This window comes from Erythranthe guttata, chromosome 3 (assembly GCF_056151865.1).
Source record: "Erythranthe guttata isolate IM_541 chromosome 3, IM_541, whole genome shotgun sequence".
Classification (NCBI taxonomy): Eukaryota; Viridiplantae; Streptophyta; class Magnoliopsida; order Lamiales; family Phrymaceae; genus Erythranthe; species Erythranthe guttata.
This window is the reverse complement of record NC_142535.1, coordinates 1,818,426-1,889,296: the sequence shown is the minus strand read 5'-3', so window position 1 is coordinate 1,889,296 and position 70,871 is coordinate 1,818,426. Positions and strand designations below refer to the sequence as shown.

General features: G+C 35.2%; 8 protein-coding genes and 1 non-coding gene across 10 annotated transcripts; 5 read left to right on the top strand and 4 right to left on the bottom strand.

The window, feature by feature from the left end:
* Positions 1-5,816: 5,816 nt before the first annotated feature.
* On the top strand, positions 5,817-6,696 carry LOC148771488 (uncharacterized). Its single transcript, XM_088815384.1, has one exon. The coding sequence runs from the start codon at positions 5,935-5,937 to the stop codon at positions 6,550-6,552; it is 618 nt and encodes a 205-aa protein (XP_088671510.1). The 5' UTR covers positions 5,817-5,934; the 3' UTR covers positions 6,553-6,696.
* Positions 6,697-18,205: 11,509 nt separating this feature from the next.
* LOC105951023 (F-box/LRR-repeat protein At3g26922) lies at positions 18,206-20,019 on the top strand. The gene is made up of 3 exons (XM_012974416.2): positions 18,206-18,235; positions 18,350-19,189; positions 19,582-20,019. Exons 1-3 carry the CDS (start codon positions 18,206-18,208, stop codon positions 20,017-20,019), a joined length of 1,308 nt encoding a protein of 435 aa, XP_012829870.2.
* A 1,104-nt stretch (positions 20,020-21,123) lies between these two features.
* Positions 21,124-24,230, top strand: EMB2744 (Pentatricopeptide repeat (PPR) superfamily protein). Of its 2 annotated transcripts, none has more exons than XM_012974387.2 (3): positions 21,124-23,765; positions 23,871-23,943; positions 24,126-24,230. In XM_012974387.2, exon 1 carries the CDS (start codon positions 21,556-21,558, stop codon positions 23,596-23,598), a length of 2,043 nt encoding a protein of 680 aa, XP_012829841.2. In that variant the 5' UTR covers positions 21,124-21,555; the 3' UTR covers positions 23,599-23,765; positions 23,871-23,943; positions 24,126-24,230. The 2 variants fall into 2 exon arrangements, with proteins under 2 accessions (XP_012829841.2, XP_088671509.1); XM_088815383.1 differs by having other exon boundaries at positions 21,249-23,765; positions 23,894-23,943.
* A 287-nt stretch (positions 24,231-24,517) lies between these two features.
* LOC105950995 (large ribosomal subunit protein eL30) lies at positions 24,518-26,145 on the bottom strand. Its single transcript, XM_012974388.2, has 5 exons — positions 25,986-26,145; positions 25,705-25,810; positions 25,484-25,585; positions 24,855-24,923; positions 24,518-24,751 (listed from the first exon to the last, which is right to left on the bottom strand). Exons 1-5 carry the CDS (start codon positions 26,007-26,009, stop codon positions 24,711-24,713), a joined length of 342 nt encoding a protein of 113 aa, XP_012829842.1. The 5' UTR covers positions 26,010-26,145; the 3' UTR covers positions 24,518-24,710.
* An 8,387-nt stretch (positions 26,146-34,532) lies between these two features.
* LOC105951024 (aspartic proteinase-like protein 1) lies at positions 34,533-40,398 on the top strand. The gene is made up of 10 exons (XM_088815382.1): positions 34,533-35,034; positions 36,326-36,464; positions 37,132-37,373; positions 38,284-38,511; positions 38,680-38,815; positions 38,919-38,983; positions 39,070-39,169; positions 39,407-39,464; positions 39,582-39,653; positions 40,046-40,398. The coding sequence occupies exons 1-10, from the start codon at positions 34,721-34,723 to the stop codon at positions 40,297-40,299; spliced, it is 1,608 nt and encodes a 535-aa protein (XP_088671508.1). The 5' UTR covers positions 34,533-34,720; the 3' UTR covers positions 40,300-40,398.
* Positions 40,399-44,793: 4,395 nt separating this feature from the next.
* LOC105950996 (heavy metal-associated isoprenylated plant protein 24) lies at positions 44,794-46,233 on the top strand. Its single transcript, XM_012974389.2, has 2 exons — positions 44,794-45,123; positions 45,775-46,233. The coding sequence occupies exons 1-2, from the start codon at positions 44,970-44,972 to the stop codon at positions 46,068-46,070; spliced, it is 450 nt and encodes a 149-aa protein (XP_012829843.1). The 5' UTR covers positions 44,794-44,969; the 3' UTR covers positions 46,071-46,233.
* A 1,321-nt stretch (positions 46,234-47,554) lies between these two features.
* LOC105951035 (zinc finger CCCH domain protein) lies at positions 47,555-49,291 on the bottom strand. The gene is made up of 2 exons (XM_012974427.2): positions 49,069-49,291; positions 47,555-47,842 (listed from the first exon to the last, which is right to left on the bottom strand). The coding sequence occupies exons 1-2, from the start codon at positions 49,192-49,194 to the stop codon at positions 47,708-47,710; spliced, it is 261 nt and encodes an 86-aa protein (XP_012829881.2). The 5' UTR covers positions 49,195-49,291; the 3' UTR covers positions 47,555-47,707.
* Positions 49,292-52,692: 3,401 nt separating this feature from the next.
* Positions 52,693-52,799, bottom strand: LOC148771487 (small nucleolar RNA R71). Its single transcript, XR_016030603.1, has one exon. It is a non-coding gene; the product is annotated as a small nucleolar RNA R71 (small nucleolar RNA).
* A 5,438-nt stretch (positions 52,800-58,237) lies between these two features.
* On the bottom strand, positions 58,238-58,910 carry LOC105954890 (uncharacterized). Its single transcript, XM_088816010.1, is given in 3 exon segments — positions 58,238-58,531; positions 58,533-58,640; positions 58,643-58,910. Coding segments are annotated over 3 exon segments (642 nt in total). The 5' UTR covers positions 58,883-58,910.
* Positions 58,911-70,871: the final 11,961 nt, after the last annotated feature.

Here is a 70,871-nt window from a genome sequence, read left to right as displayed (position 1 = left end):
AATTTTCGTTCATGCTTTTGTAAAAGTTGATTGACTATTAAAAGAAAAAAATTGAAATGATTTTTATGGGTCGAAGTTTACGAATACCGTTTATTCAAAAAATTATTCTCCGTCTCTAAAGCTCCCAAACCCACCCCAAACCCATGTAGTGATTCAGGGGGTTCTATCCAATTCAACTCACGAAAACGACCAAGTTGGGTGTAGATAATCACATCGATCACACACCCAACTTGAACGTGAGAGGGACACTACTTTGGTTTTTATTTTTTTTTTTTTTTTCTAAATACATATAATAATACTAACACATTTTTTTACATTAACAAATAAAAAGATATTAAGTAATTATTCATTAAAAAATAAGTAATTTATTATTCATTAGTAATTAAGTAATCACTAATTATCTAAAACAAAACAAAAGGAGAAAAAAGAAAAGAAGAGGTGAACAATCATTCACGCCCATGTTGTAGACACGGTCATGGCCCGCTTTGGGCCGGTTCCGGGTTGGTTTACTCTGATTCGTGATTCACTTCTTTTGGGCGTGAAACAATGGTTTCTACACCTAGCATGGGCACAAATGGCATTTTTCTGCTCCTGTTTTGAACGTTTCTTGACAGGCAAAAACACGGTACTTTCAAAATCCTAGAGAGAGAAAACTTTTGAAACCTGAAACGGTATTTATAAAAATGAAACCGCATTTAGCGACTCAAAAAAAAAATGAAGATGAAATTCAAATTAGAGTCCAACTAGTGCATTTGGACTCTCATGAGCCTTTATATTTCTTGGGCCTTTTAGCACAAATGCCCACCACCTGCCAACACTTTTGTCACACAAAAATAGAACGAAAAATAATAAATCAAATTAATTAATTAAGAAGAAGAAATAAATTAATTTTATTATTTTTTCTAAAATTAAAACGAAAAATAAAAAAATAAAATAAAATTAACTAAGAAGAAGAAAGAAACAAATTGATGGTGGTTGAGGGGTGAGGTAAGAATCAGGTGATGACATAAGCCGGTGGATCAAAGATTCTCGTTGAGCTCCCTTACACGTGTCACGCTGGCTTCACACGTGTTATTTAATTTGAGTACGTGTAAATTAATATGTATACCTAATATTTCCCTTCACCGTTTGCTGAATATACCTTTAATAACATGTGCTCGGTATTCGTATATGTATTTCAAAACTTAACTTTACCTTAACCACCGTATTTACTATATACCACCCTCTTCATTTACTAACTATAATACATCCAAATTGAATATGTATTAGGGTTACTAATTTTTTTTTTTAATAATGATTTATTGCAGTAAATTATATAGGTGCATTGATAATCTCGTTCTATAAACGACACTCGGCATAAATAAGCCATCTGTCAGTGGAGTCATGATTTCAAGTTTAATAGGGCCGAATGCATTAAAATAATTCTAAATGGTGTTCGTTTATGCTAGTATACACAATTATTTATATATTTTTATATAAATTAATTGAGATTTGAGATATATTAGGGGACCATCATGATCTCCTGTAATCTTATGCTGGCTTTGCTACTGTAGATGTGTATGGTATAAAAAATATTTGCAAATAATTATAAATTCAAAATCAAAATATTTAACACTTCATTCTCTTACTCAACAACCTCGATTACACGTTCCGCAATGGATGGTCTAACGGTTGGAGTCAGTGAGCTTGTGACAATTGACCCATGTTCGAATTCTCTTGTCAATGGTCGCTAGGTTGAGTTTGTCACACATGATTAGCCTAGTGTGATTTACATCTCTCATATGATTTACAAACTATTATACGAGAGTGTAAGTTTACCAAATTAACCTATATAATTGGCTGCCGGTTCTTCCATTAAAAAAAAGCTAATTACACAATTGCGAGATATTTATTATGTTTTCAAATATTTTAATCGGATAACTAAATATTGAAATCGGATTTGATTTATCTAGCACATTAGCAATGGATAATGATTTGAGATAATATTTTTACCTTCTCAACTAGATTACTTTCCCTTTTCTCAAGTGATTTGCCTTGTCATAGAGTTTGTTTTTACCATTTGTTTATCTTGTATATCATTTATGATTTTCCTATATTGATAAATTGCTAATTAAACAAGCTACTACCTCCTCCCATATTATTTATGGCTTCAATTTATCAATTATTAATTATTATTCTTAATTCCAATATAATTCGTTGAGAGACAACTAATGACAAGATATTTAAGTGATTTTTTTTGGGGATAATTAGCAATACCCCCCTCATCTAGATAAATGTGTTAAGAAAACTCCCCCTTCCAAAAATAATTAGTGAAAACCCCCTTACCTAATATTCTACCCATATATTATTTAATAATCCCCAAACCACCCTTATTACTCTAACCCATGCCATTCTCTCTCTCTTTTCTTTTACATCGGAACAGGACCCATCAACCAGAAGCATAACCAGCGACACCACCGACATCACCGGCTCGCCGTACCGGAAACTAAACTCGGGGAAAAAATCCAACCGTTACAGACCCAGCCCCGACCTCCAGCCCCTGCCGCCGCTGACGAAGCAGCCTCCCCCACCGCCGCCGATCATAAACTCGCCGCCGTCGTTGTCGTCCTCCGACGACGAGAGCCACGATACAATTTCTACACTCCACAAGGCTCGTCTTTGAGCAACGGGTCTGCTACCGGCGGCGATTTTGGGTGGAGGATTGCGATAGGTCTGCTATCGGCGGCGTATGTGTGCGTGGATGGTGATGGTAATGATGGTTGTGGCGGTGGTTTTGAGTGGAGGATTGCGATGGGTCTGTTGGTGGCGGCGGTTTTGGGTGGAGGATTGCGATGGGTCTGCTGGCGGCGACAGTTTTGGGTGGAGGATTGCGATGGGTTTGCTGAATTCGTGCAGAAAAAGAAATTCGCGCAGGCAGGGCCTTAATCGACTACGTGTGTTTAATCGACTATGTTCAATAGTCGATTAAGGCTTAATCGACTATGTTCAGTAGTCGATTAAGGTTAACCGACTCCAGTTGTTAATTTTTTTTTTTTTTTTTGTTTTTTTGTTTATTGATTCCAATGTATAAATCAATTACAATGTTTGTATATTTTTTTTAAATATAGTTGATTTTGCATTTTTTTTGTAATTATAATTTATTATTTTTAATAGCTAAAATTTTAATCGACTATGCATTAATAAACCTGGTAGAGAAAAAAATTAAAAAAACCAAAAAAAATTTAAAAAACAAAATTAAAAACAAAAAAAAATTAAAAAATTAAAGATTTTCCTTAATCGACTATGAAGCATAGTCGATTTAAGACTAATCGACTATGCTCCATAGTCGATTAAAAAAACGGAAAAAAAAAAAAAATCCTGGAGCGCTGACCCAGTGATGAGGTGGCAGGCGGGGGTAAAGCTGGAAAATGTAATAGCTGAAAATGGGTGTGGACTTTTCTCAAATGGACTAAAATATTTTGGGCCTCCCTCAATTAAAAAAAGTAGTGAGGGGGTTTTCTCAAAGAGCCCCTTTTTTTTGTTATAATCCCTGTGCATTTATTTTTAAAAAGAAGGGAGTATCTATACATTTATTAATTATTTAGCTCCCTTCTTACAAACATCTGATAATGTATTTATGTTAGAATGTGTTTGACTAAACTTATTTTAAACATTTGATATTTTTTTACATCTCATAAGTTGTTCTAAAAGTTCATAAATTGTTACTTCTTATCTTTAAAATTAATTTTTAAAATGTTTGAATAATGAGCTTATAAGCTATTTTTACGCATTATAAATCTGAAATAAAAAGGTGGAATAAATATATTTCTAAAAAATATCTTAAAAACTCTCCTGAAACTTATTTTTAATTTTTTTTTAATATCTATATATTAAAAAAAAACCAATAAGTTTTGAAGAGCTTATAAGCTCTTAAACGTATTAGCAGCTATTTTTAACTGTTTATAAGCTTAGCCAAAAACTCTCCTAATCTTGTTCAATCCTATCACACTGGAGATATGACCTGAAATTCCGGTTATCGAACAATGTGAGTTCACGACGACACATGACTTCACTCACAATTTCTAGTTTTTACAAATATTTCTTTTATACGTGTTCTATTCGTCGTTGCAATTAAGGCGTTAGCATGGATTCCGAGCTGTCGATTGTTGGACAATGTTAACATTAATCGAAATATGCGAGACACGTTTCAAAATTCTAGTTGTTGAACAAAGTTAACGCGCCCGGCGACATTTGAGTTTTCAAACATATTTTTTTTTATTATTATTTCATTTGAATTATTATTATAAATTTATCGTTTAAGCGTGTTCTATTCGACCATGTATCACCATATGACACGATTCATATTCAATTATCGATTATTGGGCAAAGTGAGTGCAATGCTTCTTATTGCGAGACACGACTCGTAATTCTAGTCGTCGAATAAAGAGAGCTCACGACGACATGTGATGTCATGGTAATTCTTTTATAAATACTTGATTCATTTTTTATCCGACCTCTTTTCGTTACATGACTCAACTCGGATTATCGGTTGTCGATCATTATACAAAGTGAGCTCACAACAACGTACGATTCCCTTCTTAAAAAAAAACTTTTAATCTTACGTCAATCTTATTCTATCCTTTTCTTTTTAGCGAAAAAGTACTCGGAATATATTTGCGGATTTTCCGACCAATAGCGAAAACGACGCAAGACGTCACATACGCAATCCTCTCTTATAATATATATATAAAAAAAACAAATTTATTAAAAAAAAGAATTGGAATATTTCATTTCCTAATTAAATTACATTTTATCCATTCATAAATATCTCCTATTTTTTACTATTTGCATCTTAGATTACCTTTTTCTTTTCAATGACCTTGATTGGTATTTTCCCCGTATAGTGTAGACAAACTTTTATTGGCTTAATTCCACTTTGCACCCTTGAAATATACCATTTTGGCACTTTGCACCCTCGAAAAATTATAAGAGCACTTTGCACCCTCAAAACACAATAAATCATTCACAATGCACCCTCAATTGAATAATAAAGGCAATTTTATTTTTCATTAGTGTTTTTCTTTTCGGGGTACAAAATAAAAAAAAATGTTATTTTCTTGAACCTCAAAAAAACCTAATTTCGAGCGGACAAAGTGCAAAAAAATAAAAATTACACCAAATTATTTAAAGAAAACTATATTATCTTACAGAAGAAAAATAAAAAATAAGATTTTATCACTAAATTATTCGATTGTGGATCTTTTATGTAACTGTTTGAAAATATTAGGTGAAAATATTTGGAAGAAAATATGATTTTCAGGTAATTTGACAACCAAATAGCTGAATGATTTTTTTTTCGTAAAATATTTTATTTTGATAAAAAAAAATATAATTTTTAAATATGTTGATGGAATGTATTTTTATTTTTTAACTTTATAGTTTCAAAATGATTGATGAATAAAAAAATATTTGACATTTTTCATCCTAAAAAAATATCACTAGAAATATTAAATTTGTATGTTTTAGCTTTAAAAATTCATTTGGGGTGCATTATGCATGATTTATTCTATTTCGAGGGTGCAAAGTGCTATTAATTTATTTCGAGGGTGCAAAGTGCCAAAATGGTATATTTCAAGGGTGCAAAGTGGAATTAAGCCAACTTTTATTACCATGTAAGAAAAATAAAAAAAATGGATAAGTGAATAATTATATCCCAACTCAAATCCAAAAAAACTCACCCAATCATACGACATCGTATTACTAAATACTTAGCTGTCACTGTCACTCACTCTCTCTCTTGTCCGTATTCGTTTTCTGTTCTCTACATAAGAACCCCCTTCTTTCTCACTCCTCCACCATGCATATATTCCTCAATTAATTAATATTTTTAATTAATTGCAATATAATAATAATATTTCTTTTTTTATTTTCTGAAAATTAATTTAATCAATCTCCATGCACAGCGCAGAAATCGGAGATTACATTGGTGGCGAGAGCTGCATCGATCTCCGAACCGATGTAGCCGACATATACCCGTGGTCCGGCGCCGCCGCTTCCGACGCCACCCACCGCCCCCGCCGCCAGCTGAGGAGGTTCGTCAGCGACGACCCGCCGGAGAAGGAGTACCCGCCGCCCATCCCGCTGGAGCTCCGCACCGAGATTAGTTACTACCAGCCGCCGCAGATGCCGTGGGTGATGACTAGGCACCACACCGGCGACGGGAGGCTGGTTATCACGGAGGAGAAACTCAGCCGCCACGAGTACTTCGAGACCCACCGCTCCGGCGGCCGCCTCGTCATCAATCTGGTGGCTCTCGAAAACGACGGCGGCGGCGAGGAAGATGATGAGAGGTGGGAGTGGCCGGAGGAGGAGGAGCAATGTGCCGCCGGAGAAGAAGAGGAGGCGCTGCTGCAGCTGCTCGAGAATGTGGAGGTTGACGGCGGCGGCGAAGACGGCGGTGGTGCGGCGGCGGAAGAGGAGGCTCACGAAGAATGCTATAATACGTACAATGGGATTGGTGTCAACTCTTGCGGTGGCTATGAGGTGGCGGCAGCGGCGACGGCAGCCTTTTAAATTTAATTACCAATTTACCACCATTTTCTTTTTTTCTATTTTTATTTTATTTTATTTTATTTATTTTCAGGTGTTTGTACTTTCTTTCTGCTTTGTTGTACCTTGTTCAGTATCTTTGTTCTTTAATGTATTACTATGTTGTTTACTATTTCGAGTTAATTCTTATTGGGTAAATTACAACTATCCCTCTGAGGTATGATCAAATTATAACAAAACCTCTAATGTTTGGGTAATTACGTACAATTATCCTTTAACTATAAATCTTCTTATACGATCACTTTTATGGTGTCAAATTCAACATAATTTTCTAGATTCCGTGGAATATTCTCTAGTTTGTACTTGTTTTGTGCAAAAATACAATTTCTAATGCACAACAATCTGATATATACAAACCAACAAACACATCTTATGATCATCTTGCTTCTAAATGTGGAGCTCGAATGAGATAAAACGGGTACAAACTTGAAAATATTTCATACGATCTAAAAGATTACATTAAATTTGATACTATAGTGGACGCGTAAGAAGATTCATAGTTGATGGGGCATTTGTAATTACCCAAACATGATTTTTTTTTTTACCTCAAGGGTGGTGGTAATTTAAACTCCTTATTATATTTACTATTTAATTCAAAATGATTGATGTTTTAATTATGAAGAAAAATATTTTCCATTAATTAATTAATTAGGAAGATATTTGAAAATTTGTGTTTATGCATTAATTGAGTATAATTGGTTGCAATTTTTCAGTAAAGACAATAAATTTGTTACCCCTATGCTTATATGATTTTCAGTTTTATTTTCCATTAATGAGTAATTAATTTTTCTTAATTATAATTAACTTAGTTGGCAATCTGACAGCAGATAACAGATGGAAGAAAAAACAAGTTTATATAATCCAAGGTATTGGTTCGGATTAATATTTTTTAATTATATAAATATAAATAATTATAATTGAAATGTTGATAAATATCACACCATTTATTAATTCATTATCAGTTTAAGGGTGTCATAAAATTAATTTAAATGTGACTTCAGAAAACAAAATAAAATAAAAATTTGCATTTTTATATAATTTTTATTTGATATTTAAAGCAACTCAGCAAATTAGAAAATTAAACTAATTCTATTTACTTCAATTTAATAAGATCAGTAAGATATTTGGTTGGTAGGATTCAACATTACTCGAGCCCGCTAATAAAGTTGAAGCCCGTAATTAAGTGTACTATGTCATGACACTAGTAACCCCCACCCGATTAATTTTGTAGGGAGTGACTAAAACAAAAAAATATAATTTTATCCTTAAAATAATAACCTAGTTTTGTCGAATAAAACACTTTATAATTCACATATAATAACATAATCTAACAAATTTAATATAACATGAAATCTAAAGAACCAACCATACTATTAACTAATTAATTAGTCAACCATTAAAAAAATAATTCAATCATTTCTAATTCCGTCTATTCCGACGTAGGTAAACAAACGAGGCCAATATGTGTAGAAATATATGTGAATATAAAACATAGCAAAAATAAAAATAAAAAAATATTAATAAATATATATATATATATATATATATATATATATATATATATATATATATATATATATATATATTACAAGAAAGAAACGACGAGGATTTTTGTTGGAAGCATTGGCATAAATAAATACAATCTGCACAACAACTCATTGAAAGAGTAAATACAAAAATGCTGGTAGACAGCTAAACATACATCCAAAATTCAAATTGCAGATTAAATTGTTGCTCCATTAACACATTGTAGTTGCATGAAATTAAATACGTTCGAAATTTAATGATTTTTTTTTAAATAATATATTTTATATAATAAAGGATATTATTTTTTCAAAAGCATTGGATTCGAGATGGAAATTCTTCACCTGAATTGAGATTGTATATTGATAGAAAATTTTGAATTGGATGGAAGCAAGAACTTCAAATGCTCCAATAATAAATAAATGACTCGATTTAATAATAATTGAATTCCAAATACATCACAAAAGCTCAAAAAAAAAAAAAATATTTAGATTGGGATATAAATATTTCAAATCTATAACGATTTTATCCAAGCAAGCACAAATTATTTGTTATTCTAAATTTTAAATTCTTAGTTTCAATTCTTTCATCCAAATCCAAATCGAAGGATATGAATATATGAATCATATATCTATATTACACGTTTTTTTGTCTTTTTTTTTTTTTTTTTTATTTAAACAAAAAATGCTTCTTTTTATTTTATGAAAATAATGAGCGGGAAATTAGCCCCTCCAACCTCAAAATATTTTTTATAGCTAAGAGGACCAGCAACTTTTGTTATTTGCTAAATGTTATTTTCCTGAGCGTACTTAGAGCTTAGACTAATTAAGTATTTATTACACATAGTATTTAGGTAGTGTTTGTAAATGCTTTTCCAAAGAGATTATGAGCTTTTTTTTTGTTTCAAAATCAGTTTATTTTAAACATTAAAAATCTCATAATCACTTTAGAAAAACGTTTGCAAACACCACCTTAGTTATTGAGGTTAGTTACGGAGTTTAATTATCTTCACTTGTTGTTGGGACTAAATACCTAACACGCAAGTGCACGTATCGCAAACAAGTAGTAAAAGTGGACTCGTGAGAGTCGGATGTCGATCCCATAGGGAATACTCAAATTATCTAATCCTAAGTACCAAAGTCTAACAATTATGATTTTTATCCAGCCTACGCAAAGTTGTCAAATTTAATCAACTAAATAATTAAACTAATTATGAAAGCAAATAAACACGAGAAAATATCAATAAAAACGGACCTAGGATTTTATCTTCCCCCTATGCAAGAATTGCCCACCCAAAACCCCTCAATTATGAAATATATGATTCATGATTAATAACCCGAGACACTAATTTACTCGTAACCCGCTGTCGCGTGTATTATGAGTCTATTATTCATAAACGGTTCACTATATGTCTATGCAAACAAATTATGAATAAAGCATTAACTAACAAGTCTCGTAAATGACTACCTAAGGTGATATCTGTATGTCTACGACTCCACATGCAATTGACACACTCATCCAGTGAAAACTACTCGAAGGCTCTTATACTTACCGTCTAATTATCAAAATAGCTCTGTCGAGTCAATCCCAATAATCACAGATAAAGCACATAAATTGATCAAGTTCATGCACTAACAATCATAACAAGTATAAGAACATAATCATAAAATCATAATTGCATAATCTCAAGAAAACGGGTTCACCATCCCCACATAGGGTTCCAACAAAATCCTAGATTAAAAACTTAGCTACTCATGTTCTCTACGAAAAACATAATAAAAATATAAAAAGACATAGATTAAGAAAAGATAGATAAAGGAAGGATTGCGATGAAGAATTGCCAATTCTCCGTCTTCGATTCTTCGTTCTCTCGCTCCTCTCGCTCCAAGGTTGTGTTCAAAGGTCCTTTAATTCGTGCTTGGTTTGGGCTTAAATAGATGTCCCAACTTGGTAGATGATTTTAGGTTTCCTTGTGTGATTAAAAGTCCAAAATTGTCTCCAGCGTGTTTTGGCGCGACCGCGCGAAAATCAGTGCAATTCTCACACAGCCGCGCGAGAATCGCCGAAACCTTCTGCCCAACTTCTGCAGTTGGCACGGCCGTCCCTGTTTTTAAGTGTAAATCTGGGACGTCCGTCCCGTGCTAATTTCTTCAGATTTTTGATTATTTCACTTTTGCCCATATTTTCTCCAAAACTGCAGTTTTGACCCCATACTTTTCCAATTCTTCAATTTGTACCTAAAATACAATAAATCAACTTTTTAAGCACCAATTATCGTTAAATCACACCAAAAGCTCAAATAAAAAGGTACAATAAAGTGTAAAAATATACACTTAACACACCCCCAAACTTGATCTTTTGTTTGTCCTCAAGCAAAAACTAGCAACTTTCACAACAACACTCTCAACAAACGCCTCTCATCACATAGATTAATGGTCAACTCTCATTTTTTCAGAACTTGCAATTATCATGACAATTCTCAAAAATTTACAAGCTCGTAATTCAAAGATACGTATTCACTCACCATTGCTAAAAACCACAAACCATGCTATCGCTTCAAGTATCCCATATTTGTACATTAAAAATGGAGAAAATTTATACTTACATAATAATATTCAACTCCAAAGACTCACAAAATTTCTTTACTCGGCTAGTATCAAATAATTGAGCTATTGGGATCATTGGGACTTTTTCGCTTTCAAATGTTGGGCTTTTTGGTTCGAGGTAGGAGATATGGATATAGGTGGCTATGCTTCTTGAATTGAGGTGATTACGCCAAATTTTGAAAGATAGGCGTTTGAAACAATGAATTCACCTCTAAGGACTTTAATAAACTCGATTCTTAAGAGTTCAAATGTCTCCACTTTTCCTCTTAAGACAATGGATCGAGCTTTCAAAACAATTCAACAACTAGTCCTTCTCCCTTATAGTCTTTTCTTCTTCTTTTTCTATTTTCTTTTTCTTCTTTTTTTTTTTTTTTTTTTTTTTTATATATATATATATAGAAGCATATATATTTGTCTTTTTTTTTTTCTTCGAAGAAGAAGGACCTTATAAAATTTTTCGACCGAACTCCAAGGGTTAATTTTTCAAATATCTCCACTTTTCTACCTTATACACTTTGGCTAAAAGAAAGAACACCTTTTCTCCGAGGCTCAAATCAAGGTTTTAATGATAATTTCGATAAAAATGTCGGCTTGAAAGGCTCAAACGGTTCAAAGAAGGCCCAAATCATATCCCAAATCACTCACTACTCAATACTTCGTATCATATTCCTAAGGTGAGGTCTAAAACTGAACATAGCATGGTCTAACACAAATTAAGTCCAAATTTAAAATACAAAACATTTAACCAAAGCAATGCACAAAGTGTGATTCCTAGCAATAATTCATTTCGAAGTTCCGTTGAATCGAAAGCTAAACAAACATCTAATCCTTATCACAACAAAACAAGCAATTTCATCATCAAACATTGATCATCTCTCATCATCATAACTCATCGATGCGTTCGACTCAAGCAAATTTTTTTTTTTTAATTTTTTTTATTCCAGAAAAACGAAAAAAGCAATAAAAATAAATAAAAATAAATAAAACCTAATGCATGCAAACTAAAACAAATAAGCACAAAAAAAACATGTTTTTTTTTTCACCCCCAAACTTAAAATTTTCGTTGCCCTCAACGGAATTAGCACAAAGTTTTAAGGATAGAAAACACCTGATTTAATCGGAATCGTTGTCTTCGGGGTGTGAGAATTTGTGGGAAAGAAATCTGATTTTCCTCTTGCGAAGATGCCCTCTCTGTCTCTCGGATGACCATCGCGATCGCAATTCCGACCTTAAAAGTAAGAAATCAAATAAATTAATTAGAATGCATGCCTATGAAAATAAAAATAAAACATAAAATTAAAGAAAAATATAAAAACAGTAAAGCTCGGGTTGCCTCCCGAGAAGCGCTAAATTTTAAGTCTTCAGCCAGACTTTGCTTCTTGAAATTGTTATCCAAAGACTTGTAGATTGGACATCCATCCATGAGCTCTATCACTTCAATTGCAACCAAGGCATATATAGCATTGCAATATGTCAGGGTCCACCTTAGCTTGTAGTCTTTCTTGGTTGTAATCAATCGGTATGAAGCTAAGATGGGATCTTCATCACCCGCTCCCTCAAATCGGTACACAAAAACCTCATGTTCGCGTATAACCTCCACTTCAAACACATTCGTCTTCTCATCAACCGTCTTCTCATCAACCTCTATTGATGCCTTCAAATCTACATTCAGATCAATCACATGGTCCACAACTAGAATATCTTCAGTCATTACTTCAATCTTTTTCTTCTCTTGTTCTGAGGCATCTTCGTGGTTTAGCTCGATTGCCTTCTCAGATTCATCATGCTCAAGAGTCTTCGTAATTTCTATTTCTCTCGTATCGACACTATTTTCAGGACATGGAAGATTTTTCTCACCTCAGGCTTCACCCGAATTTTCTTTGATGTAACCATTGCCGATTTCCTTTGGAATATTTTCAAGAGACTCAGATTTTAATTTGAGTGTCATCTCCTCCAGTTGTATCTCCATGTTTTGAAATGATGCTTGAGTGGACTTCATGAATTCGGCAATAAGGGATACCAAATCAACTTGTTCATCAGTGGTCTGTTGTTGCTGCATTGGATAATAAATTTGAAATCATCAAATTGTGGCTCTCTATGTTGAAACTCGTTCAAATCTTGGTCTTGAAAGTTTTGCTCGTATGTGTTGTTGGTGTGAGTGTTCCAATAACCTCCGTTGGTAATTTCGTCGAAATTCGTCGCTGTTGGTGATCGCCAACATTGATCGGGATAATGATTTTCACCACACGCTGAACAAAACGGAGGCATATCATAGGTATTTTGGAGGTATTCGTCAGATGGAAGCCATTCATATCCCGTTTGAGGTGCCCGAACATTGTAACCAGACATGAAACAAAAACAACAAAAAAAAAAATTAAAAATAAAAATAAAAATAAAAATTAAATGGTTGAAGTAAGAAAAAATGCTCAAATTTGATATAAGAATAAATAGATAATTTAGCCGTATTCCCCGGCAACGGCGCCAAAAACTTGTTGGGACTAAATACCTAATACGCAAGTGCACGTATCGCAAACAAGTAGTAAAAGTGGACTCGTGAGAGTCGGATGTCGATCCCACATGGAATACTCAAATTATCTAATCCTAAGTACCAAATTCTAACAATTATGATTTTTATCCAGCCTACGCAAAGTTGTCAAATTTAATCAACTAAATAATTAAACTAATTATGAAAGCAAATAAACACGAGAAAATATCAATAAAAACAGACCTAGGATTTTATCTTCCCCCTATGCAAGAATTGCTCACCCAAAACCCCTCAATTATGAAATATATGATTCATGATTAATAACCCGAGACACTAATTTACTCGTAACCCGCTGTCGCGTGTATTATGAGTCTATTATTCATAAACGGTTCACTATATGTCTATGCAAACAAATTATGAATAAAACATTAACTAACAAGTCTCGTAAATGACTACCTAAGGTGATATCTGTATGTCTACGACACCACATGCAATTGACACACTCATCCGGTGAAAACTACTCGAAGGCTCTTATACTTACCGTCTAATTATCAAAATAGCTCTTTCGAGTCAATCCCAATAATCACAGATAAAACACATAAATTGATCAATTTCATGCACTAACAATCATAACAAGTATAAGAACATAATCATAAAATTATAATTGCATAATCTCAAGAAAACGGGTTCACCATCCCCACATAGGGTTCCAACAAAATCCTAGATTAAAAACTTAGCTACTCATGTTCTCTATGAAAAACATAATAAAAATATAAAAAGACATAGATTAAGAAAAAATAGATAAAGGAAAAATTGCGATGAAGAATTGTCAATTCTGCGTTTTCGATTCTTCGTTCTCTCGCTCCTCTCGCTACAAGGTTGTGTTCAAAAGTCCTCCAATTCGTGCTTGGTTTGGGCTTAAATAGATGTCCCAACTTGGTAGATGATTTTAGGTTTCCTTGTGTGATTAAAAGTCCAAAATTGTCTCTAGCGTGTTTTGGCGCGACCGCGCGAAAATCAGTGCAATTCTCACACGGCCGCGCGAGAATCGCCGAAACCTTCTGCCCAACTTCTGCAGTTAGCACGGCCGTCCCTGTTTTTAAGTGTAAATCTGGGACGGCCGTCCCGTGCTAATTTCTTCAGATTTTTGATTATTTCACTTTTGGCCCATATTTTCTCCAAAACTGCAGTTTCGACCCCATACTTTTCCAATTCTTTAATTTGTACCTAAAATACAATAAATCAACTTTTTAAGCACCAATTATTGTTAAATCACACCAAAAGCTCAAATAAAAAGGTCCGTTAAAGTGTAAAAATATACACTTAACACTTGTCATCTACCATGAATCTTACCTATTTGCAACTGTCTCTCTCAAACCCTGTAGTCAGACAAATTTAAGTTAATCAACAAATCAACAGAATACGTGTATCTGATTTTCCAAACGATTATTGTGCGTTATTGTGATTGTATGTGCGTGTGTGCGTGTGTGCGTGCGTCACTATGGGTGAGGTGTGTGTGTGTGTGTGCGCGGGTGTGTGACTCTGTATGAAAGAGTTTCGGTGATGACAGCGCCGGCGAGCGCGAGTTGAGTAGATATAAAAAGTTGCAGCAAAAATGGATGGCGTGATGGAGAAGAAGACATGAATGAATAACTTTTAACAAAATACCAAAATTTCATTGTGCTAACTTAAAAGAGTATTAGTATCCATCAATATTTAGCAATTTGCCCCAAAAATTGAAAATAAAATACAAGGACCATTCCTTCCAGCTTTACTTGTACTCTAACCGAACCCAAAAATTCATTATATTTCATTTCAAGTTAAACTTCCTTGCACTAAAGTTAGTAAATTCTTAGATAACTTAAAATCCACCATAATGACTCAAAAGACAAATTCTAAATGAGAACTAAGGGTTTTAAACCAGGTTAATTAATTTGTAATTATAAATTTAAAATAGGGGCAATTTGCTATAGGTCCTCCTATAAGAGATTATATGTGTTAAAATCCATCTAATAAACTCTAATTTCCAGCATTTTTTTGTATTTATAATTTTTCAAAAGTACCCCTATCAATATCCCTAGTAATATACGGTAAAATATATCTTCAAAATCAAATCCCCCATTTCTCTCCCTATTATACTGCAAATCCGAAATTTCCAATTGCAAAATCTGGAATTCGATTTCTCCACTGTTTCTTCAAAGGGGCAATTTGCTATAGGTCCTCCTATAAGAGATTATATGTGTTAAAATCCATCTAATAAACTCTAATTTCCAGCATTTTTTTGTATTTATAATTTTTCAAAAGTACCCCTATCAATATCCCTAGTAATATACGGTAAAATATATCTTCAAAATCAAATCCCCCATTTCTCTCCCTATTATACTGCAAATCCGAAATTTCCAATTGCAAAATCTGGAATTCGATTTCTCCACTGTTTCTTCAAATCGAAAATCTCACCACGAAATTTGAATCCTTCTCAAGGTTTTGGGTGTTTTGTCGTTTGCAGTTTTACCAGGTCGTTTGCATTTTGTCTTCGTTTTCGATTTGTTGTTCAATTTTTGCATTTGTTTCGTTTGTTGTTTACAAATTTGTTGCTCACTATTTGCATTTGTTTCGTTTGCTGTTTTACAGGGTTTGTTGTTTCGAAATTCCAATTGCAAAAATCTGGAATTTGATTTGTCCCCTGTTTCTTCAAATTGAAAATCTCACCACGAATTTTGAATCCTTCCAAAGGTTTTGGGTGTTTGGTCGTTTGCAGTTTTAACAGGTCGTTTGCATTTTGATTTGTCCACTGTTTCTTCAAATCGAAAATCTCACCACGAATTTTGAATCCTTCAAAAGGTTTTGGGTGTTTGGTCGTTTGCAATTTTAACAGGTCGTTTGCATTTTGTCTTCGTTTTCGATTTGCTGTTCAATTTTTGCATTTGTTTCGTTTGTTGTTTACAAATTTGTTGTTCCCTATTTGCATTTGTTTCGTTTGCTGTTTACAGGGTTTGTTGTTTCGAAAATTCCAGATTTTGCAATCGATTTCTTCGTTGTTGCTTCAAAGCGAAAATCTCACCACGAATTTTGAATCTTTCCATAGGTTTTGGGTGTTTGATTGTTTGCAGTTTTACCAGGAAGTTTGCATTTTGTCTTTGTTCGATTTGCTGTTCAATATTTGCATTTGTTTCGTTTGCTGTTTACAAATTTGTTGTTCACTATTTGCATTTGTTTCGTTTGTTGTTTACAAATTACCAGGTCTGAGCATTTTGCCTTTATTCCGTTTGCCTTCGTTCGATTTGTTGTTGCCCAATTTGACTTCGTTCTGTTTGCAGTTTACAAATTGTTTGTTGCTCGGAATCAACGGCTGGTGTTTAGGGTTTCTTGTTTGGAGTTCATACGATGGCCAAAACACGATTAAGTTTTGGTAATCAATGATCCTTTGTGTAAAAAAATTTTTGCATGTTCGGTTTTCGCTTTTGATTTTTTTTCTTTCATCTCAAATTTTGTATTTTGTTCCTTTTTTGCTTTTGTATTTTGTTTGTTTGCTATTTATTCCAAATATTTCAATAATAATTTGAGAACCCGTTTTTTTCCCCCTTAACAGCAAAGGATGATGATGATTTCCAATCCCCGAAATCAGGTAAATTGAGGGGTTTGTGTATGTTACGACTTTGGTTATGTTTATTCTAAAAGAAAACATTTGAAGAACCTAATTATGTGTTCTGACTTTGCTATTTGCAAACCAAATTGTTTGTTGTTTGCAGTTTCTTATCATAGGTATTTGTTGTCTTCAGTTTCTTATTTTAAGTTTCTAGTTTTGCAAATGTTTATTTGACATTTGTTGTTTGCCATTTCTACACTTTCTTCAATATTTCCTGTTTGTATTTGATGCCTGCAAATTGGTGTTTTGGTTTCAATCCCAATTTGCATCTAGAAACTCTTTGTAATGGTAAATGTTTGTTTGCATTTTGGTGCTCTTGCTACTAATTTGTAAATAACTTATTTTGTCAATTTTAATGGTTGTTTGCATGCTAGATGTTGCAACATTTTACTTGTGTCAAATAAGGCTGCATTTTATTGTTGTTTGATAATGTGCCTGCATTTGATTGATTGTTTATATTTGCAACTATTATAATGTTGTTTTGTATCTGAACCTCATAATTTTTTTTATTTTTTATTTCGTTTAGTGGCACGAAATATTCATCTTGTTCATAGGACCTCTACCTATATAAGTCCAAAATTAGGGGTGTCTAGCCAATTTCCCCATTTTTCTAATGGGTTTGTTAATTATTCAAACAGATTATATCTGTTAGTAATTTCATGCCTTAAATTTCTAATGTAGTAGTTTTGACGATTTTATTCCATCAAAAAAAAATTTTCTAACAGATATATCCGTTAGAAAATATCCCTAAATATTTTTAATATTCGATTTAGGGTGTAAACGAGTCGAGCCTTGCTGGTTTGGCGAGTCCGAGCTCGAACTCGAGCATTGTTTTTTGGGCTCGAGCCTAAGCTCATTTTTTTTGTTTTATATTAGTTTTTTATATTATAATCAAAAGTTACAAAATAAACAATGAATTGTAATTTTATTTTTTTATTTTTAAATGTAGTTTTTATATTATTACTATAATATTTATATCATTAATATTATTTAAAATAAAAAACAATATTTATAAAATTAAAACTAAAAATAAAAAGAAGCTCGCGAGCTGACTCGTTAGTTCACAAACAACTAATAAAATGCTCGAGTTCGGGTCGTTAGAAAGCTCGAGCTCGAAATCAAGTAAAATTCGAGTTTGAGTTCGAGCTGGCTCAGCTCATTCACAGCCCTAATTAATCCGATTCCCCAAAACGGGCTGCCCATGGAAGAATGATATACGGCCCAGTGCTTATGTGGGCTTAGAGGGAACGGGGTCGAGAGGTTACGGGCCGGGCCAGAGAATAAACACTACCCAAAAACACTACTTTGTTTATAAATCATATTCGTCAAAACAAAACTCAAAGCTATATAGGGTTTATGCGTATCGGAATGCTTCAAGCCAAGGAGGTGAGATTTCAACAAATATTATTCAATCTCTTTTTTTTTTTTTTTTGGATCATGCTATTTTGTTTGGTAAGGATATGAATTAAACACTTAATTTCTGTGATAATCTTCTCTTAGCTTTATAAAGACGATCGGATAAGTCAATTGCCCGATGATATTCTCGTCGATAATATCCTTTCGTCTTTTCTTTCGGTTGAGGAAGCTGCGCGTACTAGTGTTCTTTCGTCTCGTTGGATCAACCTGTGGAAATACACGACTCGTCTCAAACTAGACGGAGACGAACGATTAGCCAAGCTTCGTAAGCAGTGCATGTCACATCGCAAGTTGATCGAGACTGAGGAACGTAAGTACGTGAGGCGCGTGAACCGTGTCCTCCGATCGCACAAAGCCCTCGCCTTAAAACAATTCAGAATCCGTTTCGCTTTAATAATAACGGACCACGCATCACTCACTCGGTGGCTTGAATTCGCGTTTGCGAGACGAGTCGAGAGTTTGGAGTTTGACCTTCTAGATAGTCAATATCGTTTTCCCGAAAAGCTCGTTTCCACGTCACTCGTCGACTTTAAGTCGCTCCGATCATTGATCTTTAGGAATGTTCATGTGAGTAACGGACCTGTTGAGTTCTTTTTACGTAACTGCCCTTTACTTGAGAAATTGATCGTCTGTTACTCTAGCGAGCTGTCGAATCTTCGCGTTTGTGGTTCTTCTTCGTCATCCCTCGTTTTGAAACACTTGGAGATAGTTCGTTGCAATGGTATAAAATCGATTGTAGTTTCCGCGCCAAGTCTTACGTATTTTAAGGCTGCGACGTACGATCGATTGTTGCTTGAGAATATCCCGATGCTAGTTGAGGTAGATGTTAATCGTACAGACGACGATGTTTCGTTGAGAGTTCTATTTTCTGCGTTGTCTTGCTGTTCACAATTGGAGAGACTTCGTTTGACTCTCCTGAGTGAGGTTAGACATACATACACTAGTAGGGTACTAATTAATTGATGGTTAAGTTACGAAAAAAGAAACCCTGAACTTAGGCAAAATAACGAAAAACACCCCACCTATTCGTAATTACTAAAAAAACCCTGAGGTTTGTTCCGTCTTACACCAAATCTGTCACGGTAATAGACGTTACACAATTTCAGATATTTTATTTCATTTCTCACCTATTTAACAGAAGTCTATAATAGACTGTATACATTTTCTGTTAAAAAAACTCAATCAACAGTTAATCAGAGGGGGGCTTATGGTAATTACGAATAGGTGGGGGTGTTTCTTATTATTCAGCCTAAATTCAGGGGGGGGGGGGGGGGTTCGTAATTTACACTTAATTAATATTGGCTCTGATTTTGCAGGAACAAAATGAGGTATTGAGCAAGCTTCCTCAACTGCGTAAACTAAAGACGTTGGTCGTAACATATATATTACAAGGTTCCGAGAGTCTTACTAGACTGGCTGATTTGATAAGTGCGTCCCCTTGCTTGGAGGAATTTGTATTAGAGTGCGAGTGGGGGTTTTTTCGGAAGAAAGATAGTCAAGTGAAGGATGTTGCTATAAATCGACACCACCACCACCTTAAAGTCGTCAAGTTTTGTGGATATCGTGGTGGTCAGATTCGTGATCTTGAATTCATCGAATACATATTGGAGAATTGTCTAGTTCTTGACAAATTAATTATCGAACCCTCGGCATCTAAGAATAATACGATAGAGATGGAACAAACCGCACGAACGAACGCAAAGCATCAGCTTGAATCACGGGTGCCTCCACACATTGAATTGGTTATTCTTTAAGTTTATTTGGGTTTTAATTAAATATTATGTTGTATATTCCAAAGATTATATTCAACAATTATTTTCGTGTTATTATTTGGGCTTTTTGTGCATATGTCCCTGACCAAAAATCTATTTATTTTAGGTTTAGAGTTTATATCTCTTTCGTCAAGTTCTTAAAGTGCTTATTATTTAGACCAAGTTCTTAAAGTGCTAACCAAGGTGAATTATCGTCTCCAAATCAACATTCATGAATTGTCTTTTCGTAAGTTCCAACAAGAATTTCTCTTGATTAGTTCATCCTCGTTTATAATCAAACTAAGTGTTGGGGGTCAAAAAATCGAAAACATTAAGAACAAGAAAACAAAAATGAAATATTAGAAAGATAGTCAAATATTAAATACAAATCATCAACATTGGTTCAGGGATCCATCTTCCCTATAAGGAGATGATCAATTCATTGCAAATAAATAAAAACCGCAAGAATTCGCCGCGTTCCTAAATTAAGAAGAAGCAATAAAACCCCGCGTCTTCTCGTGAAACCCTCGGCTTTGAGTCTTGTCTCTCTCGCTCCTTTGATCGTCTTCCTTTTTGGTGAAGCCCTAGATTGAAACTCTATGGTGAAAAATAGCCGATTTCTTACTAACCATTACATCGGTCTTTTCGACGAATTTCTTCATATTTCCCGGCTTATTCAAGAAAAAACATGGAAATATATACACGACCTTGATAATCTGGTTTACACTTGCGCCACAGCTTTTCAATAATTCGACATTCGGTACCAAACTCTTGTCTAAATCTTGGAAAATCCGAATGTTGGGCTTGATGATTTTCGCTTGGAATTATTTCCGAAAATTGGATTTGCGTTCATCTTAGTACAATTATATATCTATAGATTGTGAACGTTTAATCTTTATATTCTAACGTTTTGTGTCCAACATTCGAGGACACATGCCGGACACATTATGGGCCATTTTGCAATTCCTGAAATTTTTTCAGAAACAAGTTAAAATAGCAAATTTCCAAAAAACAGCATCAAAACGCGATTTTTTGGGGTTTTCACATTATTACCACAAATTAAACACATATAACTAATTTAGATGAGAAATTACTTTTCAATTTAGAGAGATTTTCGGATTTGGAGGATTTGTGACAATTGTTAAGAGTTTTTTGAATTTTGCGGCTTTTGAGTGTTCTTAGAGAGAGAAAGATCAAATTGTAGAGCAGTGCTCTTAATTATAGTACCGCATAAATCATTTCAGAAGATCAAATTGTAGAGAGAGAATTGATATCTTTGTGAACTGGGCTGGTCTACAATTAAATGAGCCCAAATCAATTATTGACCCAATATTTCTTTCTCTCTCTACTTCCCTTTTAAACGACGTCGTCCCATTCTGCAGATTTAACCGCCACCAGCGTCCTTTTTTCCACACAGCCAATTAACAGCCACCGGCGACGCCGCCGTTGCCTCCACCGGAACCGCCGTGGGTCATGACGCGGTGATATCGAAAATTTCGCTTTTCAGGGTCTCCAATAAAAGGTGAAACAGTTAATCCGATGGACTTGCAGAAACTCTTAAAAGCAGCTGTCAATGCGAAAAACCTCAAATTTGGCAAAACAATTCACGCCCATCTTATTGTTTCCAGTCAGTTTTCTCGAGACCGCGTGATCGAGAGGAACTCCGTGATCAATCTCTACTCGAAATGCGGCGACATGTCGAGTGCCCGCCAGCTGTTCGATAAAATGAGGAAGAAGAACATTGTCTCTTGGGGTAGCATAATGGCTGGGTATTTACATCATGGGCGTGCTTCCGAGGTTATAGAGCTGTGTAGGAACATGTTTACAGAGGATAAATTGTGTCCGAACCGGTATATATTAGCAACGGTTCTTTCGTCTTGTTCGCATTGCGGGTTGCTGGATGAGGGCAAACAGTGTCATGGGTACGGGTTGAAATCTGGGCTGATTTTTCACCAGTACGTTAAGAACGCGCTTGTGTATATGTACTCGATGTGTTCTGATATCAAAGAAGCTATTTCGGTTCTGAATTCTCCTCCAAGATCGGACATTTGTACCTACAATTCCGTGCTGAATGGGATCTTGGTTCATGGCGACCTAACAGAAGCGTGGTACGTTTTGCACAGAATGATGGTGGAATGTAAATACGATGCGTGGGATATTATAACTTGTGTTAATCTTTTCGGAATTTGTGGCCGCCTTAAAGATTTAATTTTGGGAAAGCAAGTCCACTGCAGAGTGATCAAGACTGGTGTTGATTGTAATCTGTTTGTAGGTAGTGCTACAGTAGATATGTATGGAAAATCCGGTGAAATCTCGTACATGCGAAAAGTTTTCGATTCTTTGCAAACTAAAAACGAGGTCACTTGGACGGCGATACTGACTGCTTATTTACACAATGAATTCTTCGAAGAAGCACTCAAACAATTTCTCCAAATGGACCTCGAAAGAGTCGTACCGAACGAGTACACATTCGCGGTGCTTTTGAACTCGTGTGCGGGTATTTCAGCCCTTGGTTACGGTAATTCATTACACGCGCGTCTTGAGAAAATAGGGATGAAGGATGACACTGTTGTTGCCAATGCCTTGATCCACATGTGTCTGAGATGTGGTCTGATAGAAGAAGCTAATATTTTATTCAGAAATACATCGCATCGCGATGTAATATCTTGGAATTTGATGATATCCGGTTACTCATTTCACGGGCTAGGCGAAGAAGCATTGAATGTATTTCAAGAAATGTTAGTTGCGAAACAAAAACCGAGTTACGTAACCTTTGTCGGGGTTCTCTCTGCATGTGGCTTCACTGGAAGAATAGACGAAGGGTTCCATTATTTGAATAATACGATGAGAGAATTCGGGATCGAACCTGGATTAGAACACTACACATGCATAGTCGGGCTTCTTGGTAGGGCAGGTAAGCTAAACGAAGCAATGGATTTCATGGGATCGAATCCAATCAAATGGGACGTAGTTGCATGGAGAACTTTGCTCAATGCATGTAATGTCCATCAAGATTACCTTTTAGGAAATAGGGTTGCGAAAATTGTGCTGAATATGAACCCAAACGATGTAGGTACTTGTATTCTGATGTCGAATATGCACGCAAAATCAAAGAGATGGGATAAAGTTGTGGGCTTACGTAAATTTATTCGAGAAAGGAATATAAAGAAAGAGCCCGGATTGAGCTGGACGGAAATGAAGAACGATACGCATGTCTTTGCTTCGGATGATAATGTGCATGCAGAGTCGGTTCAGATACGTAATAAGGTGAGGGAAATGTTGTCTGAAATTAGGGCTTTGGGTTATGTTCCAGATGTTTTTTCGGAGTTGCATGATGTGGAGGAGGAGCAGAAAGAAGATGGGCTTAGTTATCATAGTGAGAAGTTGGCTATAGCTTATGCTCTTATGAAAACGCCTCCTTTGGCGCCTATACGTGTGATGAAGAATCTGAGAATGTGCGATGATTGTCACTCTGCTGCTAAATACATCTCGAAGCTTACAAATAGAACGATTGTTGTTCGAGATGTTAATCGCTTTCACAGTTTTAAAGATGGCGTATGTTCGTGTGCTGATTACTGGTAAAAATTATAGTCTAATCTCGTCGTAAGATTGGAGAGGAAGGGGCACAATTGTCCACTTATAACTGATGGTGTGGATATGTTGTATCAAGCAATTTAACACCACCGAAATCTTCGGGGGTTGTTCAAAAAAAAAATCTCGTCTTCAAGACTCGACCAGGCAAACGAAAGGTAGTGAAAAAAAAAATGCATAAAATGAGAAAAAAAAATAATATAGGTGCTATATATTTATTGTCTCGTGTTGAAATAAAGTTGTTTACTTTGACTGATTTCCAGTGGCTGCCTCGTAATTATCTCAGAAAAGCAACATACTGCTCCGGAATTGTTTGAAGGTCGAAGAAAGGATGAGGTTGGCTATGTCTTGAATATTTCGTGTAGTAGGACAATTTTACATTAAATTACCAGCAAAAAGTTGAACTGTTTTTTTCATGCAATTTTGATTCATGCTGAATGTTACCATGATGTAAGTTAGTTATTTCATTGTTAATGCTCTGTAATAACATAGCATTTTTTTTCCTATCTTTTCGTCAGATGAAACATGGATTCACATGCTCTCTTGGAGGAAGATTCACTACACGTGGATACTCCTGATTGGCTAATGTTCTTCTAAAGCAGTGTCCAACTCTCTGTTAGTTAGTTGATTAATGAATTTCACGACTTTTGGTCAATGTTTTACTCGTTTTACATATTTAGTGTTAGAACTGTTCTTCGTTGTTGATCGCTCGTGTATGTTACATCACATTTCCTTCAATATATTGTGTTATTCTTCGTGTCATAAGTTATCTCCTGATAATCGGACAAAAATTGTTCGAGTGACGAAAATCAGTAGTGTATACGTACGTATGTGACATTTCCAACATTACCCATATTTCACATTTGTAACAGGATTTAAATTTAAAAAATTAAAAGGAAAAACAAACATTATTAAGAACCTCCAATCAAACCTTAAAACATAATCTCAAGTTAAATACAAAACTACAAAATTGGTTCAGCCACAAATATTCATATTATAGTTCGAAGACGAAGAAACCCAAAGACAAAATTTCAAGAATGGAAGTAATACTAGAAACGAAATAAAGTAGTTGATCTATTTCTCGTATGGTATCACTGCCCTTTTCACTGATCTCCAGGCAAAGATTTGATGATATCCGAGTCACCTGAAATTATTACAAGAATTTTAAGTTATTATATCGCTCAAGACAATGAATGAAATATAAATAAACAAAAAAAAATGAAAACTTAAATAATTATATGCCATACCTGGGTCGACAATGCTGAGGCATGAAACACGGAAATACTTCCCGCATGCTGTTCCAAGATCAACATTGTCTACACACGGCAAACGAGATTAGATTAGTACAAGGAAACTCTCTGCATATATAGTCAAATATCGAAACAACAAACAACTTCGATTATTTCAAACAGTTGAGATAATGGTTCCAAGTTACAAAATGAAAGCAAATCGAGGCATCTAATCGTTAAACATACTTTACTACATTAACTAAGATTCCGGTTTCGGGTTCGGTTCTATCTTATTTTTAAGTGAAAAAATAATTTGGGTCGAAAAAACATGTATAGAAACTGAAGATATTTTTGATAAAAGCCGGAAATTTAAATAAGAAGCAATGTACTACCCTTAACCTAGTTTTTCCATCACAAATGCTCACTAAGAATCGTAAGACATCAAAACCCAACACCATAGAGCAAAAAACTATGTGCATTAACCAAATCAAAACAATCTACATCCAACCAATACAAGTATACGACATATGAGTTATACTAAGAGATCAAGCGACAATCAAAATCGGAACCAGTAAATCGAATCCAGCAATATAACAAACGGGGAAATACGATATGATTAAATACGGATAAAATATAAAAATACTCACTTCCACTGTAATGGTGGACACCAACTTTAGCAAGCATGGCGTAGTACTCGATCTCGGACTTCCTCAACGGCGGGCAGTTGTTCGATATCAAAATCAACTTACCTGTCACATTCATTTACCCAAACACATCAAACTAATTTTTTTCTTAAAAATAATAAATTAAAAACAAACAAATCAAGAATTTGAACCCTAAAAAAATTTAAAAAAAAAAAAAAAGAAACCTTTGGAGCTCCTGAGGGTTTTGAGAACAGTCTTGTAACCAAGAGTGTATTTTCCACTCTTCATCACAAGAGCCAACCTGTTGTTGATACTCTCATGGGTCTTCTTCTGCAATTTTTTTTTTTTTTCCAATAAAGTTAATAATAAAAATCAAATTTCATTTACAATTGTATATACATTAATTTAAATAAAAAAAAGCTAATAATAATACAGCACGAAATGCACGAACGCATATGCATATGAAAACTTTTAGAGAGAGAAAGAGAAGCAAGAAAAAATGTACCGTCTTCTTGCCGGCGGTCACCATTGTCGAGGATTGAGAAAAGCTGCGGCCGAGGGCAGACGATTCACGATGGGGAGAAGGGGAAATTTGATAGGGTGTGATTTGGGGATTTATTGCTAGGGTTTATAGTGTGACTTGTTTGGGTTGGGCTCTGCATTTTAAATGGGCTTTTTGTTTGATTGGAATTATTTAAGCCCAAATTATTTTCAAGGGTTGATTACTTTTGGAATTTTGGAATGTATTTTTTAAAGCTAATTTCACTTACATCCCTCCACTAATACATATCACACTTACCTCCCATATGTTTTTTAAACCTTCAATTTAGAGGTGTGATTGGCAAAAATTTTGAGCTTGAGCTCGAGCTGGAGCTCATCAAACTTTCATTTTTCTGATCTCAACGTTAAATCCGTTTAATTTTTTTTATATTAATATTATTATTTTTTATTATTGTAATTGATTCGTATCATAATAAATAAATAAAAATTGTTAATTTTGTTAATTTTATTTTTCATTCAAATATTGTTTATTTGTGTCAAATTTTACCACTTAGTGTTGGGACATATCGTAAAACAGGATTAAAAAAGACAATATTAATGTGGTTCGGGTACAGTTGTACCCTATCCACGATGATTCGCAAAATTGAATTTTCACAATTATTGTTCTACAAACATAATACTAGAACTTAAACAATAAACTAAAGACTCTTTCATCTTTGACGTCGTTCTTGTGCAACATCCAAAACTAGTGACTTCAATTATGCTAGGCTTCTCCTCTCCGCACGGTTGAACTCCCTTCAACGTTGAATCATTTCAATAGGCCAACCAACCTCCTCCCAAGATCTTTTAACTCCATCCCCAAATAACCGATTTTTTTTTTTTTTTTTTTTTTGCATAGAAAAGGAAAAGTTTAATCTTCTTGAATAAACTCCATGTATGAAGCAAAATAAAAACGATAACATAAATATTTTCTCTGAACAATTTCCTCGATAAAGACCCCTAAATTATAATTGAACCCCACTATAACTATAATTATTACTACTTATCCCCTTGGTATTTTTGTCTAAAAAATGAACCATTTTATAAGGTTAGGTATGCAGGGGTAAAATAGGGATATGTTAAGGAATATTTCACGAAATCTAAAAGATTATGTTCAATTTGACACCGTAAGGATGGATTGTAAGATTGTTATAAAGCATAGGGAGTTGGATGTAATTACTCATAAAAGAGTGCTGTCTTTGTAATTACACTATACCTACTATCGGTTTTCATTTTTCGATTTTCAATTGCATTTCCATTTTGGGTTTGGTTTTGGCTACCAATTCAGTTCAGCTCGATTTTAACTGACATTAGGTTCACATTTTTCTTTTGTAAGTAAAATTGTCATTAAACGAAATAGAAATTACAATAGTCAAAAACAGGAAAACCTCCATCACACAAACAATTAGAGTTTCTTTTGGCCATAAGGCCCAAAATTTCTTGATGTCATCGATAAGCACACGAACATTCCAAACCAATATGCATGAGATTGTAGTGATGAAGAGTAATGCAACCACTTTTCTCTTTCATCCAACAAAGTCACTACAACACTTGCCTAGGTAAAAATCAAGTCATTATTCCTAAAAATTATTCTAACATAACAATGTAGTACACATTCTTCAAACCATTTGAGAATAATATCTAATGAATAGATACTATATAATCACCTTACACCATGGATTCATGTCTATTGCCGATTGAATATGGTCGGAAGTCGACTTACGACGGAAATCTTAATTGTAATTTGGCTTCGGACTTGACATGGAGAATGGAGGGGCTAAGACTTTTTTGTGAAGAAGATGAATTATGAAGAGTAAAGAGTGGTGGACCGGTGAGAAAGTATTTATGCATACCATCTAGGCCACATCGTTTCAATATTCTATCGGTTTCAATTTTTATTTATCTGCACCATACATGAACCAATATTTTCAATTTTTTCATAACAAAATACCATACCTACGGTTTTTTAAGTCAGGACAATTTTATATGGCTCGTTTTTTTAGGGTTTTGTTCGAATTTTAAATTTTCGATATTATTGCTCACATCTGATTGTATCCCAACGTCACACATTTAAAAATTCCACGGGCAATGCTTCAAAAATAATATGCCTACATATGAGTGGTTTTTAAGCTTTTACAAGAGTTGGTCATTTAATAACAACTGAAACAAGACTTACATATATCTATGTCAATATACAAAAAATGTTGTTTTCGATTGATGCACATGCATTTAAAACAATTAATAAATAGGGATAATTTGACAAAACTCCCTCACTACACAAGTCTCATTACAGTAAGCCCAATTTTATTTTACATTTTTAAGATAAATCCAAAACAACTTTTATTAATTAATAACACTTAATTATCACCATTGTACCCCTAACTAAGAAATAATTTATATTTAAATTATAATTAAAAGTAGGGGTGCAAGTTGGAACGGAAATTCCAATTTCCGCCGATTCCGATCCGAAAAGTTCCGATTTTGGAACAACTTTTTTCATTCCGACTTCCGAAATTCCGATTTCCGAATTTTTCCGATTTTTTTGGATTGGAATTGGAATTATATAAAATAAATTTGGAATTTCCGATTTCCGATCCGATTTGATTTCCGAAATTATTTCCGAAAAATTCCGATTTTTTTCCGAAAATACACCTATAAATAATAAATATTATACAATATTTATTTTTCCGAAAAATACACCTATAAATTTTGTTTTAGGATTTTGACATAATGAATTATTGTTAGAAGTTTTATTAGATACTATGTTGTCTTCACTTTTATTTATTTTTTCAACTAAATTTTAGTAGTTATTAGTTTTACTTTTATCGACGTGAACGTTTTTAGTTTTGGAAAATTGTGAACATTTTAGAAAATTTTCGCTATGTTTTGAAAATTTTAAGCTAATGTGATTTCCGATTTTTTTCCGAAATTCCGAAATTTCCGGGCCTTTTGGAATTGGAATTAATTTTTAGATTCCGAAAATTTTGGAATTGGAATTGGAACTGATTTTGTACTTCCGAAACGTTTTGGAAATTTTCCGAAAAGGCTAATTCCGATCCGATCCATCCGACTTTCACCCCTAATTAAAAGATATATAATATATTTTACATATATTATATACGTAGCTCTATCTCTCTTGCACACACGCGCGCGCGCGCGCACACACACACACACACACGCACACACACAACACATGCACACACACACACACAACATCCATTATATTTCACAAGTTTCTTCATTGTTGTGGGGTTGAAAAAAACAGAGATTCACATACACAATTGATAAAATAGAGAGAGAGATTCAAATTACAATTAATAAAATAGAGAGATTCAAATACACAGTTCAAAAGCACAAGTTTCTCCATTGTTGTGGCGTCAAAAAACAGAGATTAAAATCCGTGGGGCAGGACCATGCGCGACTATTCAGGGAAACGCCATTAGTACATAAACCAATCTTCTCACAAACGAATGGAATTCGACATGTATCTATAGACCAAACAAACTCGTGTTTTTGTGCAACCCCTGAGAATCTACTAATGATGAGTCCCAATTTATCAAGAAGTCAAATTGTAATTACAAAGTGGTTTTCATTAATTACGGTGTGGATTTTCGTAATGAAATTCGTTAATTATACAGTGGTTTTCGTTAATTACAGAGTGGTTTTCATTAATTATTAAGTGGTTTTGTTAATTGATAAGTTTTTAGTGAATTTTTGTAATGGAATTTGTTAACTACATAGTGATTTTCGTTAATTACATAGTGGTTTTCATTAATTACATAGTGGATTACGTTAATAGTAATGTGGATTATGCTTATTTCATAGTAACTTTTACTTTAATTTCATAGTGATTTTCGATAAATTTAGTGGTTTTCGATGTGTATGTACTGGATTTCAATTTTATTTTTAAATATGAACCATTTAAAAAAGTGAAATTGAAAAAAAAAACCATTTTTTTGTTTTAAATTGATATAAAAAATTTTTTTTAAAAAAATAAAGCGAAATGGCGTGACATGGAGATAATTGGGGGATTGTGTGGGGAGAAAATAGGGGAATTTGCATAACTACCAAAAAATAATCATGGATTTTTTAAAATAATATAATATGGTAATTTTTAGTATTTAAAAAAAAAAATCCTTAAACCGAAATGGGGAGATAATTGGGGGATTGTGTGGGGGAGAAAATAGGGGGATTTGCATAACTACCAAAAAAAATAATTGATTTTTTAAAATAATATAATATGATAATTTTTAGTAATATTAATTAGGGGCATTTTGGATAATTCCATACATTTGGATTTATAACAAATATCAATTAAAAAAAATGAATTTATCAAGAAGTCAAAATTAAACGAGGGTGTTTGTCATATAACCCCTAATAAATATGCATATGAGTCATAGGAGAAAATATATAAAATAACTAAAAAAACCCTTCTTATTAATTGTCCCTCAATTATTTATTTTCAACTAATTAAACGTAATAACTATCAATCAACCCTCACTAGGAGTTGATACTTAGCCATTAGTAGAGGTCTAGGGTTTCGAATCATAACCCCTCCCATGATTTCCTAATTTGTAATAAGAATTGAATTTCTTAAAAAAAAAATCTCTCCGTTCTCTATTAAGTGTCGTTTTTTGCTTTGCACAAGGATTAAGAAACTCATTAATGTGTCTTGGTTTTAGGTAAAATATATTAGAAAGACTAAAATAACCTTGATTATTTAATAATGTGATAAAAGAGAGTTAATACTTATAGTTGAATTAATAAGGTTAAAACAGGAAAAAAAACATTTAATGCAGTATTGAAAATCTAAAGTGACAGATAATATGGAACAAAAATATTTAAAAAAAAAAGACAGTTATTATAGAACAGTGTGAGTAAAAAGTTAAACGCAAGAACTAGGGCATAATAGTAAGAAATTCAAAACTACCTTTTAAAAATAGTAAGAAAACTATTAAATTATATTTTTTGTCCATGTCGTTACTCGTGATAAATGATAAAATTCGTAAACCTAACATCTACTGTTAGAATTGAGGCTAGAGTTCGAATTCCGCCTTCCTCCCTTATTTCTCCAATTTGTAACAAGACTTGAATTCTCAAAAAAAAAAGGAAAAAAAAATCCCTTGAAATTCAAAGACTCGGAGTGAGTAGAAAATATAATTCAAAAGAACAGCCCACAATATATACCAAAATATCTCTATTTAATTACAAGGGAAAATTAGCAATAACCCCCTCATCTAGAAAATGTAGTTAACCAAAAAACCCCTCTAAAAAATAATTAGAGAAAACCCCTTTTAAGAACAACCCCCATTATATACCAAAATATATCTATTTAATTACAATGGAAAATTAGCAATAACCCCCTCATCTAGAAAATGTAATTAAGAAAAAAAACCCTCCTAAAAATAATTAGAGAAAACCCCTTTTGTTGTTAGTTTGGATAATTAATAAAGGTAATCTCCCAATTATGCACTTACTCTTAACCCTAAATTTTGACATATCATATTCCCCGTTGTTATTTCTTTTCTTTTCCTTTTCCCTCTTCTCTTCTCTCTTCTCTCTGATTTCTGCTCTCTTCTCTCGTTCTTTCTTCTCTCTCTTTTTTTTTTCTTCTCGATCTGCTTCTTCTCTTCTCGATCAGAATTCGGCCGACGCCGTTAAATACTACTCCGACGAACATTGGCCGACATATTGGGTGAAGAACTGCTACAACCATCATAATTGGACATATTGGGGGTAGAGCTCTAGCCGCGAAGGCTGGCGACGACGAGGTTTCGGCTCGACGATATGAAGACCCCGTCAAACAAGCTGTTGCCGATGCGGTTTTTTTTCTTAAACCGATTGATTTGTTTTTATTTTAAATTCATCATCTCCCTTAAAATTTGATTCTGAATACTCTGCAACATAATTTTTTTTGAGTAGAAATTGATGGAGTAATTAATTACTGTTTGTTTTATTATAATTTTATCTGTAGAAGAAATCACGTTTCCCAAACAACACGTATACTATTTGAGGATTTTCTACAACAACATGAATAGTGTGGTGTGGCGGCTGTGTGGTAACGATGCGGAGGCAGATTTTGGGTTTTTTGGTGGATCGGGCGGATAACGACATATAGAGAAATTCGTGCATGCTAGAATCTTAATCGACTATGTACATGTTCAATAGTCGATTAAGCTAATCGACTATGCTCTAGTAGTCGATTAAGGTTGATCAACTCTAGTGTTTTTTTTTTTTTATTCCAATTGTATAAATCAATTATAATGTTGGTATTTTTTTGTTTTTGTAAAATGTAGTTGATTTTGCTCTTTTTTGCAGTTGTAATTTGTTATTTTTATTAGCAGATTCTTAATCGACTATGCTCTGGTAGTAGATTAAGGTTGATCGACTCCAAATTTTTTTTTGAATTTTTTGTTTTGGATTCTAATTGTATAAATCAATTATAATGTTCTTATATTTTTTGTTTTTGTAAAATATAGTTGATTTTGCATTTTTTTTGCAGTTTTGATTTGTTATTTTTAGTAGCAAATTCTTAGTCGAATATGCTTCATCATAGTCAATTAATATACCGACATAGAAAAAAAAACAATTTTTTTTTAAAGAATTTCCTTAATCGACTATGAAGCATAGTCGATTAAGGCTAATCGACTATGCTTCATAGTCGATTAAGAAACTGATACAAAAAAGAAGGGGAAAAAACGGAAGGAAAAAAAAAACTGAAAAAAAAATTGCTGAGCGCGTGATCCAGTGATGATGTGGCGAGTAGGGAAAAAGTTGGAAAACATAATGGCTCAAAATGAGTGTGTGCTTTTCTCAAATGGAGAGAAATATTTTGGACCTCTCTCCATATGGCTAAAAATGAGTGTTGCTTTTCTCAAATGGAGAAAAATATTTTGGACCACTCTCCATTAAAAGAAGTAATGATGGGGTTTCCTCAAAGAACCCCTAATAACAAATAACAAGATATATTAAATTGTGAGGATTTTTTGTTTTATTTGAAAATAATTATTCTTAACTATAATTAAAAAAAATTATATTCAAAGAGAGGCAAATATAAATAAGATAAATTCATATATTGTTGTTATTTGTTGGTAATCGATGAATTATGTATCATTATAATTATAATTAAGGTAAATTACGGGTACTCCTAGGTGAACATTAAATAACTTACAAAACCCTATTGTATTGATAACTACAAATACTTTCTGAGCTATTTCTCCGTTTGATCTTTTATACTCCTTACGGAGTTATGAGTAACAAAATTTTGAAAATTTCATGTAATATTCATTATGAATTTACATATCTACCCCTAGGGATAAATGTAATATACCCGCAAGGAAGTAAATATAATATTTTATCTTACCTCAGGGTACACATAATTTACCTATAGTTTGTTTGTTTAATAAAATGATAATTTAGACAATTCATTCATTCTGTTAGAGTTTGTGTACGGGTTATTAGTTTCAGAGGGCAATTTATAATTATCAATACCATAAGAATTATAAGTTATTTAGTCTTACCTCAGGGCATGTGTGACTTACCTTGTATTTAAGAGGCAATTTGCTAAACATCCATTGGCGATAATTCTCCTTCAAATCAGGACATGCGGAATTTGACAATTTGAGAAAAGAAATTCTTTGTTCTTCACCTCGCTTTCATCCCGTCAAATTCATTTAACATCGCTTCACCCCATCAAATCCGTCTAACTCCGCTGAACTCCATAAGATCCGTCCAACTCCGCTTTACTCCATCAAATCTGCTCCATCCCTGCACTCCGCCGCTACCATTGTCGAAGCTCTACACACAGGCACACATACATAATCACACACGTACACAACCACATACACGCACACACATACATTTTTCTTATTCCACTTCCCTTTCACTGTAACCTAATAATTATGGAAATCAAAAAGGAAAAATATGAATAATTGTTTGGTGATGCCAGATGGTAATGTTGGTGAAGATATACGCACCAGAGATTTAAGTTTTTTTCCCTTCAATTTATATTAACTAAGCTGTACAAATAAGTTTTCTAGCCGTCTAACTTTATAGTAAAATTATATAAAATACGTGTTCTTTTCTAAATTTTTGGTCATTAATGTAACTAAAATCTCTAAATAAGTTATAAGTTGTCTATGTAAGCTGCGTATGCGTTGTGAGATATATCCATTCTTGTTTTAACTAAATTGTTGCCTATTCATATATAACTAAGGCATTGCTTATTAATATAACTAAGCTGTGCAAATCAGCGCGTCGCCGATACCTTAATTTTCCTAAGCAATTCCATTACAGAGAATCCAAAACTAGCGTCAGATCAACTCATAAAGACTGTTAGCATAATTGGCAAAATCCGCATATCCTTATAACTATAAAGAATATTTTTGAAGGCCTTTCAGCTAATTTCTATATGTAATATATATTTATTTATAGAAAAATAGTAGTATCAAATATAAAATCAAGGGGTAGTTTGGGAATATTATATATTTACTTCACTCCACTCCACACTATCAAAACTGAAATATAAAGAACACATTTATGCATACGCACATCAATCCAAACCTGCTGCGCTATTCCTCAACCACTTTTCATTACCATTATTAGCAAAAATGCTTCGATAAATAATAGAAAACAAACCAATTTCTTCAAAGCGGTCACCCACATTTCTTCTCTACTCGAAAATTAAATTAAATTAAATCCATGGAGAAAAAACCCACTTTTTTTGCTGCAATTCTAGTGCTCCTGTTTCTCGCCATTGATGCTTCTTCTGCTGCTTCGAAGAAGCCCATTTACTCATCGAAGCTGATTCACAGATTCTCCGGAGAAGCGAAGAATCTGTTGGGTTTGAGCGGCAAAACGGCGTCGTGGCCGGAGAAGAAGAGCTTCGTGCAAATGAGAGCGCTTCTGGGTAGTGATTTTCAGCGGCAGAGATTGAGGCTCGCCGCCCAGAATCAGACTTTCGCCGCCTCTCACGGCGGCGGACAGACTTTCAACTACGGCAATGACATGGGTTGGTATGTGTTTTTTTTTTAATTAATTAATTAATTTTTTTGGGGGTTTTATGATTTTTGAATTTTGAATTTTTAGTTTTGTTTTTGTTTTTTTTAGCAATGTGGTTTTTGTGATTTATGTTTATGTGTAATTTAATTTACTTACCCAAATTACACGTCTTAGTGTGTGTTTGTGTGTGTTTTTTTCTCTTTAATTTATGCTTTAATTGATGTTTGCTTTTTTGTCTAGTAATGCAAACATTATACAATGTACCGATTTTATTCTATTGTTTTTTTACGGAGACCCGAAAAAATGTTTCGTAGATCGGAAAAAGTCGGGTGCATGATATCGAAAGAAACGAAGAAAGCAAAAAAATGATGACAATATAGAAAAAAGTATGAACCATAATAGGCCCTCTCGTTTATGCCTTTCGACCTTTTTTCTTTTTGGGTGATGGCAAAGGTTGAAAAGAACTGAATCTAACTATGTAAGTAATACTATGGTATCAGATTCCGATTCCGATTCATTTCACTCATTGAATCTAACTATGTAATACTATGCTTCTTCTCTGAGAATCTTTTTTTTGTCGCTTACCAGATACGAAATATTGGTAGCCTTCGAAAAAGATTTGAGAAAATAAAAATAAAAATTATGATTTGTTATAAAAAAAAAAAACCAAATATATTGATGGCATAGTCGTGCTTATTTCCTACCGACATCTAACTCATGACTTGATTTCGTTTAGTGGCATTTCTCGAAAATGGGAGGTAGATTAATGTAAAGCAAAAAAGAAAACCGTATCGTCGTTTATCAGAGACGAAAGTCGGCCGTATAAAAACATTTGGAAAAAGTAACTTACGCCTCAATTTTTATTCAGGTGTGTTTTTTTGTTTCCAAAATAGTGACGTCGAGATTAAATTAAACCAAAAAAGAGATCTGTTGTCGTTTACCAGACGTGAAAGATTGTCTTTATAATATGACTCGGAGAAAGAAAAATAAGTGCTTCCTTTTTTCCAAGAGTCACGACCAATAAATTTTGTTTTTTTCAATCGTCTATAAATGCACTAAACGATAGAACAATTGATGAAGATATATGTGACGTAGTCATGTCGGCATGTATGATTTTTTGTCGTGTTTTTTGTTAGTTAGAATTTCCGTGGTTGGTTACAAAGTAATATAAATTAGTCGGCTTACCTATTACGAGATTGCTCGGTCAGCAGTCGACAATTGAATTCACTTGCATGAAACGTAAAAAAATATCGTCTTCTATTAATAACGCAATATTTAATGATTTGTGTGATGTTTTGTTTCCAGGTTACACTACGCATGGATCGATATCGGAACACCAAACAATTCTTTTCTCGTGGCATTGGATACCGGAAGTGATCTCTTTTGGCTTCCTTGTGATTGTATTGAATGTGCTCCACTTTCTTTAAGTTACTACAGCATGCTGGTATATAATCTATTTTATTCCACTAATCATTTTTTTTGGTAAATTACGGCCAACCCCTGAGGTAAGGTCAAATTACGAAAACACCCCTCTTGTTGGGTAGTTACAACCACCACCTCGACTATGATGAATCTTCTTACACGTTCACCCTTGCGGTGTCAAATTTAGTGGAATCTTCTAGATTATGTGGAATATTCTCCAGTTTGTACTCATTTTATCCCATTCGAGCTCCACATTTTGCAACGAGATGATCATGCTTGTAAATCTCAGATTGTGGTGATGTCAGAAAATCTAAAAGATTCTGATTAATTTTGACACCATAAGGGTGGACGTGTACGAAAATTTATAGTTGAGGGTGGTTGTAATACCCAAACATGAGGGTTTTTTCGTAATTTGACCTTACACCTCAGGGGTGGCCGTTATTTACCTTTTTGTTTTTTGTTGAAGACATCATTTTCTTTATGATTTTGCTTTACGTTATTGTTATGCTAAATGGTAATATCAACCGACAAAATAAAGGCTTTTGGTATATGTACATCGCGGATGAATACGCAAAACAATTATTTCTTTGAAGAGTATAAAAAATCGATCTCGTGGGCGTAAAAAAACGAGAACATTCTTTTAACAGTTAATACTCGAGTGATTGATTGGCAGGTGCTCCCTTATGCAGGAAAAAGAACTAGGGGAATATAGCCCGTCACGTTCAAACAGCAGCAAGATCATACCTTGTGGCCATGAATTGTGTGAACAAGGGTATAATTGTAAAAACCCATCGGCACATTGTCCGTATTCTGCGAATTATTTGTCTGAAGATACGTCGAGTTCTGGATTTCTTTTCGAGGATCAATTGCATTTGTCCTCTGTCGGAGGAAATAAACTGCAGAGATCGGTCCACGCCGCCGTACTGATAGGGTATATTTTTGTCTCATTGCATATATATATATATATATATATATATATATATATATATATATATATATATATATATATATATATATATATATATATATATATATATATATATATATATATATATATATATATATATATATATATTAGCATTGGAAGTTATACTAGAAAAAAAAATCATAAAAATCTAAACGGTACAAATTATTTAAAACCTTTGAAATTGACCAATTTTGGTGAACAAGGAAAAAAAGAAGCAATCTAATTTCATGAAAATGGTCGAAACAAAGTGTTAAAATGGTAATGGGGTGATGAAGAGTATAGTATATTGATTCCTTTTTCGGTTACTTATAATTAGTTAGTAAGATGTTCGGCTCTTTAGATCAAATCTTGTGTTAAATTTTTCAGATTATGTTATTATATGTGATTTGTCTAGGAGTGAAAGTCGGATGGAACGAATCGGAATTTGCCTTTTCGGAAAATTTCCAAAAAAAATCGGAAGTACAAAATCAATTCCAATTCCAAAATTTTCGGATAAAATTATCTTCTCTTTTTTAGTCACCCCCTACCAAATTAATCACATGGGGGGGGGGGGGGGGGGGAGGGGGATGTGCTACTAATTTAATAAAATAATAACATTTAATTGAGGGCTTCAATTTTTGTATCGGGCTTGAGTAAGTACGAAGTACTAGCCCTTCTATTTAGTCAGTAGAACTTTATTTACATTGGTAACCGAACGAGACCTGAACGCATTAATTGCAACATCAATAATCACGTTTTACCTAATTAACCATTACTAATCCATATGTTTTAATTTAATGATAAGGGCATAATAGGTAACGCAAAAAAGTTAAGCACAAAAATATTCAAATAAAATGTTTGTTTTTAAGTTTTAGTTTTGTTTCCTCGTTTGCAGTTGTGGTAGCAAACAAAGTGGCGAATATTTAAAAGGAATTGCACCAGACGGTCTTATGGGATTAGGTCCCGGCGAAATTTCCGTTCCAAGTTTGCTTTCAAAATCGGGACTTATTCCACACTCATTCTCGTTTTGCTACGACAAAAGTTACTCCGGTCGACTTTACTTTGGCGACGAGGGTCCCACATCTCAAAGCTCCACTTCTTTTTTACCATTAAAAGAAACTAGGTATTTCTGAGCCTAATCTAATTTCACATACTTATATATATATATATATATATATATATATATATATATATATATATATATATATATATATATATATATATATATATATATATATATATATATATATATATATATATATATATAAACAATTTTGGTTTTGATTTGTAGGGCTTACATTGTTGAAGTGGAAGGTTATTCTGTGGGGAGTTCTTCTCTAAAGGAAACGGGATACAAAGCGCAGGTTGATACCGGTTCATCGTTCACTTATCTTCCTACTGAGAGCTACGAACATGTTGCTTCTGAGGTCTTTAACTCTCTTTCGACCCCTAAATAGCTTTTAGCGCATCAATTTGGTCCAACTTTTTAATTCTCGTTTTTTGAAATATTTTGTTTTTTTCTATGTTCAGTTTCACAGGCAAGTTAATGCTACAAAGATAACGACGCAAAATTTCGAGAACTGTTACAAGGCTCGGTAAAGCTGCATTATTTTCTTGAACATTTTTCTTTATTTTTGTAATTGCTTTATCAGCTGATTGCGGCGTTTTTATTTTGTTACAGTTCGCTCAACGTAGAAAACATACCTAGCATGAAGCTCGTTTTCTCGACGAACCAAACCTTTGTAATTGAAAATCCCATGTTCCACATTGCAGATGATCAGGTGCGTATTCGTATTCTTGTTTCGTATTTCACATGCAATCGTTAAATGCTAATTTAATCTCCTTAGGCCTCGTTTGGTTGGGGAGATTATCCATGATTAACTGAATAATTGGACCTTGTTTGATGTTTGGTAAACCCAATAACTCCCCGGGTCAACCCAAACGAACCCTTAGAGTTTCTTTATTCATATCATTTTTTTCGATCGGAATTTAACACGATTTTTTTTATATATATACAGGGAGGTGTGTATTGCTTAGGCATACTACCTATAGATGGAGATATCGGCATCATTGGGCGTGAGTTCTCGTCTCTTGTGGATCTACGATTTTTCTTGCAATCCAAAATCGGGATGCTATATTATTATTTATTTATTTTTTATTTCAACAATAATTTTAATACCTAATATTCCGCAGAAAACTTTTTGATGGGTTACCGTTTGGTTTTCGATTGGGACAAAATGAAGCTGGGTTGGTCTACCTCCAATTGTAAGTCAAAATCTCGATTCTTGGTTGTTTTTTTTTTTTTTGAGAAATTCGAATCCAGTTACAAATTGGGGAAGTAATGTAGGGGCAGGATTCGAACACTAAATCCGGATTCTTGCATACTTCATTTTTCTTTCTACATTTAAACCTCTATAAATTAATGCGGTTGGGACTGGCAAAATTCTATTAATTTAGCGAAATATTAAATTATCGAGTTAATAATTTAGTACATTTTTACCGAGTCGGGACCGTAATAAATTATTATTTAAACGAGGTTATTATTTTATCGAGTCTTATTTTATCGAGGTTCTAATGTATTTTTGGCATTTAGCGTTCGCCAAATATAACGACTGGTATTGTTGCAATAAATTGATCAAAATATTTGAATGTACCAGGTGAAGATATCGACAACGGTGGGAAGTTTCACATAACACCGTCTCCGAGCGACAGCGAATCATCACCGTACCCTTTGCCAACAAACCAGCAACACCAAAACCCTAACGGGCACTCCGTTGCGCCAGCTGTCGCTGTTAGAGCTCCTCCAGAACCCTCCGCAGCAGCTTCTCCTATACTCGGACCGTATCACTCTCGTTTTATTATAAGTTATTTCCCGCTATTAATCTGGATTGCTTATATAGTATCGTCTTAAGTGGGCTCCGAGAATCCTTATACATATACTTATGCATATATATATATATATATGTAAATCCAGTTTCATTTCCGTAATCTTAATCATCGTTTCTATCTACCTTAGTCCATATCCCAGTTTCTTGATTCCATTGCATTATGAATCTGTAGACTTGACCATGGTTCAATAGGTGGTTAACGAGTTGGTTGACCGAGTCAATGGATTGTTGAGTTGGACTCTTGACCGGGTCCATGAGTAGATGGGCTGGTTAAGGGTCGAGTTTGACCCGACCCGTTTAACTGACTGTTCGAATAATGGCTTTTATGCGTCAATTTTTTTAGTCTTTTTAGGTTTTTAAATGGTCACGGTCTAATGATATAGTTACCAATCGACGATCACGATTAAGTGACCGTTAATTTAACGGCGTCGGTTTATTTATTTGGGTAAATTACACTTACACACCGGAGGTACGCTAAAGTAACTTTAAAATCCCTGTAGTATCGGTAATTACAATCATCCTCTTATAACATTGTTAGAAATCCTAACGGAATAATGCAATAGATAAATTATTCAGTTAGGGTTCTAATGGACTATTAGTTTCAGGCAATTGTCGAGACAACATAGAGTTAAAGGATGACATGACTCTCCTAATATTTCTTAAGTCATTATTTCATATAAGATTTATAAATTTTCATCTATGGTAGCAATGACGGCCCCACAGGAAATAAATATAGTGCACATTGGTCCGCAGGACATCAAATCTTGTCTCCGGTAATTGTTTCAGGGATGTGGCTGTAATTTCAAATAGCACAGGGACCATAAAGTTATTTTAATATACCTCATGGGTGTAAGTGTAATTTATCCTATTTTTTTTTTTCAGAATAAGAAAAAAGTTATGTTGATCTATATGGATGAGATGGTGGATGATTGGGACATGTATTTATTTTATTTTATTTTATTTTAGATAAGTGGTAAAAGTAGCATATAGGATTTGAATGAATAGTGTGATCCGAATCTTGATGGATCGAAGTGAAAGAAAAAAAAAGGGGGTCAAGTGATCCGATGCAAAGTGTTGGGACTTTTTTTTAGGTTGTGGCTGTGGATTTGCTTCTTTTTTTAATAAAGAAAATGGAATTTGATTCCTATACCTAATATTTTAAAGTATGGTACACATAATGCCTGCATGCATGTATTGACTAATTATTTGCCTCTTCATATCCAAAAATGTCAATAAGTATCTATTTGACATAAGTTGGTCATATAAAACACACAATTTCTCATGCTTGTGTAGTAGAGGTTAAATTGAAATGGAATTTTTGATTTCTGCATATTCTAATTCCAATAACCTTTTTTTTGGCAATGAAGGAACACACAATCAACTATATAGGCGCACTGAGTAAATCTACACTCTTATATAGTAGCTTGCAAAACATACGAGAGATGTAATTGCCAAAAAGTAATAATTTGAATCGAAATCGACGATAATTTTGGATTTCTTCTAATTTCAGATCCACCACAGTCCTTAAATTGGAAAAAGAAAAATTTAATCATACTAGAGTGCGCCAAGAAGTACTTGGTAATATGATTATTGGAGTAACAATACCTAATCGTGAGGATGCTCTATAATCGTTTCGATTGTTCGTTTCCTGGTATCTATGAGCGATCTATATAAACATCAACAACTAAGAATTGGATTGGTTTCTCCTCAGCAAATAGGCGATTGGGCCACTAAAAGACTGCCAGCTAATGGAGTGATAAAATCCTACTTGTTACAAAACTACTAAATCGGGAAAAGATGGATTATTTTGTGAAAGAATTTTTTGGTCTATAAAAATTGGAATTTATGCTTGTGGAAACTATCAAGTAATCGGAATAAAAAAGAAGACCCGAAATTTTGTGAACAATGCGGAGTCGATTTTGCTGATTCTCGGATATAAAGATATCAAATGGGCTACATCAAACTCGCATGCCCAGTAACCCATGTGTGGTATTTAAACGTCTTCCGAGTTATTTTGTGAACTTTTTAGATTAATTAACTTGTTAAATAATTTAGAAGTCTTCATATACTGGAAATAAATTATGTTCGAGCAAATAAATATGTCATGGTTACACGAGTCTATCCATCGCGTATATGCTTTATATAAGGCCATAGTGGCATAACCATCGAAGTGAAGTGGGGACCTATAAGATCGAACGAAACAATACACAAACAAACAAGTAAATCCCTTATGAATACAATATAATGTACTCGTTTATTTTAATTTTTCTTAAATTATCTATTTTTAATTCTTAATTAAGAAGATTAAGGGACTTGTTATTCGAAGTGACTCTAGAATTTCACATATTATTCATGTCGTAATTGAATAACGAATCAAAAGAATCTATATATAATAATAATAATAAATAAAAGAAGGCGGAATCAAAAAAGAAAAGAAAAAAAAAAAAGAAAGAAAAATACAAGAGGAAGAAGAAAAACTGAACAATTCGTATACCTGACAATTACGAGTCAACGTGTCACTCTACTCACTATCAGATTATATGTTGATTGCCACGTGGCGTCAATCCAAAGACAACGTGGCCGGATAAAGATTGAATTCGGTATCTACTACCAAAGAACAATTTACTTTTATGATGGTGAAGTAAAACAAATATATATTCCATGGAAGTTGAAAACTTAGAGGGTAAGGAATTTTATTCATGCCATGAATATTATATTTATTTTGGAAAAAGTTGAATATCCATATATTTTGTTTTACGAAACATATTATGCAATAAATTCTTATATTTTATAAATATTTTAATTATTTTATTTAAAAAATAATCAATTTAGATCTTTACTATTTTTTTTTAATTTCTAAACAAACAAATTAAAAAGAATAAATATACATATAATTTGTATATATATAAATACATTTTGAGGGACAACTTTGTCATTTCAAGTCTAAAAAATCAGCTAGGGGGGATTCTGCCTTTGACTAAATTTCACAGGGGGGCTTTTGCTAGTTTATTTATCACAGGGGGGTTTTCGTTATTTCGAGATAACACAGGGATAGTATTTGCAGTTTACTCCTTAGTTTAACTATACAGAATATTGCATTTTTTTTATTACACATTACAAACAACATAAAAAAAAATTGAATATTGATCCTGTAAGGGACAGTTTAGAGGTTGGAGCGAGGGAGCTTGTATCAGTTGGTCAAAGTTTGAATTTCCTTGCGGAAGATCTCTATGTTGAGATAGCCAGACATGTAGGGTTGAAAATCGAATGAAACGAATCGGAATTGACTTTTTTTTTTTTTTTTTTTTAAATCTATTTTTTTAAGAAGTACACAACTAATTCCAATTGCAATTCCAAACCTTTCGAAATCGGGAAACTCATTTCAATTCCAAAAGTTACGAAAATTTTGGAAATAACACAACTTTTAACATTTTTAAATAGTTTCAAAAACTTTCATAAATTAAAAAAAGTTAATAAGAACATCCTCTTTCATAAAATAATAAGACTAAAGCTACTAATATGATAAATTTCAATATTTTAAAACTAATTATAGTGATTTCAAATTGCACTAGGTACGTATTTTTAAATAACACAAATTATAACCTCTCGAAATGATAAAGTTCGAAACTATGGCTTTTTTTTGCCGTGAGAAATAACAAACGAAAAACTTAGTCGAAATGATTATTATATTATTGATGTATTTTTCAGCAAATAAATCGGAATTTTTGGAATTAATTTCGGATATTACATCGGATCGGAAATTGAAAATCTCAAATGTTCTTTTATATAATTCCAATTCAATTCTAATGCAAAAAAAAGAAAAACAAAAAAAAAAAAAAAAAAAAAAAAAAAAACCGTTCCAACTTTCATGATCCCTACACACAATAGTTAGTCTAGTGCAGTCAGTAGTTTACGTCTCTTGTATAATTTTCACACTATTATACGAGAGTGTAAATTTACATAGTCCATCTTTATAGTTAGTTGCGTGGTCTTTCAGTACAAAAATAAAATTAAAATATATACATACTAGTTCAATTCTTCTTTTCTTTCTGGCAGATCAAATTAAAAGAGTACAAATCAAATAAGAGAACAAAAAGAATAAAGATGCAAAATAACTTTATTCAAGAATAACTTTTTCAATTTTCGTGCGCCCTAAGTATGACGACATTCCTTCTCTAATTACACCACTAATAACTAATCTGCATACAAAGGGTTTAAGTCAAATCCATGACTTGGAGAATTAACAAAAATATATTTATTTATATTAAATATATTTATTTAAAAAAAAAAAGAAAAAGAAAAGGCTCACCCAATTAAGAAATTCTAGCTTCGCCACTTTATCTCACAATAAAATGTCTAGGGTTAAAGAACCTCAAAAGTGGGTCAAATATCAAATTTTGGATATACGAGGGACTTAATAATAATAAAAAAAAGTATCTATGATATTCCTTTATCATTTAACATTTGAATTGCATCTCATGTGCTATATAAAGGCCATATTCACAACTGTTATTTCCATCAACATAAAATTCACTACAACACTCTTCTCTTCTATCTTCTTTATTCATATTGCTTAATCACAAGCTCCATAAACTAAATCAATAAGCTACGGTACGCTCTATAAGTGTAGTGTTTTTCGAACCCTCAAAGATTATTAAAACGCACGAGTCGTAAAAGAAGAGTCGTCGAAGAAATGGGAGTGGACGGGACATTGGATTACTTGGCGGATTTGATAAGCAGCACGAAGAAGAAGAAGAAGAGACAGCTCAACACAGTTTCTCTCAAAGTCAGAATGGATTGTGAAGGCTGTGGCCAAAGAATCAAGAATGTCCTCTCTAACATGAAAGGTACACACACACACACACACAATATAATATTTGGAGAGGCTTAATCATACCTGAAACCCGAAAAACCGAAAACCCAAAAACCCGAAAACCCTATTGGGTTAAAGACAAAAGTTCGATTAATTTTATGATGGTATTATAATTTGGAAAGAATAACATTACTAACTGCACGATCAGATTCATGAAGATATATATATATATATATATATATATATATATATATATATATATATATATATATATATATATATTACAGGATATTATAGTAATTCAATATACAACACATGGATACAGGATACTAAATGCAACAAATGCTTAGTTCTTGTAACAATTTAAAAAAAAGGTTAAATCACAATCACCTCCTTGAGGTAAAGTTTAATTACGAAAAGACCCCTTATGTTTGCGAAATTACATCCATACCCGGAAATTTGTTAATGTAAGAAATCTACAAATTGGAAGGCGGTGTATGTAATTATGTAAGTATGAGGGGTTCTTTTAAATAGATCTTACCTCGGGAGTGTTTTTGTAATTTACCGTTAAAAAAATATCATTTTAATGTTATGCGGTTGCATGCACAATTAGGCAATATTAATTACAAAAATTGTAAATAATATATAGTAATTGATGAATTATGTGTACACACGAAACACGCAGGAGCACGATCGGTGGACGTGGACTGGAAAAACCAGAAGGCGACGGTGTACGGATTTGTGGACGCTAAAAAGGTACTAAAAGTTGCGCAGGCGACCGGAAAAAAAGTGGAGCCGTGGCCGTATGTCCCTTACGACTTAATGGCACATCCTTACGCCGCCGGTGTTTACGACAAGAAGGCCCCACCTAATCTTGTTAGAGGCACCGACGAGCCAGGTGTCGCCACCCTTAACCCGATCGAGCAACAGTATACGCTTATGTTTAGCGACGACAATCCTAATGCATGCTCCGTCATGTAGATTTTCTAATATTTACAATAAATTATGTATTATATATATATATATATATATATTTGGGCTAAAAAAATAATAATTATATGTATGATGGTTGTCCTTTCATTCCTGCTGCCTTTTAATTAATTATTATTATATATATAAAAAAAGAATTTATAAGGGTGTGAAATTGTGATTATTTCTGGTTTTTTAGTGAATTTTCTGTGAGAGTTTTGATGGAAAATTTATTGAATTTAGACTTAGATATGTATAAGAATATGGGTGGAATTTAGACGGAACTGATCGGAAATGACTTACACGGGAATTTTCCAAATTAGACAGTACTGATCGGAAATGACTTACACGGAAATTTTCCAATTTTTTTCGAAAGTTAAAAAATGGGTTCAAATTCCTGTTAAAAAATAATCGGAATTCAAAGATCCATTCCGATTTCAAAATGCTTCAAAATCAGACTGGAAATCGGAATTTTGGGTAATTTTATATACAATTCCGATTTCGTTCAAAAAAAAAAAAAGAAAATCAGAAAAACCAGAATTTGGAATGAAAAAGCTATTCCAATTTCGGAAATTTCATTACGACTTCCACCCCTATATAAGAATTAATTGTCCAATAAATAATTAAACCATAATATGAAATTGGACTTGGATTTTTTGTTATTATTAGTAAATGAATAGATAAGGATACATATGTCAATTTTAAGTTAGATCTTGCACACAATTTTAAGTTTAAGTCCTTCAAATTATATGTGTATCCATTAAGTGTAGATATGTGTATAGACACTCATTTGTCGGGGTGAAAGTCGGATGGATCGGATCGGATCGGAATTAGCCTTTTCGAAAAATTTCCAAAAAGTTTCAGAAGTACAAAATCAATTCCAATTCCAATTCCAAAATTTTCAGAATCTAAAAATTCATTCCAATTCCAAAAGGTCCGAAAATTTCGGAATTTCGGAAAAAAATCGGAAATCACATAAGTTTAAAAATTTCAAAACTTAGCGAAATTTTTCTAAAATGTTCATAATTTTCCAGAAATAAGAACATCCAAGTAGATAAAAGTAAAACTAATAACTACTAAATTTCAGTTCAAAATATAAACACAACATAATATCTTATAAAACTTCTAACAACAATTCATAATGTCAAAATCCTAAAAAAAAATTATAGATTTATTTTTCGGAAAAATAAATATTATATAATATTTATTATTTATAGGTGTATATTCAGAAAAAAATCGGAAATTTTCGGAAATCAAATCGGATCGGAAATCGGAAAATTCCAAATTTATTTTATATAATTCCAATTCCAATCCAAAAAATTCGGAAATCGGAATCTCGGAAGTCGGAATGAAAAAAGTTGTTCCAAAATCGGAACTTTTCGGATCGGAACCGGCGGAAATTGGAATTTCCGTTCCAACTTGCACCCCTACTCATTTGTATTGTACATCTACACACTCGTAATATCTACGTATAAGCAATGATACAAAAGCTGTAATTTAGACAAAAACACGGTACCACATTCATTTCCTTCGAACCAGTACGTAAGATCACATTGGCAGATCCATTGCTAGTTATTACAAGATTCGGTATCACACAAGTTCACTGTAATAAAAAGTTCCGTAAACTGCAGTACTTCAAAAAAAAAAAATTAGTAAAGTGTGTTGTCAAAAACCGAGGGGTCGTGCTCAAAAAGCTCACGGCCATTCATTTGAACAAGTCCTGCTGCTATATCCTCTGCACGCTTCCTCGCCAATTCAGCTTTTTTGGCAGAGGCTTCGGCATCCTAGTATAAACAACTAAATTAATTTAAGATTAATATATACAAAAATCTTATTTCTTACCATCCATTAATTGTTTCTCATTCGATTACGTAAAAAGTAGAACAGAATCTGTATTATTCTCGTTCTGAACATCAATAGAGCGTAAATTTACATAATACAATATAATGAAAATTAGAAGATCAAAGAGTAATAGTTGAAAAATAATTAATAGTACAGTAGAACTTCGATAAATTAATAACCTCGCTTAAATAATAGTTTCTTTTGGTCCCGACTTGGTAAAAACCTATTAAATTATTAGTCCGATAATTTAACAATTCGCTAAATTAACAGAATTTTGCTAGCCCGACGGTATTAATTTATAGAGGTTTATCTGTATATCAAATACCCCCCAAGTTTATACGGCATTTACATCGAAGTCCACAAGCACGCGTTTCAAGCATGCATAAAGTTGAAGGGCCTTTTGTCGAGAAATATTGGTGAAAACTTATGAAAAGATTTCTACGGTAGAGTTCGCAATCGAATGCAATTGCAGGATTGTATCCAATACCGATATCCAGATTTCGAATTTCTCTAAACTTATCGTCCCTTCATTCTATACAGTTGCACGGTTTTTCAACATAACCTAAATGTAACATAATAATGCAGGTTGTTATTCCGAAAGAACTACTTTCCGATGGTTACTCAAACAAAACAAAGGGGCTAATAAATCAAACTCATACCAAAACCCTAATAAATTACTATATAAGAAGCGCTCGTGTTTATTTTACTTCCGAGTTTGTGATATGGATAAAAGTTTAGCCGGCATAGCTCAAGAGATTCAACGACAACTAGAAACTACGATTTAAACGAACTTCAAGAGTTTAAATATTAGGAAAAAAAAAAAAGAAATCAATCATGTATTCATCAAGCCCCTAATTGCAAATACAATCACTCTTATTGGACTAAATTCAAAATCAAAACAGAGCTAAAATTAAAACACCCAACTAAAATTTCCCAACCTATCTGAACAATTTTCAAAAAAATACCCATTCATTCACAAAGTCCAAGCATAAATCTTTAATTTTGCAGGAATTTATTTATTTATTTATTATTTTTTTTGTGTGTGAAATTGCATCCTTCAGAAATCATGCGCCAAAATTGAAAAAAGAAAACAAAGCAAACATGTCTATATAAGATGGAACAAAGCAGATATACGATTAAAATACGAAAAAAATAATAAATTGCGGACCTTTCGGAGTTTCCAAGCGATAAATTGAGCTTCTGTAATAGAATTAGGGTTGGGATTTGGAACGGAATTAGGTTTTGGAACAAGGGTTTCTGCTTGGAGATGATTTTTTTCAGATTCTGCACCCATTTTTATTATTATTTCCGGTCAGTAATCAGAGGGAGGCCGGTGTTTTCTGCTTGGTCTGGTGGTAATGTATAGGAGGGGGTTGTAAATTGTAATCGACAAAATAAAATAGGGTAAATTCCACTTCCCCCTAGCACTTTGGCTCGATATCACTTTATCCCCTCCTACTCTCGTTGCATCGATTTCCCCCATTGTACCCATGTACATGAAAAATTGTCTCAATGTGGACCTCAATGTTAGTTTTCAAACCTTTGACCTTAACACTATTTGATCTAAATCTAAAATCACAAAAAAGTCACCCTTCTCAGTTTAAAAAATTATTAATATATTATATATATATATATATATATATATATATATATATATATATATATATATATATATATATATATATATATATATATATATATATATATATATATATATATATATATATATATATATATATATATATATATATATATATATATATATATATATATATATATATATATGGTTGTCGTCGTGGACTATGGTGTCTCGCTGTCTTGAGTTTATTATTATTATTATTATTATTATTATTATTATTATTATTATTATTATTATTATTATTATTATTATTATTATTATTATTATTATTATTATTATTATTATTATTATTATTATTATTATTATTATTATTATTATTATTATTATTATTATTATTATTATTATTATTTTATTTTTTGCTTTTTAATAATTATTTAAACTGGGAGGGGTTGTACTTTTGTAATTTCAGAGTTTAGACCGAACGGTGTTAAGGCCAAAATGTCTGAGAACTAACAACACGGCCACATTGATACAAATTTCCAAGTGCAGTGGGCCAAATCGATGCAATCGAGAGTAGAAGGAGGTAAAGTGATACCGAGCCAAAGTACAAGACGGGAAAGTGGAATTTACCCAATAAAATATGAAGAGTATCATAAATGTCGAGTTTTTTTTTTTCTTTTTTGCAAGGGGATCCCCTATTATATGTCTAATTGTAAAAAAATGCCCCCGTTTTAAAAATATTAGCATTTGTCCCCCTGTGTTCTTTAGTCAAAGCCAACAAAATTACTATGAGTAGATCGTGTAGTTCACTTCCGGCTTGTGCGAGTTTTTTTTTTCGATTTTGCTTGTCAAATGACATAAACACCCTCTTATAAATAACCATAAACTCAATGTAGTTTGATGATAAATAATCTAAACTTCTTGAAATTCAAAAACTTAAATGAAAATACTCTAAATGGAGACGAGCAGCGAAGGAAACGAGTAAAGGACCTCAACATCGGAGAACGTGAGAAATGGAGAGCTCGTGGGTGGAAGAGGAAGATACGAAGGGGCTATGTGCAATTAAATCCAGAAATGTCTATAATGCCACATCTACCCGGTAGTCTAATAAAAAATTAACACCATGTTTCATCTCCATAGTATTTTTTGTACACTAACATCAATTTTTGCATCATATCATAAAAAAATGAAGTGTCATTGTACTAGACGACGATGTCTACTGTAGGGGCATCTTTGGTTGGATGGTTTGTGTTAAGTGTATATTTTTACACTTTATCGTATCTTTTTATTTGAGCTTTTTGTGTGAATTTACGATAATTGGTGCTTAAAAAGTTGATTTATTGTATTCTAGGTACAAATTGAAGAATTGGAAAAGTTTGGGGTCAAAACTGCAATTTTGGAGAAAATATGGGCCAAAAGTGAAATAAACAAAAATGCTGAAAATTGGCTTAAAATGCCCGCGCGGCCGTGCCAAATTTAGCCTATTTTTGGCACGGCTGTGCCAAATGCAGAAATTGGGCAGAAGGTTTCGGCGATTCTCGCGCGGCCGTGCGAGAATTGCACTGATTTTCGCGAGGCCGTGCCAAATCACGCTGCAGACAATTTTGGACTTTTAAACACACAAGGAAACCTAGAATCATCTACCAAGTTGGGACATCTATTTAAGCCCAAACCAAGCACGAATCAAAAGGGACTTTTGACACAACCTTGGAGCGAGAGGAGCGAGAGAACGAAGAATCGAAGACGGAGAATTGACAACTCTTCATCATAATTCTTCTTTCACCTATCTTTTCTTAATCTATGACTTTTATTACTTTTATTATGTTTTTCGTTATGCATAGCTAAGTTTTTAATCTAGGATTTTGTTGGAACCCTATGTGGGTATGGTGAACCCGTTTTCTTGAGATTGTGCAATTATGATTTTATGATTATTTCTTCTACTTGATATGATTGTTAGTGCATGAACTTGATCAATTTATGTGCTTTATCTGTGATTATTGCGATTGACTCGACAGAACTATTTTGATAATTAGACGGTAAGTAGAAGAACCTTCGAGTAGTTTTCACCGGATGAGTGTGTCAATTGCATGTGGTGTCGTAGACATACAGATATCACCTTAGGTAGCCATTTACGAGACTTGTTAGTTAATGTTTTATTCATAATTTGTTTGCATAGACATATAGTGAACCGTTTATGAATAATAGACTCATAATACACGCGACAGCGGGTTATGAGTAAATTAGTGTCTCGGGTTAATAATCATGAATCAGATATTGCATAATTGAGGGGTTTTGGGTGAGCAATTCTTGCATAGGGGGAAGATAAAATCCTAGGTCCGTTTTTATTGATATTTTCTCATGTTTAATTGCTTTCATAATTAGTTTAATTGTTTAATTGATTTTATTTGACAACTTTGCGTAGGCTGGATAAAAATCATAATTGTTAGAATTTGGTACTTAGGATTAGATAATTTGAGTATTCCCTGTGGGATCGACATCCGACTCTCACGAGTCTACTTTTACTACTTGTTTGCGATACGTGCACTTGCGTGTTGGTATTTAGCACCCAACAAGTTTTTGGCGCCGTTGCCGGGGAATACGGCTAAATTATCTATTTATCCTAATATTAAATTTGAGCAATTTTTCTTACTTCAGCCGTTTTATTTATTTTATTTAATTATTTTCTTTGCTTATTTTATTTTTATTATTTTTGTTTAGGTACTTTTTATGCGAATGGAAGAAGAGAATAATCGTAGGGGAGATGACCAAGGGCGCCTACCGAATGCGGCAGGAAATATCGTCAACGAGCAAGAGCAACTTCTGCTAATTAATCCACCACCTCGTCAACGAGCATTGCATGAGTACACCGTTCCAACACTCAATGGGTTTCAATCGAGCATCCAACAGCCCCCCATTGAAGCCAACAATTTCGAAATTCGAGCGGGACTCCTCACCATGCTCCAAAACAATGGGTTGTTCAGCGGATTAGCTCATGAAGATCCGCATCTCCACTTGGTCAATTTTCTCGAAACGTGTGATTCGCACAAGATGAACGGAGTATCTCCTGAAGCACTGCAACTCTGCCTGTTCAAGCACTCTTTACAAGGTGCAGCCCGAGAATGGTTACAAACTCGTGCACCGCACTCCATCTCATCTTGGCCCCAACTAGCACAACTCTTCATGAACACATACAACTCCCCAACAAAAACTGAGAGAATCCGGAGAGAAATACAAAATTTCATACAAGATGCCGGTGAAGCGTTATTCGAGACGTGGGAGCGGTTCAAACAATTAATTCGGAGATGCCCCAATCATGGTCTTCAAGAGTGGCGGCAACTTCAAATATTTTATGACGGGTTGCAAGATAATTCGAGAACGGTGCTCGATTCAGCAGCTGGCGGTATGTTCATGAGCTTGACCTATGACGAAGCATACGAACTTTTGGAGCGAATCGCTAGGAATAAATACATGCGGGCATCGGACCGGTCAAATAGCGGAGCCATAAAGACGGGAGGAATTTTGGAGTTGGACGGGGTCACCGCAATCACTGCCCAATTAGAGAAGCTATCAAAGCAAGTAGCAGCATTGCAAACTCAGCAAGTCCATGCAGTCCAAGTTCCCAACCAGTGCGTAGAAGAAACGGAGTCTCTAAATTATTTGCATGACACTAATCGACAACAGAGGAACCCGTACTCCAACACTTATAATCCGGGATGGAAAGATCACCCCAACTTTGGATGGGGAGGAAATCAGCAAGGACAAAGGCCAGCTCCCGGATTCCAAAATCCGCCTCAAGCTCCACCTCAAGGTGGAGATCTAGCAAACATCTTAGCTCAATTCATGACATCCACTCAAGCTTCCATTCGAAATTTGGAGACACAAATGGGTCAACTTGCAACCCAGCTAAACGCGAGGCCGTCGGGAGCACTGCCGTCGAATACGGAAGATCCTCGAAACAGCAACATCGAGCAGTGCAATGCAGTAAGTTTGCGCAATGGGAGGCAATTAGAGAAATGTCCTAAGAAGTCCGTTGCACCACCGCCTATTGTAGAGGAGCCCAAAGAAAAGACCGAGGTCAGGCCAAGCAACACAAAGATCGCAGTAAGTGAATCTACTCCCAAGGTACCTTTCCCTCAACGTTTTCAAAACTCCAAGCTTGATATGCAATTTCAGTTATTTTTGGATTATCTTAAAAAGTTGCATGTTAATATTCCTTTTGTTGAGGCACTTAAGCATATGCCAAATTGGGTTAAGTTTATAAAGGAGATTGTATCGAAGAAGATGAGGCTTCCGGAGTGTGCAGCAATCATAGACCTCAATGAGCAAAGTAGTGCTATCCTTACAAATAAAATTCCACCGAAGCTTAGAGATCCGGGCAGTTGTACCATTCCATGCACAATAGGTACTAGGTATTTTGGGCGGGCGTTGTGTGATCAAGGGGCGAGCGTAAATTTAATGCATTTATCAATTTATGAGAAATTGAATTTAGGAGAAATTAAGCCTACTTCCGTGACCTTGCAGCTAGCCGATAGATCTTTTACTCACCCTTTAGGTATAGTTGAAGATGTATTGGTCAAGGTAGATAAGTTCATACTCCCGGCCGATTTTCTAGTACTAGACATAGAGGAAGATGAAAATATTCCCCTTATCTTAGGACGCCCATTCTTAGCAACCGGTAGGTCAATTATTGATGTAGGAAAAAGAGAGCTAAGAATGAGTGTGGGGAAGAAACAGTGATCTTCAAGGTGTACCGGGTGGATGAAAAGCCTATTATGGCTAATGGATGTTATCTTCTTGATGAGGTAAGTGATTCTAAACTTTTTCCTGTTAAATTACATGATTTAAATTTTTTTGTGGATACTAATGTGCATGTAGGGAAAAAAAAGAAAAAGGTTGAGTTGGTTACAACACCTACTCAAAACACCGTGATAAAAGACGATGATGGCACACGCCTCATGACATCAAGAAGAATAAATTAAAGGGCATTCCTAAGCGAACCAGTCGAAAGAAGAATCGGATCAACCCATTTATTCAAGACTTTCTCCAAAAGGAAGTTAGGAGATGGGTTCAAAAGCTAAGGAATTGAAGAGAAGGAACAAAGTCTGGCTGAAGACTATAAACTTAGCGCTTCTCGGGAGGCAACCCGAGATTTTCGTTTTTTTTTTATTATTTATGTCTTCTTGTTTTATTTTATTTATTTATTTTATAAGCATGCAAGCTAATTAAATAAGCAATTTTTTTATTTTCAGGGGTCAAAGTGCAATTTTGCACTTCACACGGCCGCACCAAAAAAGGCTTGAATCCAGCACGGCCGTGTGGAAAATCGGAGAGGCTACTGCCCAAAATTGAGAAGGGGCGCGGCCGTGCGGAATTTACACTGAATTCTCGCACGGCTGTCCGAGAAACAATAGGCTACTGCCCAGAATTCAAGTTTCGCACGGCCGTGCGGAAAACAGTTCAAAATCTCATACGGCCGTGCGAACCTCAACTGAAGCATAATAAAGGCGAGGGTGGAAGAGCAGCCCGGACATGGCCAAAACGACTTATTCAGGTGTATTCTATCCTTAAACTTCGTGTTAATTACATTGAGGGCAATGTAAATTTTAAGTTTGGGGGTGGATAATTACTTGTTTATGTGCTTTAATTTTTTAGTTTGCATGCCTTAGGATTTTTTTATTATTTTAGTTGTTTTAGTTTATTTATTGCTTTAAAAAAAAAATTGCTTTGCTTCGATGAATCATGATGATGAAAGATGGTCGATGTTTAATGATGAAATTGCTTGTTTTATCTTGATTTTGATCGAATTTTGGTGATCTTTTGATTCAAAGTGTCGTAAGAATGAGTCATTGTTAGGAATCTCGAACTATGCGTTGCTTTGGTTGAAAGTTTTGTGTTTTAAAATTTGAGTTAATTTATGTTATATCATATGCTATTCGGTTTTAGAACTTGTCTTATGAATTTACAAAGTGAAATATTAAATTGTTGAGTAAATTGGGAAGTGATTTGGGCCATCTTTGAACCGTTTGAGCCTTTCAAGCTAACCTTTAAATTTTTATCATTCGAACCTTGATTGAGCCTTGGAGAAACGGTGTTCTTTCTTTTAGCCAATGTGTATAAGGTAGAATAAGTGGAGATTTTTGAAAAATTAACCCTTGGAGTTCGGTCGAATTTTTTTTATAAGGTCCTTCTTCTTCTTCGATAAAAGAAAAAGAAAAAAAAAAAGAAAGAAAAAAAAAAGAAATATAAAAAAAAATAATAAAAAAAAAAAGAGAAAGAAAAAGAAGAAGAAGAGACTAGAAGGGGAAGTAAGGACTAGTTGTTGAATTGTTTTGAAAGCTCGATCCATTGTCTTAAGAGCAAAAGTGGACACTTTTAAACTCTTAAGAATCGAGTTTATTAAAGTCCTTCGAGGTGAATTCATTGTTTCAAACGCCTATCTATCAAAATTTGGCGTAATCACCTCAATTCAAGAAGCATAGCCACCTATACCCATATATCCTACCTCGAACCAAAAAGCCCAACATTTGAAAGCCAAAAAGTCCCAATGAACCCAATAGCTCATTTATTTGATACTAGCCGAGTAAAGAAATTTGGTGAGTCGTTGGAGTTGAATATTATTATGTAAGTATAAATTTTCTCAATTTTTAATGTACAAATATGGGATACTTGAAGCGATAGCATGGTTTGTGGTTTTTAGCAATGGTGAGTGAATACGTATTTTTGAATTACGAGCTTGTAAATTTTTGAGAATTGTCATGATAATTGCAAGTTCTGAAAAAATGAAAGTTGACCATTAATCTATGTGATGAGAGGCATTTGTTGAGAGTGTTGCTGTGAGAGTTGCTAGTTTTTGCTTGAGGACAAACAAAAGATCAAGTTTGGGGGTGTGTTAAGTGTATATTTTTACACTTTATCGTATCTTTTTATTTGAGCTTTTTGTGTGAATTTACGATAATTGGTGCTTAAAAAGTTGATTTATTGTATTCTAGGTACAAATTGAAGAATTGGAAAAGTTTGGGGTCAAAACTGCAATTTTGAAGAAAATATGGGCCAAAAGTGAAATAAACAAAAATGCTGAAAATTGGCTGAAAATGCCCGCGCGTCCGTGCCAAATTTAGCCTATTTATGGCACGGCCGTGCCAAATGCAGAAATTGGGCAGAAGGTTTCGGCGATTCTCGCGCGGCCGTGCGAGAATTGCACTGATTTTCGCGCGGCCGTGCCAAATCACGCTGGAGACAATTTTGGACTTTTAAACACACAAGGAAACCTAGAATCATCTACCAAGTTGGGACATCTATTTAAGCTCAAACCAAGCACGAATCAAAAGGGACTTTTGACACAACCTTGGAGCGAGAGGAGCGAGAGAACGAAGAATCGAAGACGGAGAATTGACAACTCTTCATCATAATTCTTCTTTCACCTATCTTTTCTTAATCTATGACTTCTATTACTTTTATTATGTTTTTCGTTATGCATAGCTAAGTTTTTAATCTAGGATTTTGTTGGAACCCTATGTGGGGATGGTGAACCTGTTTTCTTGAGATTGTGCAATTATGATTTTATGATTATTTCTTCTACTTGATATGATTGTTAGTGCATGAACTTGATCAATTTATGTGCTTTATCTGTGATTATTGCGATTGACTCGACAAAGCTATTTTGATAATTAGACGGTAAGTAGAAGAACCTTCGAGTAGTTTTCACCGGATGAGTGTGTCAATTGCATGTGGTGTCGTAGACATACAGATATCACCTTAGGTAGCCATTTACGAGACTTGTTAGTTAATGTTTTATTCATAATTTGTTTGCATAGACATATAGTGAACCGTTTATGAATAATAGACTCATAATACACGCGACAGCGGGTTATGAGTAAATTAGTGTCTCGGGTTAATAATCATGAATCAGATATTGCATAATTGAGGGGTTTTGGGTGAGCAATTCTTGCATAGGGGGAAGATAAAATCCTAGGTCTGTTTTTATTGATATTTTCTCGTGTTTAATTGCTTTCATAATTAGTTTAATTGATTTTATTTGACAACTTTGCGTAGGCTGGATAAAAATCATAATTGTTAGAATTTGGTACTTAGGATTAGATAATTTGAGTATTCCCTGTGGGATCGACATCCGACTCTCACGAGTCTACTTTTACTACTTGTTTGCGATACGTGCACTTGCGTGTTGGTATTTAGCACCCAACAGTTTGGATAGATAGCTATGGATGGGATATGATATACTGGGACTAAATTGTTGATTCACAGTGAGTAATCCATTATTTGGTTGGAGTTATGGGGGAGAAACTAATAATACCTGCAATAATAATATCATGTTTTGTTTGGGTGATAACACTGTTTTCTATGGATTTTTTTGGTAAATTACTGGTTTGCCCCTTTTAATACATTTATTAATTAATCGATTCTCTCTCTACCAACACATCTCCCTCTCTTTCATTTATATTTGGGTACAATTTTCTGCGGAAGACACCCTAAATTCTCCAATAATCTGCCTTTTTTTTTTTTTTCTCGGGATCACAATTATATATAAGCTGGTGTATGTTCATATCTCGTAATGATCTACGGCGGCGTTAATTCTCAAAATTCGCGTAACAAAGCCGCTGAGGAATTCAGTTCATATGGAATGAAGCGCGATATCTGTGATTGTTGCAATTTAAAAGATCATGAATTGAAAAGCCGCTGAGGAATTCGAGCAAATAATTATCCCAAAAAAATTGTATGATCGAATTTAAAAGAAAAAAAATTAAATGGAAATTAAAATCAGTAAACTGTAAACATACCCATGAGAATCAATTACATTCCTGAAAATCTTCATCTTCCAAGTAGAACTAGCATACAGTTCCTCCAAGCTACACATGAGCGCGTTCTTCACCGGCGTCGCCTTCCTGGATCCTCCGCCGCCAGGAAATTCTCTAGCCCCACCGTCGTTCATCGTCGTGCTCCTGAAATACCCATCTTTCCTGGCTCCATTACTGCTGCTGCTAGCAGTATTACCAGCGGCGTTCTCGTTGCTGCTCTCCCCAAAAATCTCGGCATTAAATATCGTCGGCATTCCTCGGATTGAATCGGAAATTAGGATTCGGATGCTGGTGGTGGTTGTTGTAGTAGAAACTCTGGTTCTGGGCGCGAGAGCTGGTGGAGGGGGGGGGGGGGTGAATTGGCCCGATTTGAGGCCCTCTTCGCCGTAGAGATTGTAGATCTGGCGCTTCTGAGGGTCGCTGAGTACATCGTAGGCTTCGGAAATCTGCTTGAATTTGGCCTCGGCCTCCTGCTTGTTGGCGTTTTTGTCGGGATGCCAAATCATGGCGAGGCGGCGGTAGGCTTTCTTCAAGTCTTCGTCGCTGGCGTTGCGGTTCATTTTCAGAATGTTGTAGTAATCAATCCCCATATCTGGGTTCCGATTCCGATTGTTGAAATTGGGGCGCTTTTCCTTTTTCTTTTTTTTTTAATTCCTGTTACGGGAAGTAATTGATTGCAGATGTAAGACGAGGAGGGCGGTGGTGGTGGGCGGGGCTGCAGTGGTTGAAATTGAGAGTAGTAGAGAAATTGGGTTTGAACAAGGAAGATGGTGACGAGGTGTGAGATTGGGAATGATGAAGAAGGTGGGGTTATTTTTTTAGTTTGTTCATATGAGTTTTTACCTGGAAAAAAACTAGGGCACGATGCAAGAAAGGGGAAGATGAAGATTGTAGTATTCATACCTATTAATTTCGTAATTGATGTATTTTCGAAGGATATTTTCGACATTACACATGGGTTACAAAAGGGGATTCAATATGTGATAACTAGTCAAGCCAACTTTGGCTTGACAAACAATAATTCGAATGGAGTATTAAATGGGTGGGCCCAACAATCAAGGATGGTTAACTCAAGCAAATCAAATGTTGTACAAAACAGTACAACCCATCCCATCCCTTGTAACACCCCCAACCAAAGAGGCCCTAGGGGATCTCGATGTGCTGATATAATATTGATAAATGTTCGTTTTGTACGATTTTTACTTATCAAACCTTCGACTTTTGGTCTTCGTTCGTCCGAGTTTTCGGCTTTATTTGTATATATTATGCTCTTCTTGTTTTATTTCATTTTTAGGTAAATGAATGCTATTTTTGCCGATTAGCAATTTTAAAGTGAAACCGATATTTGAGCTATGAATGGCCAAGAAGTGGTCCATATCGCGATTTGGGGTTGAAATCCAGAGAGGCCATGAAGAGGCCCATATCGCTATCCACTCTCCCGTATCGTGATTTGGGGGTCGAAAGCAAAGAATTTGAGTGTAGACCCAAATCGCGATCCACACTTCCAGTATCATGATCTGGGGGTCAGAAACAAAGAGTTTGAGTGAAGACCTTGATCGCCATCCATAATTCTCGTATCGCAATATGGGGGTAAAAAACAAAGACTTCAAGTGAAAACTCAAATCGCGACCCACATTTCCCATATCGCGATATGGGGGTAAAAAACAGAGACGTCAGCCGCATATCTAGATCGAGATCTACACTTTCCGTATCGCGATATGGCAAGGCGGCGCACAGTTCCCCGAGGTAGCGAGATCACGACCTATGGCTTCTGTATCGCGATTTGGGCACATAATCCGAGACCATATATTTATTTTTTATTCTCCTATAAGTAGAAGATCCTTTTCATTTGTAAGGCCTTCTTTATCTTTTTTCGGTTTTCGTCAGTTCTTCACGGGAAGCTTCGACGAGGGTTTTAACTCGATTTTTTCATAAGCTTTTTCTTTTCGTTGAGTTTATGACTTCTCGTATTTTTTATTGTGCGACTCTAATTCCTTGTGCGATATATATAATAGAGATTGGATTAAAGAGAACACAATTCTTATTCTACCTTCTCGATCGTGTAATGTGAAAGAAGAGAAATATTTTTTCCTCTGCTTGTCTTCTTAATTATAAATTTAATATTTTTCTAGAACACAAGCCCATTGTTGAAAAATAAATTCGGGATATACAATAAGAACATTAAGGGTATTCAACACTATGATTTTCAAGAAGCAAGGATTGGTGAAGGACTCGTTCGTGCGCCGATGAAAATTTGCTCACGAAAAATGTAAGTTGCTAGATTAGATTTATTTCGCTTTAAACGAATCAAATCAAATTATGTTAATAAAACTAAAACCAGCTAATCGAGAACCTCTTGCGAATTTTCATTGGCCCTTAGGTTTCACATCTCAACAAGCGAAATATCTTTCAAGTTCTCTAGGAAAACCTGATGTTAAGTGACACAAACTAACAAAATTCCCCAACCTAGAAAAGTCTCTCTATAAGTGGATTGTTCAATAGTAAGAACGTGTAAATATGACAAGAGAACTAATACTAGAGAAGGGGAAAGCGTTTTTAAAAAAAATGTATCCTTAAGATTCCCAATAATTTATTTTTTCTTAAGGCTGGCTCAAACGATCGAAATAAAGATATCGGATAGAGAACTATCGTCATTTTGGAGAAAGTTGATTAGTCGATATGAACTCCAGGAGATAGAATTGATTTCCATAAGAGACAAAATCGATCTATTTGAGATGAAAGAAGTTTCCAATATGGATGAAATGTTGTTTTTATATTTTTTTTTATTAAATTTGTCGAGCCGAGTTGTCTCTGTCCTTAAACGAAATTTTCCCACAACGGTGCTGGCGGCTTTAATAAAAATTGTCTTCCAATATACAACGGCAAAAAACTTGGAGTACGAGCACTCCAAATTCCAAGCACAACGAACTGTACTTTGTGTAGAGCTTTTTGAGAGAAAGATGGAAATATATTTCGGATTGAAGTGAGGAATTATGGAAAAATGTGGGTCTATTTATAAGATTTGAAAAGTAGTGACCTTTGGAGCAAAAGATACAAAAACCCACCGGTTCGTCCTAGACTTGCACTGTTTCGGCTATGGAGCCGTTGGGCCGAATTGGTAGCACCATTTCGAGTTGGGCCGATTGGTTTGCACTAGTTCGGCCGCACCAATTGAGATGGGCTTCGTGTAAGGCGAATAAATTGAGTATCCATTGGGTTGTCGGCCAATTTCCTAATCTTTTTAGCCCAAAAAATCAGTACAGTGATTCAAGCCAGCGATCAAGCAAGCAAGCCAAGTCCTTTCTCCCAAATAAAGTTGTATGCCCAAAGGGCTTGACCTTTAGATCCAACATAGAGCTATATAAATAGCTCACAACTTCACTACTTTTCCAATGCAAGATAGCTCAAAATCCCACTTTCCTTGTTTCAACTTATTTTGGACTATTATTTTTCATTCACCACAAATTGGTTTATGTACTCATATATATAATGATATATATACAAATGATGCTAGAGTTAGATCACCTTAGAGAGTTGAGGTAGGATGAGCTGGAAGAGCAGAGTGGATCATGTTGGGTTTCGGGCACGCATACGCAGCGGAAAACAAAAATTTATGCGATTTAAACGACTTTAAAACACATAAGAACATGCCCGATAAATTAAATTCAATTAATTGCGTACCTTTGCGCTTCCAGCGAAAATAAAACAACATACATGCTAATAAATTTAACCGTACTTAAATCAATTAACATGCTCGCAATTTAAACCAAATAACATGCTTGCAATGATTAAAAACCGATTACACATAATCACATAAAATCATACAAATACAAGCATGAAATCATAGTTTAAACTAAACCCTAAACGAAACTAGGGTTTCGTATATTTACCTCTTGACGCGTGAGGTAGGAGCGATTAGCACTTCGTGATTACTACGGAAACCAATCCGTAGAATCGGGGGCAGCAGCGGTGCAACGGCAGCAGCGGCGCGTGAGGTCACGGCGGCGCGTGTAGTGTACGCGCGGCTTCGGGACGGCGCGTGGGGCAGCGTGCGGCTTCGGCTCGTGCGTTGCTCCTCGACTTTTCGATCTACAGTCTTTCTCCTCTCGGATTTCACCTCGTATACTTCGATCTACTAAATCGTGGCACTAGACACGAAGTAGTTAGAATAAAACGGAAGAAAAAGAAAGGAGAAAGAATACCGAATCAAGGAACGGCCGACGAACGGCCGGTTCCGGCGACGGAGCGGCGACGGTGGTGCGGTGGTGGCCGCGCGGGAGAGAGGGCGAGAGAGAGAGGGTCGGCCGCTTTAGGGTTAGGGTTTCATCTCTTTGTGTAAGGGCTATAAGTCATGTATTTATAGTCCCTTGCATATAACCCTAGCGGGCTTAAGTTGGACTGGGCCCAACAGCTTAAGCTCGTTAGTTCCTCTACTTGCTCGTATCTCTCAATTCAATGACCGAAAAATTGCAACGATTACATTTTCGGAATCATTATAACTTCCTCGTCATTACGAGTGCCATCTCTTGTTTTCCAACTTTCCAAAAGTGGAAACCCTAGTTCAGTGGACTTTCTAAATTTGGAAACTTCTCGATTTAGAAAGTTCACTAACATGTTCGCCTATTCTTTTCCTTTTCTTATTCTCATTCGTAATTCCAAATTACGAATGTTGGATTCAATCATATTGACTTCCAATCATGCAAAGATAAACTATTTTATCTCTGACCGTTTATTCAAAGATCTCATGTGCACGAGCAGTGTGACCCTCGATGGTTCAGGTGTAAGCTAGCCGTGGGCCCACAACCCATTGTGGTCAAAACTCGTCCCCTTCGAGTTACGATTAAGATGAAGCTCGTTTCACCTTAATCACCCAACGAATCAAGATTGGCGTCTAGCAACTACGCGTCATGATTCCCTAGATACAAATGAAGTGCCTGCAAGAACCTTCAGATATAGTTAACGTACAGTACGGTCCCTTCGATACATATGTCCCGATCGAACTAGAGGCATTGGTTCATCGAGACCTCTTTATATGTTCGATGACGGTGCGATCGTTCCAAGTGTTGTAATCGTCACGTGCATGACTTAGAGAATCGAATTCTCTAATCATCACTTAGTCAGCTCTGGCCAGAGACTTAGAATGATTACAAACTTTCAGAACACACAGGACATCCAAGACTATTCTAGCGATCGAATCCCCGACTACAATGCACAGACCTCCCACTAGATTTCGGACTGCACGAACACTGGCCCTTGGGATGGTCCTCGGTGGAACTCAGAGACAGGTCACGATACAGCTGGTCCTCTAGTGAAGTCACGGTGATGTCTAGGTCATAAGGACTAATGGTGTACAACTATACCATAGATATCTCTACTCGATTATTGGGAACCACTTAGAGATTTCTAGGGTGAGGGAGTTCAGTGAACTCGTCAACTTACGAGCACCCACTTATGCATGCCGATATCACAATACCGTTTACTGATGAGATGCAGTACACATACACTAAGTGCTAGTCTTCTAATGGGAAAGGCCGATATCCTCATTGGTGGCGTAACCCTTCGACTAGGAACACGTTTAACAGTTATAATACTTAAGTAAATATCTCACGATCCTAACGATCAATTACTAGTACTTGTAATAACTGTAAGGACTATATCTATGCTTGTGACAAAGGGACAAAGATATAGAATGCCAAGGTGTTTTATCATTAATACGAATAAAGGTTCGTTTATTACCATAATAAATACGAAAGACCACAGCCAAAAGTTGGCTTGTTGGTCACCTACTCTAACAATCTCCCACTTGACCTAAAGCCAACTACCCATAAATCGCAATCCCATCGACTCTCGATGTTTCTCATGGACCGATCTCGGTAAAGGCTTCGTGAAGGGGTCTGCAACGTTCTCTTCCGAGGTCACTCGTTCAACCTTAACTTCACCTCTATCAATGATCTCTCGGATCACATGATACTTTCTCAGAATATGCTTCGACTTCTGATGAGATCGTGGCTCCTTAGCTTGCGCCACGGCTCCGGTGTTATCACAGTACAACGGTACTGGATCACTAGCATCAGGAATGACACCCAACTCTTGGATGAATTTCCTTATCCAAGTCCCTTCTTTTGCAGCTTCAGACGCTGCAATGTATTCCGCTTCGGTAGTGGAATCGGCCGTCGTGCTTTGCTTGGAACTCTTCCAACACACGGCACCACCATTAAGCGTGAATATAAATCCAGAATTCGACTTTGAGTCGTCCACGTCCGATTGAAAACTAGAGTCAGTGAAACCCTCTAATTTCAACTCGGCACCCCCATAGACCAAAAATATATCCTTAGTCCTTCGTAAGTACTTGAGGATATCTTTCACGGCTTTCCAGTGAGCCGGGCCAGAGTTAGACTGATATCTGCTTGTGACACTCACAGCATACGCAATATCGGGTCTCGTACATAGCATGCCATACATTATGCTTCCTATGGCAGAAGCATAAGGTGTCCTTTTCATCTCCTCGATTTCACTAGGTGTTTGCGGACACATAGATTTCGAGAGACGAACCCCATGGGACATTGGCAAGAATCCCTTCTTGGATTCTTCCATGCTAAACCGTTTCATAACGGTGTCTATGTACAGGCTTTGGGATAAACCAAGCATCTTTCTCGCTCTATCTCTATAGATGCGTATTCCTAATACATAAGATGCTTCTCCCAAATCCTTCATTGAGAAACGTGTGGACAACCATGCTTTCGTTTGCTGCAACATTCCTACATCATTCCCAATGAGTAGAATGTCATCAACGTAAAGCACTAAAAATATCACTGCCATCCCACTAACCTTCTTGTATACACAAGGTTCCTCCGGATTCTTCTCAAAATCAAACTCTTTGATAGTTGAGTCGAACCTAATGTTCCAACTACGGGATGCTTGCTTCAATCCATAAATGGATCGCTGGAGCTTGCAAACCTTTTGCTCACTTCCAGAAGATATGAAGCCTTCCGGCTGCGCCATGTAAATTTATTCCTCAATATCTCCATTAAGGAAGGCGGTCTTCACATCCATTTGCCATATCTCGTTGTCGTACCACGCAGCTATGGCCAGCAAAATCCTAATGGACTTCAGCATCGCGACTGGCGAAAAGGTTTTCTCATAGTCAACACCTTGCCTTTGAGTGTATCCTTTTGCTACCAATCTAGCTTTATAGGTCGATACCTTTCCATCAACTCCAATTTTCTTCTTATAGATCCACTTGCAGCCTATAGGAACAATTCCTTTGGGTGGATCTACCAAGGTCCATACCTTGTTGGAGTACATGGAGTCCATTTCGGATTTCATGGCAGTTAGCCAATGTCCCATGTCCGCATCCGATACGGCCTCATTGTATGTTCTTGGATCTTGTCCAAGATCAACATGATCTTCATCATTCTCGAGGAGGAATAACCTATCCGGCAATTTCCGAACTCTTTCGGATCTACGTACCGTAGGTTCAGGAGGTATATTAATGGATTGTTGTATTGGTTCGATTACTTGTTCTTGCGCTTGAACTTCACTTTGTGGTTCTTGAACTACTTCAAGTTCTATCATGCTGCCCTTTCTATCGGATAGAAACTCCCTTTCCAAAAAGGTGGCATTTCTCGAAACAAACGTCTTTGCTTCTTTGACATAGTAGAACTCGTATCCCATCGAGTCTTCGGGATACCCCACAAAATAGCACAAGTCGGATTTACTATCCAACTTATCTCCCACTAATCGCTTTACATAAGCGGGACAACCCCATATCCTAATATGTTTGTAGTTGGGTTTCCGGGAATGCCAAAGTTCATAAGGTGTGGACTTAACTGCTTTGGTGTTAACTCTATTCAGCAAATACGCGGCAGTGCGAAGTGCATGACCCCACAAGTATGCCGGTAAGTTTGTGAACCCCATCATTGATCGAACCATATCTAATAAAGTTCGATTCCAACGTTCGGAGACTCCATTAAGTTGAGGAGTCCCCGGTGGAGTCCATTGGGATTGTATCCCATTCTCTTTCAGATAGTCAATGAACTCGATGCTCAAGTATTCTCCACCACGATCGGATCGCAGCTTCTTAATACTTCGTCCGAGTTGCTTTTCTACTTCATGTCTAAAATCTTTGAACTTTTCAAATGTTTCAGACTTGTACTTCATCAAGTACACATACCCATACCTAGAATAATCGTCGGTAAAGGTGGCGAAGTAGTTATATCCACCCTTCGCACTAACACTTAGTGGACCACATACGTCTGTATGGATCAAATCCAAAAGACCCTCGGCTCGTTCCATTTTCCCTTTGTAGGGTGACTTGGTCAATTTTCCTTTAAGGCAAGATTCACAAATTTGTAGTGATTTCACGTCTTCCAAAGAGAACAGTCCTTCACTAACAAAATCGTTCATCCTTCTTAAAGTGACATGACCTAATCTAGCGTGCCAAAGTTGTGCGGGGTTTTGACCTATCTCCTTACGTTTTGCTGAATTTCGCCTTAGGGGCCCCCACTACCTTCACCCACTTCGAACTTGCTGTTTGGAAAGGGAACTCTTTCATTTTTCTTCTTTTAGGAAGAACTCTTCTTTCTAGAAGTAACAGCAATGAGAACAGACTTCTCTTTCTTAATGGTGGACTCGAAACTGACCAACATGTTCATTAACTAATCCAAGGGAGGATCTAGTTTGTTCATGTTGAAGTTCACTATGAACAATTCATAGGAACTAGGAAGAGACAACAGGATCAAATCCAACGAGAGCTCGGCCGGGAGGGTGACATCGAGATGCACTAGCTTTTCAAGGAGAGTGATCATTTTGAGACAGTGCTCGTGGACCGAAGTCCCTTCGCGCAGTCTCGCTGTGATCAACTCCTTTGTAGCAATGTACCTCGATGCCCTAATATTCTCACTATACATGCTATCGAGATAGCCTTTATATCGAAAGCATGCATGTGAGACTCATATTTCCTCGCAAGCGCGGGCTCCATGGCGGCTATCATATAGCACCTAGCATGTGTGTCATCTTTCTTCCAAGCTTCATAAGTTTCCTTTTCAGCACCAGTCGCTGTGGCAGGTATAGTGGCGGGAAGTCTCTCGTTTAAAACATAGAGACGCCCCTCAACGGTTAGCACAAGCTTAAGACTACGCAACCAATCCAGGTAATTAGGGCCATTGAGTTTATTGTCGAGGATTGACATTATGGGATTCTTAGACATGATTATCTGAGACATTATAGAGAAGAGGATTATTAGAGATTCGCGTTAAATGATTGTTACAATTAAATGTTTGGACTTGTGTTATTTAATTGTTCTCCCACTAATTTTATCGAGTTCCACTTCCCTCTAGTAGACAAACGAGAAAACTGATTTTTCTTAGTGGGCTTTAGGTCCAATGGACAAATACAACCCGTAGTTAATCTAGCCCGATTATATTTGCCCAAAGGTAGATCACAATCAATCATATCCACAATATGACCCTAAATTAATTTTCCTCACACTTGATAATGACCTAAGTTAATCTCGCGAATATCAAAATCGTCGTGTGTCAAGTCTGACCTACCAATCAAAGATTCTCATAGAACTTGATTATGCCAAACTAATGCAGTCCCTAGTTAATCTAGCCGACCACGTTAATCCAACATAACCCATTTCTATGGCTACCTTCATCAATATGTCAATTGAATTACAGCTTACTCTACCATAGCACTCCCCGCTAACACGGCTTACTGCACTACAGCAAAGGGCTACACATAATCCAACCGTTGGCAGAAGGAAAGAAATAACTCAACAGATTGGGTTTTTCTTTATAGCTTGAAATGATTCTTAATTAAAAGAATGAGGGATTTTAATTAAAGTGTTTTATCTCATCAGAAGGTTTTGGATTGGTCTATGTGATTCCTACATCTATGTTCTCTAAAGGTATATGGAAGCGCATATTGTCCTAAGAGGAACATACGACCTAATTACATAATTAATTACATTAATTAATTATCGAGTTTTTCAAAATAATTATAGAACCTCAACTAGCATAAATCATTCAAATAATGTTGAGGTACTACTAATTAAGTTGAATATATAATCAATATTATATATGTGTTCCATTAATTGAAATCAATTTAACAATTTAAATTAATTAATTAATCTAACACCTATTTACTAAAATAGATGATTGTCGATCCAATTATCTAATTGGGATTAATTGAAAATAATTTTCCAAAAATTAAAATCAATTTGTTTTAAGTTTAATTTTAGAAATCTGAATTTTTTTTTTTTTTTTTTTTTTTTTTATTTTCAGTGAACCGGTTCGGCCCAACCGGTCTGACCGGTTCGGACCGAAGCGGTCCGGTTCTGTCCGGTCCAGCTGACCCAAATCAGTGGGCCGGGTCAGTCGGACCGAGAACCGGTCTGACCGACCCGAATCCACTTGGATTCGGTCAACTAAATCGCACACAACCATCGAACCGGCCGGTTCGACCGGTTCGATCCGAACAATTAAAAACCGATGTTTTAAAAATAATTTCAGATCCGATTTTCCAATTTTAAACAATTTTAAAGCTGGAAAAACTCTAAACAATATTTCAAAAATATTTTAAACTTACGAAAACTCCCAATTACATAATACGACAATCACTACTTTAATAAATCGAACATGCATATTAAAACGAACGCAATTAATTGCGCAACGAGCTCTGATACCACTGTTGGGTTTCGGGCACGCATACGCAGCGGAAAACAAAAATTTATGCGATTTAAACGACTTTAAAACACATAAGAACATGCCCGATAAATTAAATTCAATTAATTGCGTACCTTTGCGCTTCCAGCGAAAATAAAACAACATACATGCTAATAAATTTAACCGTACTTAAATCAATTAACATGCTCGCAATTTAAACCAAATAACATGCTTAAAATGATTAAAAACCGATTACACATAATCACATAAAATCATACAAATACAAGCATGAAATCATAGTTTAAACTAAACCCTAAACGAAACTAGGGTTTCGTATATTTACCTCTTGACGCGTGAGGTAGGAGCGATTAGCACTTCGTGATTACTACGGAAACCAATCCGTAGAATCGGGGGCAGCAGCGGTGCAACGGCAGCAGCGGCGCGTGAGGTCACGGCGGCGCGTGTAGTGTACGCGCGGCTTCGGGACGGCGCGTGGGGCAGCGTGCGGCTTCGGCTCGTGCGTTGCTCCTCGACTTTTCGATCTACAGTCTTCCTCCTCTCGGATTTCACCTCGTATACTTCGATCTACTAAATCGTGGCACTAGACACGAAGTAGTTAGAATAAACCGGAAGAAAAAGAAAGGAGAAAGAATACCGAATCAAGGAACGGCCGGTTCCGGCGACGGAGCGGCGACGGTGGTGCGGTGGTGGCCGCGCGGGAGAGAGGGCGAGAGAGAGAGAGGGTCGGCCGCTTTAGGGTTAGGGTTTCATCTCTTTGTGTAAGGGCTATAAGTCATGTATTTATAGTCCCTTGCATATAACCCTAGCGGGCTTAAGTTGGACTGGGCCCAACAGCTTAAGCTCGTTAGTTCCTCTACATGCTCGTATCTCTCAATTCAATGACCGAAAAATTGCAACGATTACATTTTCGGAATCATTATAACTTCCTCGTCATTACGAGTCCCATCTCTTGTTTTCCAACTTTCCAAAAGTGGAAACCCTAGTTCAGTGGACTTTCTAAATTTGGAAACTTCTCGATTTAGAAAGTTCACTAACATGTTCGCCTATTCTTTTCCTTTTCTTATTCTCATTCGTAATTCCAAATTACGAATGTTGGATTCAATCATATTGACTTCCAATCATGCAAAGATAAACTATTTTATCTCTGACCGTTTATTCAAAGATCTCATGTGCACGAGCAGTGTGACCCTCGATGGTTCAGGTGTAAGCTAGCCGTGGGCCCACAACCCATTATGGTCAAAACTCGTCCCCTTCGAGTTACGATTAAGATGAAGCTCGTTTCACCTTAATCACCCAACGAATCAAGATTGGCGTCTAGCAACTACGCGTCATGATTCCCTAGATACAAATAAAGTGCCTGCAAGAACCTTCAGATATAGTTAACGTACAGTACGGTCCCTTCGATACATATGTCCCGATCGAACTAGAGGCATTGGTTCATCGAGACCTCTTTATATGTTCGATGACGGTGCGATCGTTCCAAGTGTTGTAATCGTCACGTGCATGACTTAGAGAATCGAATTCTCTAATCATCACTTAGTCAGCTCTGGCCAGAGACTTAGAATGATTACAAACTTTCAGAACACACAGGACATCCAAGACTATTCTAGCGATCGAATCCCCGACTACAATGCACAGACCTCCCACTAGATTTCGGACTGCACGAACACTGGCCCTTGGGATGGTCCTCGGTGGAACTCAGAGACAGGTCACGATACAGCTGGTCCTCTAGTGAAGTCACGGTGATGTCTAGGTCATAAGGACTAATGGTGTACAACTATACCATAGATATATCTACTCGATTATTGGGAACCACTTAGAGATTTCTAGGGTGAGGGAGTTCAGTGAACTCGTCAACTTACGAGCACCCACTTATGCATGCCGATATCAC

Coding starts and splice junctions, on each gene's coding strand:
- LOC105950995 (XM_012974388.2), bottom strand. CDS start 26,009: ATGGTGACCGCCGGCAAGAAGACG. Junction 25,811..25,985: donor TGACCGCCGGCAAGAAGACG/GTACATTTTTTC, acceptor AAAAAATTGCAG/AAGAAGACCCATGAGAGTAT. Junction 24,924..25,483: donor TGTCCACCATTACAGTGGAA/GTGAGTATTTTT, acceptor TGCCGTGTGTAG/ACAATGTTGATCTTGGAACA.
- LOC148771488 (XM_088815384.1), top strand. CDS start 5,935: ATGCACAGCGCAGAAATCGGAGATTACATTGGTGGCGAGAGCTGCATC.
- LOC105951023 (XM_012974416.2), top strand. CDS start 18,206: ATGCGTATCGGAATGCTTCAAGCCAAGGAG. Junction 18,236..18,349: donor GAATGCTTCAAGCCAAGGAG/GTGAGATTTCAA, acceptor ATCTTCTCTTAG/CTTTATAAAGACGATCGGAT. Junction 19,190..19,581: donor GTTTGACTCTCCTGAGTGAG/GTTAGACATACA, acceptor CTGATTTTGCAG/GAACAAAATGAGGTATTGAG.
- LOC105951035 (XM_012974427.2), bottom strand. CDS start 49,194: ATGGGTGCAGAATCTGAAAAAAATCATCTCCAAGCAGAAACCCTTGTT. Junction 47,843..49,068: donor TCGCTTGGAAACTCCGAAAG/GTCCGCAATTTA, acceptor TGTTTATACTAG/GATGCCGAAGCCTCTGCCAA.
- LOC105951024 (XM_088815382.1), top strand. CDS start 34,721: ATGGAGAAAAAACCCACTTTTTTTGCTGCAATTCTAGTGCTCCTGTTT. Junction 39,465..39,581: donor AGATATCGGCATCATTGGGC/GTGAGTTCTCGT, acceptor AATATTCCGCAG/AAAACTTTTTGATGGGTTAC. Junction 39,654..40,045: donor GGGTTGGTCTACCTCCAATT/GTAAGTCAAAAT, acceptor TGAATGTACCAG/GTGAAGATATCGACAACGGT.
- EMB2744 (XM_012974387.2), top strand. CDS start 21,556: ATGGACTTGCAGAAACTCTTAAAAGCAGCTGTCAATGCGAAAAACCTC.
- LOC105950996 (XM_012974389.2), top strand. CDS start 44,970: ATGGGAGTGGACGGGACATTGGATTACTTGGCGGATTTGATAAGCAGC. Junction 45,124..45,774: donor TGTCCTCTCTAACATGAAAG/GTACACACACAC, acceptor CGAAACACGCAG/GAGCACGATCGGTGGACGTG.